This window comes from Salvelinus alpinus, chromosome 22 (assembly GCF_045679555.1).
Source record: "Salvelinus alpinus chromosome 22, SLU_Salpinus.1, whole genome shotgun sequence".
Classification (NCBI taxonomy): domain Eukaryota; kingdom Metazoa; phylum Chordata; class Actinopteri; order Salmoniformes; family Salmonidae; genus Salvelinus; species Salvelinus alpinus.
The window spans coordinates 35,554,374-35,626,277 of record NC_092107.1 but is presented as its reverse complement, the minus strand read 5'-3'; the positions used below and the strand labels follow the sequence as shown (position 1 = coordinate 35,626,277).

General features: G+C 44.8%; 4 protein-coding genes across 10 annotated transcripts in view; 2 read left to right on the top strand and 2 right to left on the bottom strand.

Annotated features, from left to right (window-relative positions):
* The window catches only part of LOC139549657 (ventricular zone-expressed PH domain-containing protein-like), a 139,451-nt gene extending 133,246 nt beyond the window's left edge, over positions 1-6,205 (bottom strand). The window contains exon 1 of the mRNA XM_071360324.1: positions 6,073-6,205. The gene's annotated coding sequence lies outside the window, so the exon portion shown is untranslated. The remainder of the gene's footprint in view (positions 1-6,072) is intronic.
* A 10,196-nt stretch (positions 6,206-16,401) lies between these two features.
* Positions 16,402-23,148, top strand: LOC139549463 (lysosomal amino acid transporter 1 homolog). Its single transcript, XM_071360009.1, has 7 exons — positions 16,402-16,755; positions 17,284-17,413; positions 17,950-18,037; positions 18,637-18,746; positions 18,956-19,051; positions 19,631-19,816; positions 19,967-23,148. The coding sequence occupies exons 1-7, from the start codon at positions 16,562-16,564 to the stop codon at positions 20,081-20,083; spliced, it is 921 nt and encodes a 306-aa protein (XP_071216110.1). The 5' UTR covers positions 16,402-16,561; the 3' UTR covers positions 20,084-23,148.
* Positions 23,149-23,597: 449 nt separating this feature from the next.
* Positions 23,598-43,246, top strand: LOC139549462 (Golgi integral membrane protein 4-like). 6 transcript variants are annotated; one of them, XM_071360006.1, is made up of 16 exons: positions 23,598-24,971; positions 31,110-31,184; positions 31,301-31,350; positions 31,649-31,702; positions 31,774-31,924; positions 32,690-32,772; positions 32,923-33,006; positions 35,627-35,845; positions 35,946-36,200; positions 36,286-36,581; positions 36,731-36,807; positions 38,350-38,423; positions 40,266-40,424; positions 40,590-40,649; positions 40,899-40,976; positions 41,485-43,246. In XM_071360006.1, the coding sequence occupies exons 1-16, from the start codon at positions 24,785-24,787 to the stop codon at positions 41,620-41,622; spliced, it is 2,040 nt and encodes a 679-aa protein (XP_071216107.1). In that variant the 5' UTR covers positions 23,598-24,784; the 3' UTR covers positions 41,623-43,246. The 6 variants fall into 6 exon arrangements, with proteins under 6 accessions (XP_071216107.1, XP_071216106.1, XP_071216104.1 ...); XM_071360005.1 differs by having other exon boundaries at positions 24,174-24,971; positions 35,934-36,200; positions 40,905-40,976; positions 41,485-41,860; XM_071360003.1 differs by having other exon boundaries at positions 24,174-24,971; positions 35,934-36,200; positions 41,485-41,860.
* A 19,011-nt stretch (positions 43,247-62,257) lies between these two features.
* Positions 62,258-71,904, bottom strand: part of LOC139549468 (neuroserpin-like) — a 43,930-nt gene continuing 34,283 nt past the window's right edge. Inside the window, exons 3-9 of one of the 2 annotated variants that reach the window (XM_071360016.1) lie at positions 71,261-71,491; positions 70,867-71,061; positions 69,541-69,745; positions 69,327-69,436; positions 66,598-66,684; positions 64,445-64,534; positions 62,258-64,338 (exon numbers count right to left, since the gene is read on the bottom strand). In XM_071360016.1, coding sequence (XP_071216117.1) covers positions 64,262-64,338; positions 64,445-64,534; positions 66,598-66,684; positions 69,327-69,436; positions 69,541-69,745; positions 70,867-71,061; positions 71,261-71,491 — 995 coding nt within the window. In that variant the 3' untranslated portion in view covers positions 62,258-64,261. The remainder of the gene's footprint in view (positions 64,339-64,444; positions 64,535-66,597; positions 66,685-69,326; positions 69,437-69,540; positions 69,746-70,866; positions 71,062-71,260; positions 71,492-71,904) is intronic. The other variant, XM_071360017.1, reaches the window with a different exon arrangement.

The following is a 71,904-nucleotide window of genomic DNA, read 5'->3' as shown; positions in this document are numbered from 1 at the left end:
TTGAATAGATCTCCTGGTAATCACTCTAGAATCAGAATGTCTATCATTCTACCTATTTGAATAGATCTCCTGGTAATCATTCTAGAATCAGAATGTCTATCATTCTACCTATTTGAATAGATCTCCTGGTAATCATTCTAGAATCAGAATGTCTATCATTCTACCTATTTGAATAGATCTCCTGGTAATCATTCTAGAATCAGAATGTCTATCATTCTACCTATTTGAATAGATCTCCTGGTAATCATTCTAGAATCAGAATGTCTATCATTCTACCTATTTGAATAGATCTCCTGGTAATCACTCTAGAATCAGAATGTCTATCATTCTACCTATTTGAATAGCTCTCCTGGTAATCACTCTAGAATCAGAATGTCTATCATTCTACCTATTTGAATAGATCTCCTGGTAATCATTCTAAAATCAGAATGTCTATCATTCTACCTATTTGAATAGATCTCCTGGTAATCACTCTAGAATCAGAATGTCTATCATTCTACCTATTTGAATAGATCTCCTGGTAATCACTCTAGAATCAGAATGTCTATCATTCTACCTATTTGAATAGATCTCCTGGTAATCACTCTAGAATCAGAATGTCTATCATTCTACCTATTTGAATAGATCTCCTGGTAATCACTCTAGAATCAGGGATACTACAGGGGTATAACAGGTGTATTACAGGTTTACTACAGGGGTATAACAGGGGTATTACAGGGGTACTACAGGTTTACTACAGGGGTATAACAGGGATACTACAAGGGTATAACAGGGGTATAACAGGGGTATTACAGGTGTATAACAGGGGTATTACAGGGGTATTACAGGGGTATTACAGGGGTACTACAGGGGTATAACAGGGGTATAACAGGGGTATTACAGGGGTACTACAGGGGTACTACAGGGGTATTACAGGAGTATTACAGGGGTACTACAGGGGTATAACAGGGGTATTGCAGGGGTATTACAGGGAAACTACAGGGGTATTACAGGGGTATTACAGGGGTATAACAGGGGTATAACAGGGGTATTACAGGTGTACTACAGGGGTACTACAGGGGTATTACAGGGGTATTGCAGGGGTATTACAGGGAAACTACAGGGGTATAACAGGGGTATAACAGGGGTATAACAGGGGTATAACAGGGGTATTACAGGTGTACTACAGGGGTACTACAGGAAGATTACAGGGGTATTGCAGGGGTATTACAGGGAAACTACAGGGGTATTACAGGGGTATTACAGGGGTATAACAGGGGTATAACAGGGGTATAACAGGGGTATAACAGGGGTATTACAGGTGTACTACAGGGGTACTACAGGGGTATTACAGGGGTACTACAGGGGTATTACAGGGGTATAACAGGGGTATTACAGGGGTACTACAGGGTATTACAGGGGTACTACAGGGGTACTACAGGGGTATTACAGGGGTATAACAGGGGTATTACAGGGGTACTACAGGGGTATTACAGGGGTATAACAGGGGTATTACAGGGAAACTACAGGGGTATTACAGGGGTACTACAAGGGTATAACAGGGGTATTACAGGGGTACTACAGGGGTATTACAGGGGTATAACAGGGGTATTACAGGGGTATAACAGGGGTATTACAGGGGTACTACAGGGGTACTACAGGGGTATAACAGGGGTATTACAGGTGTACTACAGGGGTACTACAGGGGTATTACAGGGGTACTACAAGGGTATAACAGGGGTATTACAGGGGTACTACAGGGGTATTACAGGGGTATAACAGGGGTATTACAGGAGTATAACAGGGGTATTACAGGGGTATTACAAGGGTATAACAGGGGTATTACAGGGGTATTACAGGGGTATTACAGGGGTACTACAAGGGTATAACAGGGGTACTACAGGGGTATTACAAGGGTATAACAGGGGTATTACAGGGGTATTACAGGGGTATTACAGGGGTATTACAAGGGTATAACAGGGGTATTACAGGGGTATTACAGGGGTATTACAGGGGTACTACAAGGGTATAACAGGGGTATTACAGGGGTATTACAGGGGTATTACAGGGGTACTACAAGGGTATAACAGGGGTATTACAGGGGTATTACAGGGGTATTACAGGGGTACTACAAGGGTATAACAGGGGTATTACAGGGGTTTTACAGGGGTACTACAGGGGTATTACAGGAGTATAACAGGGGTATTACAGGGGTATAACAGGGGTATTACAGGGGTATAACAGGGGTACTACAGGGGTATAACAGGGGTACTACAGGGGTATTACAGGGGTACTACAGGGGTACTACAGGGGTATTACAGGAGTATAACAGGGGTATTACAGGGGTATAACAGGGGTATTACAGGGGTATAACAGGGGTACTACAGGGGTATTACAGGGGTACTACAGGGGTACTACAAGGGTATAACAGGGGTATTACAGGGGTATTACAGGGGTATAACAGGGGTACTACAGGGGTATTACAGGGGTACTACAGGGGTATTACAAGGGTATAACAGGGGTATTACAGGGGTATTACAGGGGTATTACAGGGGTACTACAAGGGTATAACAGGGGTATTACAGGGGTATTACAGGGGTATTACAGGGGTACTACAAGGGTATAACAGGGGTATTACAGGGGTATTACAGGGGTATTACAGGGGTATAACAGGGGTACTACAGGGGTATTACAGGGGTACTACAGGGGTATAACAGGGGTATTACAGGGGTACTACAGGGGTATTACAGGGAAACTACAGGGGTATTACAGGGGTATTACAGGGGTACTACAGGGGTATTACAGGGAAACTACAGGGGTATTACAGGGGTATTACAGGGGTATTACAGGGGTATTACAGGGGTACTACAAGGGTATAACAGGGGTATTACAGGGGTATTACAGGGGTATTACAGGGGTATAACAGGGGTATTACAGGTGTATTACAGGGGTACTACAGGGGTATTACAGGGGTATTACAGGGGTATAACAGGGGTATTACAGGTGTATTACAGGGGTATTACAGGGGTACTACAGGGGTATTACAGGAGTATAACAGGGATACTACAGGGGTATTACAGGGGTATTACAGGGGTATTACAGGGGTATTACAGGGGTACTACAAGGGTATAACAGGGGTATTACAGGGGTATTACAGGGGTATTACAGGGGTACTACAAGGGTATAACAGGGGTATTACAGGGGTATTACAGGGGTATTACAGGGGTATAACAGGGGTATTACAGGTGTATTACAGGGGTACTACAGGGGTATTACAGGGAAACTACAGGGGTATAACAGGGGTATTACAGGGGTATAACAGGGGTATTACAGGGGTATTACAGGGGTATTACAGGGGTATTACAGGGGTATTACAGGGGTATTACAGGTGTATTACAGGTGTACTACAGGGGTATTACAGGGAAACTACAGGGGTATAACAGGGGTATTACAGGGGTATTACAGGGGTACTACAGAGGTACTACAGGGGTATTACAGGGGTATTACAGGGGTATAACAGGGGTACTACAGGGGTATTACAGGTGTATTACAGGGGTATAACAGGTCTACTACGGGGTACTACAGGGGTACTACAGGGGTATAACAGGGGTATAACAGGTGTACTACAGGTTTACTACAGGGGTATTACAGGGGTACAACAGGGGTATTACAGGTGTATTACAGGGGTACTACAGGGGTATTACAGGTGTACTACAGGGGTACTACAGGGGTATAACAGGTGTAGTACAGGGGTATTACAGGTGTACTACAGGGGTACAACAGGGGTATTACAGGTGTACTACAGGGGTACTACAGGGGTATTACAGGTGTACTACAGGGGTATAACAGGGGTATTACAGGTGTACTACAGGGGTACTACAGGGGTATAACAGGTGTAGTACAGGGGTATTACAGGTGTACTACAGGTGTACTACAGGGGTACAACAGGGGTATTACAGGTGTGTTTGGTATCTTAAATCTTTTTCATTCTGAAACAATCTAAATCTGTTAAATGTTTTCATGGCTCAAACATGGCTTGACGTAAAGCTGAGTTCACATTCCACATCATGTAAGGACAGGTTGGTTTGGTCATGTCTGTGTCTTTAAACTGGGACACTCTGGATTGTGTAACTGATTGTGTGAGTCTCATTAATTACTAAAGACAAAGTAACTGAGAATAGATCTCCTTCGGGCTATCCTGACAATAGCAGCGTTGCAGGAAAATTAATATGAGGAAAGTTCTTTAATATACTGCATAAATGTGTGTGTGTGTGTGTGTGTGTGTGTGTGTGTGTGTGTGTGTGTGTGTGTGTGTGTGTGTGTGTGTGTGTGTGTGTGTGTGTGTGTGTGTGTGTGTGTGTGTGTGTGTGTGTTTGTGTGTGTGTGTGTGTGTGTGTGTGTACGTGCATTTTTGGGGAGGCTTTTGCAATCTCTATTTATTTATGTCATGCAGTTATGCAGCTGTGAAGCAGCAAGAGGGAGAAATTACAAGAAATTATCGCATAAGACAGGGTGGGCATAAGACAGGTGAAGGCCAGTCTCCAGTCTTTGTAGTCTACACTCTGAAGATGCTTCTCCCAACCATGCCCCTTTTATCCACCTCAGCCACCACAGAGACAACTCAGGGGTTCCAGAATCCCCAACACACACACACACACACACACACATACACACACACACACATACACACACACACACACACACACAGACACATGCAGATAAAACTACATCACACATTCACAAGCCCCCATACACTTGTCTCTCACACACAATATTTGATACCAATATGATATCAAATTCATCATCACTGTGTTTTTGGGATGGTAGAGCAACTGCCTATATATCCACACACACACACACACACGCACGCATGCAAGCACACACACACACACACACACACCCACGCACGCACGCAAGCACACACACACACACACACACACACACACATATGAATGATTTATGCCTCTGGATTCAGCAGTTGGCTGTTATAGTCCAGGCTGCAGCTTAGCCTAAAAGCAGAAGCATGTATGGTAAGCCTAGATGGTTAGGAGCACTGCTGGATCTCTAATGCAGAGAGCCCTCTGCAATGTGTCCCTCTCCACTCCACTGCTCACAACTCCATCACCTTGAGGAGCAGAGAACGGAATGTGACCCAGCCACTTAGGAGAGGCAGAACAAAAATGATGCATAACACAAAACAAGGTTCATTCCCCATGTCAGGTAATACACCTAAATTCCCCATGTGAGAGGCTCGAAAAAGGAGTAAGCATGGGACGCTCAGGAATGTGTGTGTGTGTGTGTGTGAGTGTGTGTGTGTGTGTGTGTGTGTGTGTGTGTGTGTGTGTGTGTGTGTGTGTGTGTGTGTGTGTGTGTGTGTGTGTGTGTGTGTGTGTGTGTGTGTGTGTGTGCGCGCGCGCGTGCGTGCGTGCGTGAGAGAGAGAGAGAGAGAGAGAGAGAGAGAGAGAGAGAGAGAGAGAGAGAGAGAGAGAGGTACAAATACTACTCACGGAAACGTATCATTGCGCAAAAAAAACACTTTAAAGATGTATGCAATAGAAATGGTAGGTTACACGTGACTCCGCCGTATGCTATTTCAAGACGGAATGACAAGCTGCAGTCTAACATGTTTCCATAAAAAGGTTTCTGCAAAACAATAGACGAGAAGGTCAAGTTCCCTAACAGTAGTGTCATCATTCGCGCAAACGCATTGCATTTCAACGTTTTAACGAGATTGCATAACCTAATTAAAACAAAATCATTCTATGGACGTTCTCTCAAATAGCCTAGTATACGAATGAATCGTCTAATCACAGAATAACCCGAAGCCTCTGGATGTCTGGATGAACTTGTTTCCCTCCGTATGGACCAGCATGTTTCATTACAGAAGATAACATTATCATTTAACAATTCCACATGTATTAACCTCTATGCGTGATTTCTTGACCTCTATAATTTCAATTTGATTACACACATTCGGTTAAACTTTTCCGACATAGCGAGGATGTCACTCATTTCCACGTTATGGTGTTTAACCGGACATCACTAAACAACAACAACAGCACAAATCCCGGTTAAAAACGTTAAATATCTCACCCTTTATTCTGTTGACGTCAGTCGGTTCTAGGGGGGAAAGAATGAAGCTTTTAAAACCGTTAAAAACCGACTAAACGCAAAGAATTGACGCGCGGTCCCAAGTTGTCCCACCGGACAGTTTCTCGTCACACGGTCCTTGTGCACTGTGAGAAGCGCGCCATCCCGTGGTGAAGATCAGCGCACGGGTCAACAGGTGAATTTGGAAAGTCATTCCTATGGAATTTAGGAAATTTGTACCAGATTATATTTTATAGTAAAGCTTGCTTATAAACAGCTTATAAAGCCATTACATATGAGATATTATCAGTGGCTGAAATTGCATTCGCCTAAGCATTCAGGGTAGGGCTCTTTTGAGACCGACATTTTTAGGCCAAAAATGTTTTTGTTTTTTGGGGGCTTGCCTGTTTTGCATGTTATTTTGGCATTAATATGTGTCACATATCAGTTTGCAAACAATGTAAAAAATAGAAAAAAGATATACTGTATATAATTGAGTTAATAAAGCCTCATATAAACATGGTCTCTTTTTTGTTTTCTTGAGTAAAGCAGCTCCAAAATGCAGGTGTTCCATCCTAGCTCAGTGCTTTCTGTGGTGGTGGGGCACAGTGTTCTGTAACTCATGGGGACACTACGTCACCACCAAGTCCGACTCCTTAGTAAGGATAGACATGGGATATTCTAGCCCTTTGGCTGTTGCCATAGAGTTACATTAGAAGTGCCCTTCCAAGAAGACTCAAGGTCATTGGCCACAGATACAATGACGTCAAATCACGTTATATGTACAGTAGTTTTGATTGGACTGATCATGTCAACATCATACTTTTAAAATCTTAGCTAGCAGACATCATCATGAATCAAGCTGACAATCTACTGGAAAATCCTTTTTAAACGGTCATCCAACTGGCTGATAGCCAGGTGTAACAGTGGTAAGGTGTTGGGACTCTGCTGATAACCAGGTGTAGCAGTGGTAAGGTGTTGGGACTCTGCTGATAGCCAGGTTTAGCAGTAGTAAGGTGTTGGGACTCTGCTGATAGCCAGGTTTAGCAGTGGTAAGGTGTTGGGACTCTGCTGATAACCAGGTTTAGCAGTAGTAAGGTGTTGGGACTCTGCTGATAGCCAGGTTTAGCAGTGGTAAGGTGTTGGGACTCTGCTGATAGCCAGGTTTAGCAGTAGTAAGGTGTTGGGACTCTGCTGATAGCCAGGTTTAGCAGTGGTAAGGTGTTGGGACTCTGCTGATAGCCAGGTTTAGCAGTGGTAAGGTGTTGGGACTCTGCTGATAGCCAGGTTTAGCAGTGGTAAGGTGTTGGGACTCTGCTGATAACCAGGTTTAGCAGTGGTAAGGTGTTGGGACTCTGCTGATAGCCAGGTTTAGCAGTGGTAAGGTGTTGGGACTCTGCTGATAACCAGGTGTAACAGTGGTAAGGTGTTGGGACTCTGCTGATAGCCAGGTTTAGCAGTGGTAAGGTGTTGGGACTCTGCTGATAGCCAGGTTTAGCAGTGGTAAGGTGTTGGGACTCTGCTGATAACCAGGTTTAGCAGTGGTAAGGTGTTGGGACTCTGCTGATAACCAGGTTTAGCAGTGGTAAGGTGTTGGGACTCTGCTGATAACCAGGTGTAACAGTGGTAAGGTGTTGGGACTCTGCTGATAGCCAGGTTTAGCAGTGGTAAGGTGTTGGGACTCTGCTGATAGCCAGGTTTAGCAGTGGTAAGGTGTTGGGACTCTGCTGATAGCCAGGTGTAACAGTGGTAAGGTGTTGGGACTCTGCTGATAACCAGGTGTAACAGTGGTAAGGTGTTGGGACTCTGCTGATAACCAGGTGTAGCAGTGGTAAGGTGTTGGGACTCTGCTGATAGCCAGGTGTAGCAGTGGTAAGGTGTTGGGACTCTGCTGATAACCAGGTGTAACAGTGGTAAGGTGTTGGGACTCTGCTGATAGCCAGGTGTAGCAGTGGTAAGGTGTTGGGACTCTGCTGATAACCAGGTGTAGCAGTGGTAAGGTGTTGGGACTCTGCTGATAGCCAGGTGTAGCAGTGGTAAGGTGTTGGGACTCTGCTGATAACCAGGTGTAACAGTGGTAAGGTGTTGGGACTCTGCTGATAGCCAGGTGTAGCAGTGGTAAGGTGTTGGGACTCTGCTGATAACCAGGTGTAGCAGTGGTAAGGTGTTGGGACTCTGCTGATAGCCAGGTGTAGCAGTGGTAAGGTGTTGGGACTCTGCTGATAACCAGGTGTAACAGTGGTAAGGTGTTGGGACTCTGCTGATAACCAGGTGTAACAGTGGTAAGGTGTTGGGACTCTGCTGATAGCCAGGTTTAGCAGTGGTAAGGTGTTGGGACTCTGCTGTTGGGACTCTGCTGTTGGGACTCTGCTGATAGAGATGGGACAGATGAAGGCTTCCGGACGGACCTTATATAGGGCTACATGAAACCAGCTATACACCCCAAATTACATTGAGATACTCTGCTATTAACTACATGCTTTATTTAAACAAAAGAGAATATAAACAAAAGAGAATAGAGCACTTTGAGGTAAAGTCAACGATCAAATCTGGTTTATTATAAGTTGCAACAGTGAACATGAAGTGTAAAAAAAAACAGCCCATAAAAAACACATTGACTTGAATTGGAATTGTGTCACAAATGCTAAAACGTGAACATTTTGAAAACGTTGGTCAGGTAAACAAAACCAAAGCACGGACTGCTGTCATATGTTGTCCGTAGACAGGGGGTAAAGATTCTGAATTACTGTTTCTTCTTCCCATGGGGAACCCACTGGTGTTGATGTGGATTCATGATGGAATGAGATTCTGTGCTATTGTATAAACTATTTGTGACCTCCGGTGAAAGTAGGAGCCAGGAAGACACCAGTGTAGCTTCAAAGCCTACAATTATATAAGAGAACGGTACATTCTAATTCATTGACTTTGAACTGTGTTTGCTATTCTGAAAATTATATTTCAACATTTTAACAGAGCACACCATCGGTTATTAAATTAATAATAACAATTCTATCTAGATTGAAAATTTACAAGTAAAGTTGTGGGGCTTGCTAAAGCTCTTTAAAAGTTTGTTTGTGGTAGTGAAAAAAGTGAATAGTTCTCCTTTGATTATATTATTCAAATATTGAAATAATTTTTAATTCCCATCGATAGTCAGTAGATTTGGTCAGAAGTTGTGGTCAGTAGCAGTGGTCAGTAGTTATGTGGTTCAGTAGTTGTGGTCAGTAGTTATATGGTCGTGGTCAAAAGTTGTGTGGATATGGTCAGTAGTTAGATGTGTGGTCACACGTTGTGTGGTCAGAAGTTGTGTGGTTGTGGTCACTAGATGTGGTGGTCAGTTGTGTTTTTGCGGTCAGTTGTTGTGTGGTTATGGTCTGCTGTTTTGGTCAGTAGTTGTGGTCAGTATTTGTGTGGTTGTGGTCTGTAGTTCAGTTGTTGTGTGATCAATATTTGTGTTGTGGTCAGTAATTGTGGTCACTCTCTTCTCTCTCCTCATAAACTTTGGCCTTCAGGGTCAGTGAGTATCCTAGCAACAGTTCCGTTTTGGAAACTCAATAAGGACACAGAGAGCTGCTGTTAGAAGATAGCAGGAAATGGGTTACTAAAACGACCATATCTAGAGATTGGTAGACACGATTCCAAATACGTTTCCGGATTTGAAAAGCAGAGAAGTAGAGGAAGATTTTTCTCTAACTTGTTGCGTTATGTGGTCAAAACGGCAGTTGTTTGGGAAGAAGATGTGGTAATTCAGTTACTAAAACTGCTGTACTGTAAGTTCTGTAGAGAATATTTTGAACAGATATGCGAACAGATATGAATAGCATTGTCTAACTTGTTGGGGTAGTGGTCAAAACAGCAGTTGTTTGCAAAAAAATGTTGTAGAAAATGTTGTTGATGCGGTTACTTAAACTGCTTTAACTTTTTATCAGAATATAATTTTTTTGATCAAACGCCAGATTTGAGTACCAGAGAGGGCGACGAAGATGCAAACACTCTAAATTGTTGTCTAAGTTGTTGCAAAGTGTAAGAATTAGCTGATTTGTGTCAAGAGTTGCATGATTTCACTTAGAGAATGGCAGTAGGTAGTGATGATGTCTCAATGGGGATCTTTAGAATCTTAATGAAATGCCATGAAAGTGGATTTAGGCCAAAAAACTGACTAAAAGTTTAATAACATAAAAAGTATAACAGATATCAAAAAGTTGTACACAAGCAACTCGAGTGAGACACCATTCCGGACGTTTTGAATGTTGAATAATAAGACGAACAGGTATGTTGAATATATAAGCTGGGGCTCTTGCTGTGCAAGCCCCACAATAACAACTCCTGAGAATTCTACCTGGTGTCGATAGGTTAGAGTATATTTCCCCATCTGCTGGAAGGAGAGACAGGGAAGATGTGTCTATCCTTGGTGTCAGATATCCTCCCCATCTCTCCCTTCACCAACTGGTACTGAAGCACGAGTGAGTGAGGTATCGCTGCTCGCCAGGGGAAGGAGGAGAGACAGGGAAGATGTGTCTATCCTCGGTGTCAGATATCCTCCCCTTCTCTCCCTTCACCAACTGGCACATACCATCCCTCACATACCATTCTCCACCCTCAAATACACCCTTTTCACAGTTGTCTCTCTCACTTGACATACATCTGTACATTTTCAATGCTTTTTTAGATTCCGGAGAGAGGTTGGTTACCACATATATTCCAAGAGTTTATAGGGCAGTCAAAGAAATATAATTTCTGCTCATTTTCCCAATAACAACATAAGCCTTGAGACAAAATAATGTTCATTACCAAAGCGATGCAGTCGCTAATCTTAACACAGATGTCTCCCTCACTAGACTTCAAATGGAACCCGGTCTTGGCTAGGCGTGACTCAACGCTTCAGAGCTAATTCCAGTGTCTTCCCTTTAAACCTTTTACTGCAGTGGGCTAAATCTGGGTCACACAGAGTGATTCTTGGTAGTCTAACACAAATCTACTTTGAAACAAAATTATTCACCTCACAGACATGGTTACGGACTTAAATAATGAAGACACCTGTACCATGTCAGATATAGAGTTGAAATGTACTCAATTCTGAGTTTACATCCCAATATTACACTTTATATACAGTACATCACCAAAGACTGAAATATAACAAAATTGTTTGACATAAAAACACCGGATCCTCATCTGTTAAAAAAAAGAAAAGTTTATTAATTATGAAATTATGAAAAATATGAATAACATTCTGTCACGCCCTGACCTTAGAGATCCTTTTTATGTCTCTATTTTGGTTTGGTTAGGGCGTGAGTTGGGTTGGGCATTCTATGTTTTGTGTTCTATGTTTTCTATTTCTGTGTGTTTGGCCGGGTGTGGTTCTCAATCAGAGGCAGATTTCTATCGTTGTCTCTGATTGAGAACCATACTTAGGTAGCCTTTTCCCACCTGTGTTTTGTGGGTAGTTGTTTTCTGTTTTGTGTTGCTGCACCTTACAGGACTGTTTAGTTTAGTTTCATTCTCTTTGATATTTTGTTTGGTGTTCTGTTTTAATAAATATAACATGAACACTTACCACGCTGCGCTTTGGTCCGACTACTCTTCATCCGACGACGAAAATCGTTACACATTCCACCCATGGGGCCAAAGAGGGCGCTTTTGGTCATTGACTGCAGGACAGGGCTACAGGTAGTGGCCCCGTACCATCCATCCATTACCCATACACCCCGCACCAACTCCACCTACACATCTTCATCTCTCTTCATAAATTCAATAACTTGGTAAATGGCTTTTTTTGTAATTTTTTTTAAATTAAAAGACATGTTTAAAAATCATCCTAATGCTCTACTCTATGTGGTAAATCTGTATTTCAGGAGAGAAACAGCAACAACTTTGCCTTGATATGGTAACTTGACATACTTCTGCACATTACGTTCCCAATGCTTTTTAAGTCCAGGTTTCCATGTAACCTGAAATTCTCACAAACATAGGTTAGCTGGTGCTGGTGCTCTCATACACGTTTCAGGGTTGTTTGCCTCAAAGCGAGCTTAGAAGTAGTTTAACTCGTCTGGTAGGCTCGTGGTGTCACTGGGCAGCTCTCGGCAGCTCTCTAGCCTATTGACTATAACAACAGGCATATATCCTATTGACTATAACGACAGACATACATCCTATTGACTATAACGACAGACATATAGACTATTGACTATAACGACAGACATACATCCTATTGACTATAACGACAGACATATAGACTATTGACTATAACGACAGACATACATCCTATTGACTATAACGACAGACACATAGACTATTGACTATAACGACAGGCATATAGACTATTGACTATAACGACAGACATATATCCTATTGACTATAACGACAGACATATATCCTATTGACTATAACGACAGACATACATCCTATTGACTATAACGACAGGCATATAGACTATTGACTATAACGACAGACATACATCCTATTGACTATAACGACAGACATATAGACTATTGACTATAACGACAGGCATATAGACTATAGACTATAACGACAGACATATAGACTATAGACTATAACGACAGACATATAGACTATAGAATATAACGACAGACATATATCCTATTGACTATAACGACAGACATACATCCTATTGACTATAACGACAGACATATATCCTATAGACTATAACAACAGACATACATCCTATTGACTATAACGACAGACATACATCCTATTGACTATAACGACAGACATATATCCTATTGACTATAACGACAGGCATACATCCTATTGACTATAACGACAGACATATAGACTATTGACTATAACGACAGACATATAGACTATAGACTATAACGACAGACATATAGACTATAGACTATAACGACAGACATACATCCTATTGACTATAACAACAGACATACATCCTATTGACTATAACGACAGACATACATCCTATTGACTATAACAACAGACATACATCCTATAGACTATAACGACAGACATACATCATTCATATCTTACATTTAGAGCTGAAAGTCCATGTAGGTCAAAGGGTGGCCCAGCAGTGAGGGTTATGCATCGGAACTGTGGCGACGGTACAGTTTGTGGTTAATTATATAAAGAATGTGAAGTTACAGGTCCCGGTGGAAACTATTTACAGTGGAGGACCAAACAAAAACACAAAAATGACAACAACAACAACAACAACAAAACAATTAAACAGCAGGCTTAAACTAGGTTTTTAGGCTAAGCCTGCTCGGGCCCTAAAAAAGTTGCTTCCGCATCAGAGGTTTCCCATGTTCTGGTCTGGTTCGGTTCTGCCGTAAGGCTACACAGTTCTTATGTAGCAATAGCTGCTTCTACTAGACAAACCAAAGATAGTTAATCCAATGAAACAACTAATTATTTTAATTGACAAATAAAGTTTTTCCAAAATATAATAGAATGCACCCGTAAATAAATCAAAGTTCGAGTTGAGCTGGAACAACTGGCTCTCTGTAGGCTGCTTAACAATCAGATACCAGGGCGTGTTCTCAAAGCATGCGCAGACCAGCTGGCAAGTGTCTTCACAGACGTGTTCAATCTATTCTTGTCCCAGTCTGTAATCTCAACATGTTTCAAGCTGACCACCTGTGTCCCTGTTCCCAAGAACTCCAAGGTAACCTGCCTAAATGACAATCGCCCTGTTGCACTCACATCAATAATGATGAAGTGCTATGAAAGACTGGTCATGACACACATCAACACCATCATCGCAGACACCCTAGACCAATTCCAATTTGTTTACCGCTCCAACAGATCCACAGATTACGATATTTCACTTCACACTGCCCTCTCCCACCTGGACAAGAGGGGAAATAACTATGTGAGAATTCTGTTCATTGACTACAGCTCAGCGTTCGAAACCATAGTGCCTTCCAAGCACATCACCAAGCTAGGTACCCTGGGATTGAACCCCTCCCTCTGCAACTGTATCCTGGACCTCCTGACGGGGCGCCCCCAGGTGGTGAGGGAAGGCAACAACACCTCGGCCACGCTGAACCTCAACATGGGGGCCCCTCAGGGTTGTGTGCTTAGTCCCCTCCTGTACTCCCTGTTCATCCACGACTGTGTGGCCATGCACGACTCCAACAACATCATCAAGTTTGCTGACGACACAGCGGTGGTAGGTCTGATCACTGACGCCAATGAGCCAGCCTACAGCGAGAAGGTCAGAGACTTAGCAGTTTGGTGCCAGAAAAAGAACCTCTCCCTCAATGTCACTAAGACCAAGTAACTGATCGTTGACTCTAGGAGAAAGAGGGGAGAGCAGACCCCCATCCACATCGACGGGGCTGCTGTAGAGCTGGTCGAGTGCTTCAAGTTCCTTGGCGTCCACATCACTGAAGACCTAACATGGTCCACAAACACCCACCCAGTCGTGAAGAGGGCACGGCAGGGGCCTCTTCCACCTCAGGAGGCTGAAAAGATTTGGCATGGGCCCTTGGATCCACACAAAGTTCTATAGCTGCACCAATCGAGAGCATCTTGACTGGCTGCATCACCGCTTGGTATGGCAAACGCCCTTGACTGCAAAGCGCTACAGAGGGTGGTACGGACAGCCCAGTGTACCACTGGGGCCAAGCTCCCTGTCATCCAGGAACTCTATACCAGGCGGTGTCAGAGCAAGGCCCGAAAAATTGCCAAAGACTCCAGCCACCGAAGACTTCGACTGTTCAATCTTCTACTGTCCAGCACACTTAAGTTTGTGATGGAAATGACTGTGATGGACATGACATTTCTACAGTTTCTGGAGAAAATTGCCAGACAGCTTAGCATGTTTTGATTAGTATTACAGCTAGCATATCGTTTACACTAAATACATAACATATTTTTAAAAAATCTAAAGTTCTACCATAAATTAAAGAAATTATAGCCTGTTTGGAAATGACTGACAATTAAAATATGCTCTACACAAGCAATATTTACCTTGATTTTTCTTAAACTTCTGGACATCACATCTGGACCAACTGTCCACTGCAGCCATGTGCTTCAGTGTCACAATATGTTTCCATGGTAACTAAATTAACATTCTCTTGAAAACAACGTTATTAATGAGGATTTTGTTTTCAGTGGTGGAAATGACACCACTCCCAAAGGACAGGTATATTTTGTGTAAAAAAACTATATAAAAAGGAATACTCACAATAAATATTGATATAGATTTTATTTAATTGGCTCGTTCTGTAGTACATAACATTAGATAATGTGTAATTATTAATTTTCCAATATAAAAAAATAGTAGAAGCTTAAAAGTCTGTGTCAGGGACAAGGGCAAAATAGTGAAATTGAGGTATAAAATGCATCTGAAAAGTAGCTTAAATACTTGATAGAGAGGTGTTTAAAAAAGTATGGGGTGATTCCGGTGTGAACTTAACATACAACTATTTGTTATACTTTTTATATAATCCCCAAAATTGCCCCGAGGACATGGAGGTGCCCGTAGTTGCAGAATCACCCAGCTCCATTCTTGTGTATTTTAATCCTCTTGTGTTACTATTTTATTTTAAACTCTGCATTGTTGAAGGGCTCGTAAGGGAGCATTTCACGCTAAAGTCAACACCAGTTGTGTTCGATGCATGTGACAAAATAATACAATTCCATTTGACTAGATTTATCACACTACTGCAAACACCCAGCAGATGGTGCTACGTCCTTTTATCCTGGTGGTTCTCAGTTCTGCGCTTTCTCCAGGAAATGCGGAAGTGAAACAATTTAATTTGATGCCATTCCGGAGGACAGGAATGGGCGACAATAATTGATTGTTTACAATATAATATAATTATGGGATATTAAATAGCCTAGCGGAATATATCGCTCAATCAAAACACAACGGCAGCCGAGTTGAGATGGAGAGCCGTCGCACAGTAACACGAAGGTCGAGAAATCAACGCATCCGGTGAGAGTTTATGAGCTGCATTTGATTTGTTGACAACGTTGGTTGGTCTGTGTCTGTTGCTGTTATGGCTTTGCCAACAATTGTCTTTATTTTTGTGAGGCCGACAGACCAACATTCATTTGATGAGAAGCGATAGCCACATCAATGAATAGCTTCTGGTCTATAGACGATCAAATTGCAGCATTGTAGACCTATGCGACCCCAACAAAAGGTTATTACCAATATGCAAATGTTTTCTTAAATGGAGAAAGTATCAACATTGTATCAGAGCTGTCTGGTGCGTGCATGTTGTTGCTGAAACCAAAAGCACAGTAACAATGAATTGTATTTCTTTCCCCACCCGACACCACTCTTCCAAATCTCCCCAGCCAATTCGTAATTATATCAATGACCATGTGTATATTGCCTTGCAGACTCATCAAATGACATCGCCACACACGCTCGTTTGCCAACCTGTAGCCTAGGTGTGGCGGGCTCGAGGGCGGTCAGTGTTTGGTGTCAACAAACGAACACTTTCACATCATCGCGCTCGGATTCTTCCACGGAGGCAGAGGGACGGACATAGTCGCCTCCATGCCTCGCTTCCCGGGGAGGACTGCAGACGTGGCCGCTAACCTGACTTCCCCCGTGCTGGGTCGGCCACTGTGCGCTAACGGGACGCCCTGGATCCTCTACCTGTTCGAGGAATGCGTGGAGAATGTGTGGGAATACTGGAGCGTAGTCATCGGGCTGATCTCAATGTTTTGTTTCTTGCTGTCTACTCTACCGTAAGTTGTTCACCACTGCGTAAGGAATGCGTTCTTTAAGGGAAAAGTAGTTTGTATTCATAATACAAAACAAAAATAGCTGATCACAGATATTGTGATCAACAGCTGCTGTATCTGACATATGGTGTTATGATGATACTCATGACAGATTTGACCATTTTAAATGTAACCTTTGTTTAACTAGGCAAGTCAGTTAAGATCAAATTCTACAATGACGGCCAAACCCGGACAACATATGGGACTCCCAATCACGGCTGGTTGTGATACAGCCTGGAATCGAACCAGGGTCTGTAGTGAAGCCTCAAGCACAGTGGCCTATGACCACTGTGCCACTTGGGAGCCCATAAAAGATCAAATAGCCCATTAATGATGTATTACCATAGCAAGGAGAAAGTCTGTGGCTCTGCAAAGCCAGTTTATCAGGTTCTGAGAGACATCTAAGTATCTGTTTACGTCACACCAGTCTCTTCTTTTCTTTCCCATTCTCTCTTTCTCCATTGTATCTGTTCTCTCTCTTTCTACCCCCAGGCAAGTCTATGAGGCTTATCGCAATGGTAACGTGGAGGAGGCCATGTCTTTTGGCTTTCTGCTCTTCCTCTTCAGTGGGGACCTCAGCAGTCTCATAGGCTGCGTCCTGACCAGCCAGCTGCCCATCCAGGTATCTATCAACAGGCACAACTTCAACTTGCTCTTATATGCAAAGTATGAATATGGGCAGAGGCATTGGCATAGCACTCTCTGCCCAGACATGCCACGATGCACTGTATCACAGCTGCATTGAAGCATATTTGTAAAACATTCAGCATTTTGTTTAATCTGGTTTGTGAATGGAGTTAGTCAGGTACATTGTATCCCAATGGCATGTTTTCCTTAACCTTTCCCTGACCCTTACCTATGCCTACGTGCAGAGGGTGCCACTGTTGTCAAATCTTCTCTCTTTCTCGCTCGCTCACTCTCTTTCTCTCTCGCTCTCTCTCTTTCTCTCTCGCTCTCTCTCTTTCTCTCTCGCTCGCTCTCTTTTTCTCTCGCTCGCTCTCTTTTTCTCTCTCTCTCTCTCGCTCTCTTTCTTTCTCCCTCTCTTTCTCTTGCTCTCTTTCTCTTGCTCTCTCTTTCTCTCGCTCTCTCTTTCTCTCGCTCTCTCTCGCTCTCTCTCTCTCTCTCTTTCTCTCTCTGTCTCTCTCTCTCTTCTCTCAGATTGTGACAGTAGTGTTCTACATCTTCACTGATCTCCTGCTCATCTCCCAGTTCCTCTACTACAAGATAAAGAACAACTCATGTAAAAGTAAGGCCAGTGGGATCCTGATATTACACCGTCCGCCCAGTATGGAAACACAATGCCATGGTTGTGTGAGAATCAGCGTTGGTCCTTGTATTTTATTTAGTGTGCTCCAGTCTGTGTACTCACTGATATGCTAAATGTATTCCCTATTGACAATGCTAACAGCTATGCCCAGTTGTCATACACATTAGGCATGGATATGACTGTGTGTGTGTTCAAGTGAAATTGCTAGTTCCCACTAAAAGTCGATGACTGACAAATTCTCACCTTGTAAAGCTCCTTTTGTTAGTCCAGCTTGCAGCCGAGGGCTGGAACACAGAAGGAAGACATATTGGATTACTTAACAGTACATCTACACAGGTGTGGGTGTGTGTGTGTGTGTGTTGTGGGTGTGTGTGTGTGTGTGTGTTGTGGGTGTGTATCTGTCAATAAAGACAGAGTGACCGATTTGAGGGACAAAAAGAGAGCGGGAGGTCTGGTCACACCTGTTTAAGCCCTTCCCTACTTTCTCCATAGCTCAGGTATCTCACAGGTGTGTCTGAAACAGGTCACCTCTACAAAACCAGGAGGGGCAGCAACACTGTGTGTGTCTCTTCCCCCAGAGCGCCCCACGTTGAAGTGGTTGTGTTTCCTGTGGTGTGGGGCTTCCACTGTGGCCCTCCTGATCCTTCCCAAGTTCATCACTGACAACAACACCTCTGCCAACACTCAGGTGACGTGTGAGAGAGAGACTCTCTCTGACTCTCTCTCTCTCTCTCTCTGACTCTCTCTCTCTCTCTAACTTTCTCTCTCTCGCTCTCTCTCTCTGACTCTCTCGCTCTCTCTCTCTGACTCTCTCGCTCTCTCTCTCTGACTCTCTCACTCTCTTTGTCTCTGTCTCTCTCTCTGACTCTCTCTCTCTCTCTCTGCCTCTCTCTTCAGAGTGCCTCTAACAGCGTGGAGATCTCTGGTTATGCCTGTGGATACCTGGCCTCCATATTCTACCTCTCCTCTCGTTTTCCACAGCTCTACAAAAATGTGAGTGACAGTATGTGGGTCATTATGGAGGGGAGGTGGGGTAAGATGTAACAGGATGGCAGGGTTAGGGGACATGAGGAGGGGAAGAAAGGCTCAAAGTAGATGGGGCCAAAATAGAAGAGACGAATGAGGAACACATGCTGGAATTTTTTTTAATGAGAACCAGGCGTGAGAGACGATAGTGTTTTGTGTTGAGTGATGTCACAGCATCTGGACTGGTGTCTCCTGCTGAGAACTCACTGTCACTCCCAATGTGATAACAGTTCCTAGGGATGTTCTAAGGGGGAGAGCACAGTACACAAACACACGTTTTGATCTAGTTAGTGTCTGTGTGAGCATGCATGACTTACCAACAACAAATCATGCATACTAACACATTGGCAAACATTGTGAAAATATGTTAGGAATTAATATTATTTTGGAACTTAATAAAATAAAAAGTGGGTAAAATTTAAGAAGTAATAGAATGGGGTTGAATAATTAACTACGTAACATGTTTTGAGCCTAAAAGCCTAAAATCTTCACTTTTCTCTGTTGGTTTTGAGGTCTAGACGGTAACATCTCCCTGTCTGTCTCCAGTTTAAGCGGCAGTCTACAGAGGGCACGTCGTACATGCTTTTTGCCCTGGCCATGATGGGCAACGGGACCTACGGGCTCAGTATCATTGTGGTTCTACCAGCTCTGGCCGGCTCCAAACAGACCTTCATCCTCAAACATCTGGCCTGGCTCATCGGCAGCCTGGGAGTCCTCCTCCTAGACTTCTTTGTATCTTTTCTTTTTCTCAGAGATCATCATTTCACTAAAAAAGGGATAAGGATAAAGAAGGGAAGGTTTTATTTTTGTCTCTGTTGTTTAAGTGTTGGGATTTTGTTGACTTGTTGTGGTGTGTTTGTGAATGAGCCTTAACTCTCCCAGGTCACCGCCCAGTTCATCATCTATAGGAAGAACCGCTCCGATAAAACCAGCAAGAAGATGAACGTTCCTGAAGTAGAACCTCTGCTCTGTGAAGAGGAGGAGCTGTCCACGTTCTAGAGTGAGAACATTATGGAAGTTCTAGAGTGAGAACATTATGGAAGTTCTAGAGTGAGAACATTGTGGAAGTTCTAGAGTGAGAACATTGTGGAAGTTCTAGAGTGAGAACATTGTGGAAGTTCTAGAGTGAGAACATTGTGGAAGTTCTAGAGTGAGAACATTGTGGAAGTTCTAGAGTGAGAACATTGTGGAAGTTCTAGAGTGGGAACATTGTGGAAGTTCTAGAGTGGGAACATTGTGGAAGTTCTAGAGTGGGAACATTGTGGAAGTTCTAGAGTGGGAACATTGTGGAAGTTCTAGAGTGGGAACATTGTGGAAGTTCTAGAGTGGGAACATTGTGGAACTTCTAGAGTGGGAACATTGTGGAACTTCTAGAGTGAGCTCAATAAGATCATTCTTGAAATCCTCTCCATAATCAATCAATCAATCAAATGTATTTATAAAGCCCTTTTTACATCTACAGATGTCACTTAGTGATATATATAAAATCAGCCTAAAACCCCCAAACAGCAAGCAATGCAGATGTAGAAGCACGGTTGCTTGGAAAAACTCCCTGTTGACTGGAGACCTGGAATAATCCGACAGATATGATAGTACACCAATGTTCCCTCCGCTGAAGTACAGGTGAATTAAAGGGGGTGTCTTATATTTGAGAAATGTAATCTCAGAACTATTCTCTCTCTCTTTGTAGGGGGGTCATGTGATCTATTCACTATGCTATTTCCTAGTACACTGCAGGCCTATTGGCTGTGTACGTGTCTCACATTGCTCTAGTCTAGTTTGTCAACGGTTAGAGCTCTTGTGTTTTCCAGGATAAGATATGCAATACACTTTGAACTGTTCACGCAGCGTTGTCGTCTAGTTAAACCGTACAGTAGGGGACCACACCAGTGGTTGTTCCTGTATGTAGGTTTAAAAATGTCATACATTGTACTATTGGTGTGTCGCAAAGTAGTGGGCTGCACCCACAGTGATGTATTTTACACTTGTGGTGAATTTGTTATAGTTTACCCTGGTTTTGTTCTATGAGCAGATTCTGTCGTAATTGAATCCCTATATAAGTTCTAGTTGGTAAATTGCATGGAGTGTTACACAGTGTTTAGATTGTGAATGTGCAGTGGGTTAGGCCTGATATCCTGTGCCTTGCATCTACATCTAGTAATGTGTTGCTGCAGTGGAGTGCTGATGTGTTCAGGCTGCTGCTTTTAAAACCAACAGTTCTTCGGCTGAAATCAAACCGTTTTAACTGAACAGCCTGTTTTCCTTATCTCCTCTCCTTATGTTATGGCCCAGTCATTTTACTTTCAGTGTCCACAAAGGAAGGGAGGAAGGAGGGTTTTCACAGTATTGAGTCACAGCCTTGAGCATTGAGTTCACCCCTTATTTTGGAGTTGTGTCCAGGGGTGTGTTCACTAGGAACCAAATGGAACAAAACGGGGAAGGGGCCTATCTGAATTTGTCCAATAGAAACTCTTGTTTTCGTTGCAAAATGTTTTCGTTTAGAGTAAGCGTTTTGAAACGGAAACCGTTTAAGACTAATGAATACACCCCAGTCTTCTATGTGTGTAGTCACATGTTCAGAAAGTGGAGGATCAAGTTTGTGTGGGAACTGGGACCGTTTTATAAGTTGATGTGTCATAACTTGGTAACATAGAGTCATGATGAGGGAATAGAACTACTAGAGACCAATGATTCGTTACGTTTTTGTACAGGTCACATCACTGTTGTTAGTGTGTCATGGATGTGATTGGTCGATTGACAGCACAGATTTCTCTACCTCGTCTTTCAGTGAGGGGGTTTGTTTATCTGGCCCAGGTTACCCCTGGTGGGAGGAGTTTGAGCTGGGTGAAAAGGGATTGTATTCGTTTTGGAAACGGGCTGCCCCCTGGGTGTGAGCCAGTGGTCACCGGTGAAGTCGGCTCAAAATAAAAGTGACGTAATTAAGCACGTGGAAAGATAAGTAGGATTCTGTTTTCACATGCTAAAGTGATAGTTTAAAAAAAATAAAATCTAAAGAATTCTGTCTTTGCATAGAAAACTAGTTTGATAATTCAAAAATGTGTATTTGATGGAAAATAGATGTATGTTTCTGGATGATGCACTGTGCTGCCTTGTTGACATGACCGAGTGGCTCAGATTACTGTTTGATTTGAGAAGGGCGCTCCTGCATCACCGCTATTTCACCCGATGACGTGATGGGCCATTGCCCGGTTCAACCTGGGCCAGTGTAATAAAATTCCCTCAGTGTCATAGGAGTCGTCCCTGGTGAAAATGTAAATATGTATCTAGTTAAGTGTTGGAGATATATAAATAAAGGAGTGCTTGTGTTTTGTTTTTTTAAGAGCGCAAACATGACAAAACATGATGTGACTAAGTATTTATTGGTAGAGATAGTCTAGAGTTAACGCTGGGCTTTAATAAGCACAGTTGTGATTGGTGGACTTTCCATGTGAAAAATAAGGAGTATTTCTACTTTTACGTGACGTATTGAAAAAGCTCAAAATGTGGTCTTTGGGAAAATAGCTGTTTACAAAATGGCTGTCCAGCAAATGATTGTGGCCATGAACGAAGAGAAATTATGATGCCACTTATTTTCTCTGATAAACCTGTAGATAGTTGCAGATTTTGTTGATTATTTTAAAGGTAATTATCAGTTGTTTCAGACTAACTTTTTGCCTTTCTCTTGATAAATTAAGTTTAATTCTGGTTTGCTCAAAGCCTGGCCTCTCTTCAATGTGTTTTCTATAGACATTTTCCAAACCATAGAATGGAATAATGACATTTATTTACAGTCTCAAGAACAAGGAAAATTTATGAAATTATTTTTACTTGAATAATGACACACTGTATTGCTCTTTTAAGATACACATGTATTTATATTTATACTTAAGATAACATGGTATTGTATTTTCCTTATGCTTTGGCCTGTACGTTACTTCCAATATTTATCTCATTGACGATCATGTCCCAGTATCTCAGCTTTTGTAGTTCATTGTACACAAGTTAAGCATTCCAATATGATGCTGATGGAACAAACATCTCAATAAAATCCAGATCATATCCAATGTGTGTGTAGTCTTTTTTTTGTTTTGAGGCAAGATAACAAACAGGATGTAGTATTGTGTGCAGTATATGGCAGGCACACAGTTTCAGCAAATATGTATTACAGATACAGTAATTTAAATATCTATAAACTATAAATATGGTTTACAAACTGCTTATAAATCCTTTAAATCGTCCTATACCTTCTATAGTAGCCTTTGATAATTTGGTGGTTAGGTTCAATGGAATGCACAGTCTCTGCAACATATCATGTGCATTTTGTCATTTAAATATACCACATCATACAGTATGCTTTAAAAAAAAAAAAGTTTGATAAATGTAACCTTAATTTAACTAGGCAAGTCAGTTAAGAACAAATTCTTATTGCGAATTACGGCCAAACCCGGACGACGCTGGGCCAATTGTGCGCCGCCCTTATGGGACTTCCAATCACCGCCGGATGTGATGCAGCCTGGATGTATGTCCCAATGCTACGAGGTGTTTGATGGGTGGGGATGGGCGTCGTTGTTGAGTCGAGGTGAGGGCACCACGCCTTTTGGACGCGAGGGAACGAGCTCAGAATTTCTTAAATGTACTGTATTACGTTTTCTCATATCAAAGACAGTACAGTGTGAAGACAGGCTAAAACTGCTTATCCAATAGAAATCCCCGATCGCGCTTGTATGTAATGCCATGGGGACAGTGTCTTCGGGTCGATCGGTCGTCTCACACCGAACTGCGCATGTAAAGGCTGTCAACTCAAAGATATAAAGTTGTTTGTGGCGAAAATGAAAACGTGTCAGTTTGTCGAGGTTGGAGTAAGAACATGTTCAACTACTTAAGACATTATCTCTAATCTAGGTTCTGCCTTTTATATTTCGAGAAAATTAATAACTAAGGAATACTTTTTCACTTCTCTCATTGACTCCTCAAACCTGCCTGGTCTGTTTCGCAAGCATTCCCGGAAGAATTGCGATGTTGCGCCTCTGGGTTTAGAAACTCTGTGCTCATGTTCTCCATCCCCCCGCCCACACATTCCAAAAGGTGCTTGACCGAACCCTGACGTGTCCAATGAGGAAAGTAAGTTCCGTTGAGGGCGGGTAGTTTGGGATTTCATTGGGGAAGGACTTCCTCCGTAGTTGCCGTTGGATGGAAGCTGCGCTGCGTAGGTGACACGTAACTAAAATTGAAAGTGTTGTAGGCCTCGTAAATATCGGGATTTTGATTTCTATTACAGTGATTGACAAAATCTGAACGCGTTGCAATGGGAATCTGTTACATCCGGTCTGGTTTTGTTTCCGAATAGAGTGAACATTGCTTCTACATTAAGCACAATGACAAATTCTGCTTCTCATGAAATATCGGAGTGAGTTTGCTCTGTGTAGTGTTGTCAAACGAAAATCCAAGGAAAAGTAAAAACAAACTGGGATTCCTTCGTGGATGTGGCTACACCGTTTTGTGGGCCAAAATGAATCCAACATATTCACTAAACTTGCCTCAACTCGAAAGTGTTTCTGCTCCCTCTGTTTAATAATGCTTGGGGACGACTGAGGTGAGAAGGGGTTTGAGGTAGTTATTAGTAGAAAGTTTAGACAAAGTTTGCACAGCAGTGACCCGACGATCGCTTGTGCAGGCGGCGGGGAGGGGAGCGATTCAATCATGGGAAACGGAGTGTGTTCTCGGAGGCAGCGGAGAGTCTTCCAGTCTCTCCTTCTCATCACGGTGGTTTTCGGAATGATTTATGGCGGGATGATATCGTATGAGATGCACAATCAGTTGAAGAGGACTGAGGCGATGGCTGTCAAGTACCAGCAACACCAAGAGTCGCTCTCGGCGCAGCTTCAAGGTAAATATTTTCCAGAACAGAGGTTTGAAGAAATAAAGGAAAGAACGGCGAGAGGGAGAAGTTCGAATGAGTGACTTGTATTTTGTACTTTTATGACTCCCTTTTCATTCTCCTTTAGCGATATCTGATTTTACAAAAAGAAAAAATTAAACAACGTTGCGAGTGTCGAAATCGTGACAGAAATCACTGTCACCGCTGTGGCTTATTTTGCATTTGCTGGCTCAGTTTCCTGTATGGGGGGGGGGGGTGGGTTAAACGTGAGTTTAGCACATATCACCCTCCACTTAGCCGTTAGCCAAGCATCATACCGGCGCCTAAGAGGTTATTTGGAGTTTGGTCGAGTCACATGGAATGTCCTTTCTTGATAAAGGATTTATGGCTGCAAAGTCGGACACACGCCTGGTGTCCGAAGGCATGCTCTGCACTTCTGGAAACCACTTGTCAGACAGGTCAGTAGGCTGGCATTCTAAACTCATAGGTCAACTCCCTCTACAGCTGCTTTCTCAATGTAGGCCCTGGCCTTTAGATAACGAAACCACCAATTGTATATTTGGTTGTACAATTGCGCTTTCTAGGTTAGTTCAAAACGTACACTTCAATTTTCATCTATTTTGTTATGTCACCTAGGTTAGGCTACACACATGGTGGTTGTTCCATGTTTTAAATGTACTGTATGCCCAGATGGACAGTCAATTAAGAATACATGGACCCGTTTGGACAGCGCTTCACTCAAATTCTGTCTGAGGTAACTCACTTCATCGTACTCACATTGCTGTGGAGTGATTCTTTTGTTCCCCTCGCTGTCATTCAATATCTACTCTCCACTGTTGATAGCATTAATGTGACCTATATTTAGAGATGGACTGTTACACAGCCCGGGGAGGGTATCGATTCACATTTCCCCCGATGACAACAGTGCAGCTGTTAACTGCCATACATTACTAAGACTTTTGCTGGCCTTCACGCTGCCAACGACTCTGGTGGTCGAGTTCCACCCAGTAGGCTAGTTACTGGATTTAAATGTTCTCTACTAGACAGTTAGCAGACAGTCTCATGCAGAGCAATTTACAATAACTGCATTGAAGTGAGAAGTCTAAGTTGCAATCAAAGAGATTTATCAGTCAAATACACAAAACAAAAATGTAAATGCAACATGAGTGGGAATAAGATCCCAGAAATGTTCCATAAGATTATTTCTCCTACAACAACATAAATTCACTAATTTGTTTATATCCCTGTTAGTGAGCATTTCTCATTTGGCAAGATAATCCATCCACCTGACAGGTTGTGGCATATCAAGAAGCTGATTAAACAGCATGATCATTACACAGGTGCACCTTGTGCTGGGGGGCAATAAAAGGTCAATCTAAAATGAACCGTTTTGTCACACAACACAACGCCACAGATTGAAGTTTTGAGGGGGAGTGCGCAATTGGCATGTTGACTGTAGGAATGTCCTCCAGAGATGTTGCCAGAGAATTGAATGTTAATTTCTCTACTATAAGCCGCCTTCAACGTCGTTTTATAGAATTTGTTAGTACGTCCAACCGGCCTCACGACCACAGATCACATCTAACCACGCCAGCCCAGGACCTCCACATCCGGCTTCTTCACCTGCGGGATCGTCTGAGACCAGCCACCCAGACAGCTGATGAAACTGTGGATTTGCACAACCAAAGAATTTCTGCACAAACTGTCAGAAACCGTCTCAGGGAAGCTCATCTGTGTGCTCGTCGTCCTCACCAGGGTCTTGACCTGACTGCAGATCGGCGTCGTAACCGACTTCAGTGGGCAATGCTCATCTTCGATGGCCACTGTCATGCTGGAGAAGTGTGCTCTTCACGGATGAATCCCAGTTTCAACTGTACCGGGCAGATGGCAGACAGCTTGTATGGCGTTGTGTGGTCGAATGGTTTGCTGATGTGAACAGACTGCCCCATGGTGGCGGTGGGGTTATGGGATGGGTCCTTTTTTCGAGCTTGAGACCTGGGACACACGGTTGTTTGTTCCTGGTACAACAGGGGTTTCTCTGGGTTTGTTCCTGGTACAACAGGGGTTTCTCTGGGTTTGTTCCTGGTACAACAGGGGTTCCTCTGGGTTTGTACCTGGTACAACAGGGGTTCCTCTGGGTTTGTACCTGGTACAACAGGGGTTTCTCTGGGTTTGTTCCTGGTACAACAGGGGTTTCTCTGGGTTTGTTCCTGGTACAACAGGGGTTCCTCTGGGTTTGTACCTGGTACAACAGGGGTTTCTCTGGGTTTGTTCCTGGTACAACAGGGGTTTCTCTGGGTTTGTTCCTGGTACAACAGGGGTTTCTCTGGGTTTGAACACTGTTCTAGACTTGATTCAATGCCTCCTTCCCTCTCCATCCTGCCTTGCCCCTTCTCTCTACCTCTCCCCTTCTCTCTTCCTCTCCCCTTCTCTCTACCTCTCCCCTTCTCTCTACCTCTCCCCTTCTCTCTTCCTCTCCCCTTCTCTCTACCTCTCCCCTTCTCTCTACCTCTCCCCTTCTCTCTTCCTCTCCCCTTCTCTCTACCTCTCCCCTTCTCTCTACCTCTCCCCTTCTCTCTACCTCTCCCCTTCTCTCTACCTCTCCCCTTCTCTCTTCCTCTCCCCTTCTCTCTACCTCTCCCCTTCTCTCTTCCTCTCCCCTTCTCTCTACCTCTCATCTGTCTCCCAGTGGTGTGTGTTTTTGCTTCACAGTTTGTCTCTGTCCTGACTTCCCCTCACCTAATCTATCAGGCCCGACTGTCTTGACTGAGAGAGATGCATGGCCTAATCTAAAAGAGATCACTGGCACTGAGAAATGAACACGCTGGAGCTGTACAGCTCAGACCACTCTCATGTCTTGGTCCCTGGTAAAGGTATGGTCCCAGTCTATGGGTATTAGAGGTCGACCGATTATGATTTTTCAACGCCGATACCGATTATTGGAGGACCAAAAAAGCCGATACTGATTAATCGGCCAATTTTTTTTATTTTATTTATTTATTTGAAATAATGACAATTACAACAATACTCAATGAACACTTATTTTAACTTAATATAATACATCAATAAAATCAATTTAGCCTCAAATAAATAATAAAACATGTTCAATTTGGTTTAAATAATGCAAAAACAAAGTGTTGGAGAAGAAAGTAAAAGTGCAATACGTGCCATGTAAGAAAGCTAACGTTTAAGTTCCTTGCTCAGAACATGAGAACATATGAAAGCTGGTGGTTCCTTTTAACATGAGTCTTCAATATTCCCAGGTAAGAAGTTTTAGGTTGTAGTTATTATAGGAATTATAGGACTATTTCTCTCTATACCATTTGTATTTCATATACCTTTGACTATTGGATGTTCTTATAGGCACTTTAGTATTGCCAGTGTAACGGTATAGCTTCCTTCCCTCTCCTTGCTCCTACCTGGGCTCGAACCAGGAACACATCGACAACAGCCACCCTCAACTACTCCAAGTCTCAGAGCGAGTGACGTTTGAAACGCTATTAGCGCGCACCCCGCTAACTAGCTAGCCATTTCACATCGGTTACACCAGCCTCATCTCGGGAGTTGATAGGCTTGAATTCATAAACAGCAGAGCTGCTGGCAAAACGCACGAAAGTGCTGTTTGAATGAATGCTTACGAGCCTGCTGGTGCCTACCATCGCTCAGACTGCTCTATCAAATCATAGACTTAATTATAACATAATAACACACAGAAATACGAGCCTTAGGTCATTAATATGGTCGAATCCGCAAACTATCATCTCAAAAACGAAACAATTATTCTTTCAGTGAAATACGGAACCGTTCCATAAATCTAAACATTCCTGTTACATTGCACAACCTTCAATGTTATGTCATAATTACGTAAAATTCTGGCAAATTAGTTCGCAATGAGCCAGGCGGCCCAAACTGTTGCATATACAGTTTGCGTTGCTCTGCGTGCAATGAACGCAAGAGAAGTGACACAATTTCACCTGGTTAATATTGCCTGCTAACCTGGATTTCTTTTAAAAATATGTACTTCTGTGTATTGATTTTAAGAAAGGCATTGATGTTTATGGTTAGGTACATGTTGGAGCAACGACAGTCCTTTTTCGCGAATCCGCACTGCATCGATTATATGCAACGCAGGACACGCTAGATAAACTAGTAATATCATCAACCATGTGTAGTTATAACTAGTAATTATGATTGATTGATTGTTTTTTATAAGATAAGTTTAATGCTAGCTAGCAACTTACCATGGCTTCTTACTGCATTCGCGTAACAGGCGGGGTCCTCGTGAGGCAGGTGGTTAGAGCGTTGGACTAGTTAACCGTAAGGTTGCAAGATTGAATCCCTGAGCTGACAAGGTAAAAATCTGTCGTTCTGCACCTGAACAAGGCAGTTAACCCACTGTTCCCCGGTAGGCCGTCATTGAAAATAAGAATGTGTTCTTAACTGACTTGCCTAGTTAAATAAAGGTGTAAAAAACTTTCTTTCTTTTTTAATCGTCGTCCAAAATTACAGATTTCCGATTGTTATGAAAACTTGAAATCGGCCCTAATTAATCGGCCATTCCGATTTTAATCGGTCGACCTCTAATGGGTATCTCTCAATAGTCTAACGTTTCTTCCTTTCCTCATTTCCTTTCCTTCACCCACACTAATCTGAGAAGTGGACAGGTGGAAGTACAGGTAGGCTTCCTTCCACCTTACTGCTTCCACTCCCCTCGTGTCCAGATCAGCGCCGGTAAGGAGACGTAGCCTACCCAGAATATATGTTGTGGAATTTAGCCCTAGTGTTAAAGGGAGTTACTAGCACTGTGTAATAAATGCATACTTTAAACCTGTGATGTTGAATGCATGTACAATAGGCCTTTGTTAAGCTACCTATTGTAATAAAGCGACGTTCAAAGGCGCTCTGGCGACGTTCAAAGGCGCTCTGGCGACGTTCAAAGGCGCTCTGGCGACGTTCAAAGGCGCTCTGACACTGTGCTGCTATGATTTTCCAGGTTGTATTATACGGACAACGTGTTGGGTTGGGTTGCTATTTGCATTTGGTTTTCATGATCTCACTCTACCCCTTTTAAAGTCTGGAGAAACACTCTTTCTCTTTCAGACAAAGACTAATAGTTTTTCTTACAACTTGTTGGAAATAAAGCTTCTCCTCCACAACCGTGTCATTCTGCTTGTCAAATTATTACTAACTTTACCCACTTTGGGATTTGAGAAGAGGTGGGGATAGGTAAAGGTGAGGTCAATCTCAGGGACTGTGGAGTATCACACCTGACCATCATTCAGCGAATGCCAGAATACACACTCTGAACCAATATAGAACACCCTCATTCATACACACACACACGTACAGTACACACACAGCAGAGGATCTGTTTGCTTGTTCAAAGCCTATAATTATCCTTTTGTGTGTGTGTGTTAAGTCTAAATGTTTGTATCATAGACAGCTTTCTGTTTAGCTTCCAGTCCAGATGGCCCTGTGAGAACATCCCCTCACAGTAACTGTTTTCTCTCTCTCTCCCTCATCCTCCTCTCTGTTTTCTCTCTCTCCCTCATCCTCCTCTCTGTTTTCTCTCTCTCCCTCATCCTCCTCTCTGTTTTCTCTCTCTTTCCCTCATCCTCCTCTCTGTTTTCTCTCTCTTTCCCTCATCCTCCTCTCTGTTTTCTCTCTCTTTCCCTCATCCTCCTCTCTGTTTTCTCTCTCTTTCCCTCATCCTCCTCTCTGTTTTCTCTCTCTCCCTCATCCTCCTCTCTGTTTTCTCTCTCTTTCCCTCATCCTCCTCTCTGTTTTCTCTCTCTTTCCCTCATCCTCCTCTCTGTTTTCTCTCTCTTTCCCTCATCCTCCTCTCTGTTTTCTCTCTCTTTCCCTCATCCTCCTCCTCTGTTTTCTCTCTCTTTCCCTCATCATCCTCTCTGTTTTCTCTCTCTCCCTCATCCTCCTCTCTGTTTTCTCTCTCTCCCTCATCCTCCTCTCTGTTTTCTCTCTCTCCCTCATCCTCCTCTCTGTTTTCTCTCTCTCCCTCATCCTCCTCTCTGTTTTCTCTCTCTCTCCCTCATCCTCCTCTCTGTTTTCTCTCTCTCTCCCTCATCCTCCTCTCTGTTTTCTCTCTCTCTCCCTCATCCTCCTCTCTGTTTTCTCTCTGTTTCTCAGTCGTGTATGAGCATCGCTCGCGGCTAGAGAAGTCTCTGCAGAAGGAACGTGTGGAACACAAGAAGGCCAAAGAGGGTGAGAGAGAGCAGCCAATAGTGTCTAAATTACTACATGAAGTACATCAATCCTCAATTATACACTCTTTACAACCGTGGTGATTCCATCATATCTTCCCCTCCTTTCTCCAACAGATTATCTGGTGTATAAACTTGAAACCCAACAGTCTCTGAACAAGGAGAAGGTAGGCCTTAGTCCTCAGCTCTAGTACTGACAGAAAGAGATGCTGTTAAATCCAGCATTAATATGCCCATCTGTTATAGTAGGACTGTTAAATGAATCTGTCTGACTGCCAACATCTGTCCAGACTGAGCCACAGTTCTATTCTAATGGTTTTATTAGGTCAGCAGCACTGATGTCACTTCCTGCTGTGGGCTGAAATGCCTCTGAGGGGAGTGTGTTTGGGGTTGTTGATAATGTAATATTAAAGGACGAGTAGAGACGGGGATTGTAAATGTTTGTCGTTTTTGTTTGTTAAACAGCAGGACACCAGCAACAAATTCAACTCTTTGCATGGGCAGCACCAGATGTTGAAGGTAAGTAAGCACGCACACACACACACACACACACACACACACACACACACACTCTGTCCTTGTTGTTTTAGAAGCAGCATGAGGACCTGAAGAAGCAGCACTATGACCTGCAGGAACAGCATCAGATTCAGGGAGAGGACCACGGCAAGGCCTTGGACGAACACAAGGACCGCTTTGACAAACTACAGCAGACCAAAGAGATGGAAGCCTCCAAACTCAAAGGTGCACCCACACACCGACGGACCCGCACACAGACACGGACCCACCCACAGACACGGACCCACCCACAGACACGGACCCACCCACAGACACGGACAGACCCACAGAAAGCCACAGCCAGAGACAGCCACAGCCAGAGACAGCCACAGCCAGAGACAGCCACAGCCAGAGACAGCCACAGCCACAGCCAGAGACAGCCACAGCCAGCCAGAGACAGCCACAGCCAGCCAGAGACAGCCACAGCCAGCCAGAGACAGCCACAGCCAGCCAGCAGCCAGCCAGAGACAGCCACAGCCAGCCAGAGACAGCCACAGCCAGCCAGAGACACAGCCACCCAGAGACACAGCCAGGCAGAGACACAGCCACCCACCCAGAGACACAGCCAGCCAGGCAGAGCCAGGCAGAGACACAGCCACCCACCCAGAGACAGACACAGCCAGCCAGAGACACAGCCAGGCAGAGACACAGCCACCCACCCAGAGACACAGCCAGCCAGGCAGAGCCAGGCAGAGACACAGCCAGCCAGGCAGAGACACAGCCAGCCAGGCAGAGACAGGCAGAGACACAGCCACCCACCCAGAGACACAGACACCCACCCAGAGACACAGCCAGCCAGGCAGAGACAGCCAGCCAACCAGAAACATCCAGAAAGGAGTGAATACTAGGTCTTTGTCTCCCTCTGCTGACTTGGAGCGGTGTTGCAGTTTGGAGTTGAGAAGGTGTGTGACATAATAAATATGGTGCATGTCTTTTATGTAATTACTGTAGAGAATGTGTATAATCTGCGAGAGGAGAATAAGCAGCTGAGGAAATCTCACCAGGACATCCATGTCCAGCTGCAGGATGCACGGGTGAGTCCTGGGAATACTAGAGTCTGACTACAACCTGGAATTATTTCTGTAAATGTGTAGATATTGAATATGGAAAAAGCAAAGGAGGATCCATCACCATGTTGTTTTTTTTATCTTACTATATTATTATTGTTGTTGTTATTATTACAGATAGTACATAAGGACTTGAAGGCTGCGCATGATCAGCTTGCACTGACGCTAGAGGACCACAAGAGCGCGCTGGTCGCCGCTCAGGTAGGGAGACACACTGACTGTTCTTTCTAACATGCTGTCTGGGGACTATCCTGGTTTCTAACATGCTGTCTGGGGACTATCCTGGTTTCTAACATGCTGTCTGGGGACTATCCTGGTTTCTAACATGCTGACTGGGGACTATCCTGGTTTCTAACATGCTGTCTGGGGACTATCCTGGTTTCTAACATGCTGTCTGGGGACTATCCTGGTTTCTAACATGCTGTCTGGGGACTATCCTGGTTTCTAACATGCTGTCTGGGGACTATCCTGGTTTCTAACATGCTGTCTGGGGACTATCCTGGTTTCTAACATGCTGACTGGGGACTATCCTGGTTTCTAACATGCTGTCTGGGGACTATCCTGGTTTCTAACATGCTGTCTGGGGACTATCCTGGTTTCTAACATGCTGTCTGGGGACTATCCTGGTTTCTAACATGCTGTCTGGGGACTATCCTGGTTTCTAACATGCTGTCTGGGGACTATCCTGGTTTCTAACATGCTGTCTGGGGACTATCCTGGTTTCTAACATGCTGTCTGGGGACTATCCTGGTTTCTAACATGCTGTCTGGGGACTATCCTGGTTTCTTAACATGCTGTCTGGGGACTATCCTGGTTTCTTAACATGCTGTCTGGGAACTATCCTGGTTTCTAACATGCTGTCTGGGGACTATCCTGGTTTCTAACATGCTGACTGGGGACTATCCTGGTTTCTAACATGCTGTCTGGGGACTATCCTGGTTTCTAACATGCTGTCTGGGGACTATCCTGGTTTCTAACATGCTGTCTGGGGACTATCCTGGTTTCTAACATGCTGTCTGGGGACTATCCTGGTTTCTAACATGCTGTCTGGGGACTATCCTGGTTTCTAACATGCTGTCTGGGGACTATCCTGGTTTCTAACATGCTGTCTGGGGACTATCCTGGTTTCTAACATGCTGTCTGGGGACTATCCTGGTTTCTAACATGCTGTCTGGGGACTATCCTGGTTTCTAACATGCTGACTGGGGACTATCCTGGTTTCTAACATGCTGACTGGGGACTATCCTGGTTTCTAACATGCTGTCTGGGGACTATCCTGGTTTCTAACATGCTGTCTGGGGACTATCCTGGTTTCTAACATGCTGTCTGGGGACTATCCTGGTTTCTAACATGCTGTCTGGGGACTATCCTGGTTTCTAACATGCTGACTGGGGACTATCCTGGTTTCTAACATGCTGTCTGGGGACTATCCTGGTTTCTAACATGCTGTCTGGGGACTATCCTGGTTTCTAACATGCTGTCTGGGGACTATCCTGGTTTCTAACATGCTGTCTGGGGACTATCCTGGTTTCTTAACATGCTGTCTGGGGACTATCCTGGTTTCTTAACATGCTGTCTGGGAACTATCCTGGTTTCTTAACATGCTGTCTGGGAACTATCCTGGTTTCTAACATGCTGTCTGGGGACTATCCTGGTTTCTAACATGCTGCCTGGGGACTATCCTGGTTTCTAACATGCTGTCTGGGGACTATCCTGGTTTCTAACATGCTGTCTGGGGACTATCCTGGTTTCTAACATGCTGTCTGGGGACTATCCTGGTTTCTAACATGCTGTCTGGGGACTATCCTGGTTTCTAACATGCTGTCTGGGGACTATCCTGGTTTCTAACATGCTGTCTGGGGACTATCCTGGTTTCTAACATGCTGTCTGGGGACTATCCTGGTTTCTAACATGCTGACTGGGGACTATCCTGGTTTCTAACATGCTGACTGGGGACTATCCTGGTTTCTTAACATGCTGTCTGGGGACTATCCTGGTTTCTAACATGCTGTCTGGGGACTATCCTGGTTTCTAACATGCTGTCTGGAGACTATCCTAGTGACGGACAGGAAGGCATGACTCAGAGCGGTAGTGTTGGTGTGTGTGTTGGGGCGGTGGGAGGATGGGTGTCAGGTGGGTTGGTTCACTACGGGGTGTCTGAACTTGAGCGGCACATCAAAAGCATTCTTAAACTAATCTGACGGGAAAATCAAATGGGAGGTGATTGGAGCGAGAGAGAGGAGAATAAATGTAAGTATTCTACAGCTTTGGCTGTCAGAAAAGGCATGGAGTGTGTTTGATTATCCGGGTGTTGCGGCTTAACTGGTCCAGTCCATTTGATGTACAAGGGGGAGAAAGGACTGTACCACTAATTCTGGAAAGGTGGGGGGGGGGGGGGGGTTGATGTGGACTGGCCTAATGGTCCTTAGCTCCGATGTCTTGCCATCTGTAGGTGGGCTGTCCTTTTGCATGTCTGCTGCCTGGCTGTCCCCCTCGCATGATTACCTCTCGTTTCTCACCACTGACCCCTGATCTTCTGGCTCGCTTTACGCCGTCTTCCTGGTTCTGACAACGCTGCCTCCTAACGCACTTCTAACCTTTGGCTAACCTTTGGCTAACGCAAGTTTGCAAGTGCCCTTCAATAAATCCGACTTGAGGTTGTTTGCATGTCCTGGCCTCACTGTTTCCTTATGGTTGTCTGATGGTTATTTAATGGTTGTCTGATGGTTATTTTATGGTTGTCTGATGGTTGTCTGAAGGTTATGGTTGTCTGATGGTTATTTAATGGTTGTCTGATGGTTGTCTGATGGTCTCTCCTCAGGTCCAGGTGGATGAGTATAAACAACTCAAAGAGACCCTGATCAGAATGCCCAGCCTTCAACATGATCAAAACCCCTCCCACCAACAGGCCCAGCCAGCTGCTGTATTGGCAGAGCCCCATGAACAGGCTCCACCCTCACCACAGTCAGCTGCCTTATTCGCTGAGCCCCACGTAGAAGCACACACCCATGAGGAAGACCATGGGGACACACAATCCAGGGTACACCGACTCACACATACAAAAACACACACTACCATACACTCTCTTCCTCTCATCCTCTCATCCACTCTGTTCTTCTAATAAGCAGTTGCATCTGCAGGAAGAGGAAGTGGGCAAGCCAGAGTTCCAGTCTCAGCCTGCCCAGTCCCACCATGCCGAGAAAGAGGGATATGGGGATGCAGAGGGGGAGGCAGAGAGGAGGAGAGAGCTGGCGGAGGAAGAGATGGAGCAGGCCGGGCAGCCCCAGAAGCTGGAGGAGGAATCTGAACAACCACAGGAGGACGAGGGGTTGGAGGCGGAACACGACCAGCCACACGACAACGCTCTGGACCGTCAGAGACGCCAACCACAACTGGTAAGAACCAGTTAGAACTGCTTAATACAAGCTCTTTAAAACAGCATTAGAACCTGTTGTCTCATTGTCTGTCTGCTTTCCCCAGGATCCACAAAATGACATCCACCTCGTCCCTGAGACCCACCTGCAGCAGGAGGCCCACGTGACCCAGGCGAAGCGGGTGAAGTCTGCCTACGAGCAGCAGCAGGAGCAGCAGCGCCTGGAGGCTGAGAGGACCCAGAGGACGAGGGAGCTCCAGCTGCGCCAGGAGGCCCTGCTGGCCCAGAGAATGACCGTGCAGAGGGAGAGAGAGCTGCGTCTGCGAGCTCAGCACGAGAGAGAGGAGGAGCAGCATCGAGAGGCGGACCGTCGGGAACAGCTACTGAAGGAAGAGCAGATCAGGTCAGAGGGCAAGGGGCAGGGGTCAAAGGTTATGTAGAGGTCACAAAGAGGTCTCGGTTCAATTCATTAATTACTTATTGAAAAGAATTTGACCCCACAACATGCCCATGGAATGGTGTTACATTGTGTTGTAATATTATGTTGTTCAGGAAGAAGAGTAACTATGAGAACATGGAAAATGACATCGTCCAAGGTGATGAAGAACCTCATATTGATGATGACGAAGGTGAGGGAATCAATCAAACTCGTCAAACATTTTCTGTCTGGATTCTGGAGCCATTTTAATGATGGAGACCGATATTGACATTTACACACAATTTATGTTATTTTTTCTATGAATTAGTCTGAAATAAGGCCTTGACGAGTGTGATTGCATACAGTGCATTCCCGGAAGTATTCTGACCCCTCCCCTTATTCTAAAATGGATTTGATTAAAAAAAGAAAATCCTCAGCAATCTACATACAATACCCCATAATGACAAAGCGAAAACATGTTTTTACAAATGTTTGCTAATTTATTTAAAATAAAAAAAAACATGAGTATTCAGACCCTTTGCTATGAGACTCAAAATTGAGCTCGGAGGTGCGTCCTCCGAGACAGGATTGTGTCGAGGCACAGATCTGGGGAAAGGTACCAAAACATTTCTACAGCATTGAAGGTCCCCAAGAACACAATGGCCTCCATCATTCTTAAATGGAAGAAGACTCTTCCTAGAGTTTGCCACCCGGCCAAACTGAGCAATCAGGTGAGAAGGGCCTTGGTTAGGGAGGTGTCCAAGAACCCAATGGTCACTCTGACAGAGTTCCTCTGAGAACCTTCCAGAAAGACAGCCATCTCTGCAGCACTCTACCAATCAGGCCTTTACGGTAGAGTGGCCAGACGGAAGCCACTCCTCAGTAAAAGGCACATGACGTCCCGCTTGGAGTTTGCCAAAAGGCACCTAAAGGACTCTCAGACCATGAGAAACAAGATTCTCTAGTCTGATGAAACCAAGTTTGAACTCTTTGGCCTGAATGCCAAGTGTCACTTCTGGAAGAAACCTGGCACCATCCCTACGGTGAAGCATGGTGGTGGCAGCATCATGCTGTGGGGATGTTTTTCAGCAGAAGGGACTAGGAGTTTAGTCAGGATCGAGGGAAAGATGAACAGAGCAAAGTACAGAGAGATACTTGATGAAATCCTGCTCCAGAGCTCTCAGGACCTCAGACTGGGGTGAAGGTTCACCTTCCAACAGGACAACGACCCTAAGCACACAGCCAAGACAACACAGGAGTGGCTTAGGGACAAGTCTCTGAATGTCCTTGAGATGCCCAGCCAGAGCCCGGACTTGAACCCGATCGAACATCTCTGGAGAGACCTGAAAATAGCTGTACAGCAACGCTCCCCATCCAACCTGACAGAGCTTGAGAGGATCTGCAGAGAAGAATGGGAGAAACTCCCCAAATACAGGTGTGCCAAGCTTGTAGTGTCATACCCAAGAAGACTCGAGGCTGTAATCATTGCCAAATATGCTTCAACACAGTATTGAGTAAAGGGTCTGAATACTTATGTAAATGTCATATTTTATTTTTATGTATATTTGCAAAATAAAATCTGAAAACCATTTTATGCTTTTGTCATTATGGGGTATTGTGTGTAGAATTTAATCAATTTTAGAATAAGGCTGTAACGTAACAAAATGTGGGAAAAGTAAAGGGGTCTGGATACTTTCCATGCTTACCTGGCTGCTTACCTGGCTGTTTACCTGTCGGCTTGCGGTGTGTACAGAGAGGGACCCTCACATGGAGCATGATGAGGAGGAGCAAGATGAAGAGGACCACCGAGTACCACAACTACAGAAGGTGAGACCTGTCTTTAGATCAGTCTACCTAACAGTCTCTGTCAACCACTGATTGTAATGATCCACTGACAGTCATATGGTCTGATGTGAATCTGTGATCCCAGTTTGAACTGTACTTTTCACTCTTTTGTCTCTGACATCAGAGTTGTTCTTTTACGTTTCACCTTTAACTAGGCAAGTCAGTTAGGAACTTTGGGGCGGCAGGTGGTTAGAGTGTAGAGGAGGCAGGTAGCCTAGTGGTTAGAGTGTAGAGGTGGCAGGTAGCCTAGTGGTTAGAGTGTAGAGGTGGCAGGTAGCCTAGTGGTTAGAGTGTAGAGGTGGCAGGTAGCCTAGTGGTTAGAGTGTAGAGGTGGCAGGTAGCCTAGTGGTTAGAGTGTAGAGGTGGCAGGTAGTCTAGTGGTTAGAGTGTAGAGGTGGCAGGTAGCCTAGTGGTTAGAGTGTAGAGGTGGCAGGTAGCCTAGTGGTTAGAGTGTAGAGGTGGCAGGTAGCCTAGTGGTTAGAGTGTAGAGGTGGCAGGTAGCCTAGTGGTTAGAGTGTAGAGGTGGCAGGTAGCCTAGTGGTTAGAGTGTAGAGGTGGCAGGTAGCCTAGTGGTTAGAGTGTAGAGGTGGCAGGTAGCCTAGTGGTTAGAGTGTAGAGGTGGCAGGTAGCCTAGTGGTTAGAGTGTAGAGGTGGCAGGTAGCCTAGTGGTTAGAGTGTAGAGGTGGCAGGTAGCCTAGTGGTTAGAGTGTAGAGGTGGCAGGTAGCCTAGTGGTTAGAGTGTAGAGGTGGCAGGTAGCCTAGTGGTTAGAGTGTAGAGGTGGCAGGTAGCCTAGTGGTTAGAGTGTAGAGGTGGCAGGTAGCCTAGTGGTTAGAGTGTAGAGGTGGCAGGTAGCCTAGTGGTTAGAGTGTAGAGGTGGCAGGTAGCCTAGTGGTTAGAGTGTAGAGGTGGCAGGCAGCCTAGTGGTTAGAGTGTAGAGGTGGCAGGCAGCCTAGTGGTTAGAGTGTAGAGGTGGCAGGTAGCCTAGTGGTCAGAGTGTAGGGACGGCAGGCAGCCTAGTGGTTAGAGCATTGGGCCAGTAACCGGAAGGTTGCAAGATCGAATCCCCGAGCTGACAAGGTACAGGTCTGCAGTCAACCCACTGTTCCCCGGTAGGCCGTCATTGAAAGTAAGAATTTGTTGTTAACTGACTTGCATGGTAAAATAAAGTTTAAAAAAAAATATATATATATATATTCTTATTTACCATGACGGCCTACTGGGGAACAGTGGGTTAACTGCAGGTTGTACATCTTTTAAAGTCGTGTAAAATGATTGAATTGACTACATGTCTTTCTAAGAAGTCCTAAAACCAGAGTTAGTGATGTAGTGAATTATGGTACTGGAGGGGTTTAAACTCCTCATTCACTAGTGATGTAGTGAATTATGGCACTGGAGGGCTTTAAACTCCTCATTCACTAGTGATGTAGTGAATTATGGCACTGGAGGGCTTTAAACTCCTCATTCACTAGTGATGTAGTGAATTATGGTACTGGAGGGCTTTAAACTCCTCATTCACTAGTGATGTAGTGAATTATGGCACTGGAGGGCTTTAAACTCCTCATTCACTAGTGATGTAGTGAATTATGGAGGACCTGTTGGTAGTGGAGGGGTTTAAACTCCTCTCTTTCCCTGCCTGACACAAACAGCAGCCACAACCATAGCCACAGTCCCTTGGGTGTTGGTCTAGTGTTCTTTCCCTGTGCGTGCGTGCGTGCGTGAGCATGGATAGTAAACCAGAAAGACCCACCCCTATCTGAACTGTAATATGCACAGTTTCACACGCAACACACTGATACTCTCTCTCCGTCCCTCCCGTCCTGCAGGGGGCGGTAGAGGGGGAGGTGGACCCAGAGGATGACCCTAATAACCAGGGAGAGGATGAGTTTGACGTGGCAGAGGAGCAGCATCTTCAGCATAGGGAAGAAGAGGAGGCAGACACGCACCCTAACCCCAATCACCCAGCCATAGACGAGGAACTGGTGGTGAGAGGAGGGAGGGAGGAAACGAGGGATAAGAGAGGAAGGAGACGACAGTTAGAAATAGTCTGAGATATGAGGATGACAAACTTAGCCTGACACATGCAACGGGTAAAAGTTGCCCCAGTGACCTTGCCATTGTAACAGTTGTCGTGGTTTCTATGTTTACAGATGGCGGTAAACCCCGATCAGCAGGAAGACAATCTGGATGAGCTGTATCCGGAGGACGAGGTACACACACACACACACACACACACTACTCACACACTACACACACACACACACACACACTACTCACACACACACACACACACACCACACACACACTACACACACACACAACACACTACACACACACACTACACACACACACACACACACACACACACACACACACACACTACACACACACACACACACTACACACACAGGTCTAAACAGAGGGAGAAGACATGGTCTGATGGTGGTTAACCCTGTTAGGTACAGGAGGATTTGGCCAGGGGGCAGAAGAGGGAGGAGGAGGAGGAGGAGCCATACAACGAGGAGAACGGAGAACACGTGAGTCTAGAACACTATGGAATATTGTACGTGGAACCCTGAGTGGGAAAACGACTGTGGGTTTGGCCAATTAAACAGACTTTCTTCAGGGTCTCTGGGGGTGTCTGATAACCCCCAAGCTCAGTGTGTGTGTGTGTGTGTGTGTGTGTGTGTGTGTGTGTGTGTGTGTGTGTGTGTGTGTGTGTGTGTGTGTGTGTGTGTGTGTGTGTGTGTGTGTGTGTGTGTGTGTGTGTGCCCCTCCCCCCCCATCTAAACACTAGTGAATGATCTGACACTGCTCCACAATGGTCAGTCTGTCACCGGTTCACCATACTTGCCACAATGTTCAAGGATGATCTGCCTGTTGGCCTGTATTCCATGTTCTCACCTTACTGCTCTAGAACGTTCCATCGGTGGCAGTTCCTAGAGTCATGTATACATATTTGGCTGCTCTAGTGTAGAACATTGGTCCTCTCCACATCCTGTCTATGGTCTAACCCAACTGGTGACTGTGTTTGTTCTGATGCAGGATGACGTGAAAGAGCAAGAGGTCCCAGCAGAGAAAGAGGGAGAACACGGGAAAGGAGAGATCCAGGAGGAGGAGAACTACGAAGACAAGGAGGTGGGGGTTGGACGGGACGAGCGGCCCAATCGAAGGGAAATGTGAGCTGGACAGAGACAATGACCAATGAGAGTGCCTTTCCCCATCACTGGGAGCCAATCAGATCTCACTATTGTTCCCTCTAAAGGAGTAAAATCAGGCACCCACTCGGCATTCCGATCGGAATTCTATTGGAATGTCTGCTTGGAGATTCCCTTTTGTTTTTGTGTGGGACTGGAACTCATGAACTTCTGGACAGAATTCTCCTACTGGAACTGGGAATACTATATATATATATATATATTGAACAAAAATATAAACACTACATGTAAATATTGGTTTCATTAGCATTTCTCCTTTGCAAAGGTAATCCATCCACTTGACAGGTTTAGCATATCATGAAGCTGATTAAACATGATCATTACACAGGTGCACCTTGTGCTGGGGACAGTAAAAGGCCACACTAAAATGTGCAGTTTTGTCACAACACAATGCCACAGATGTGTCAAGTTTTGAGGGAGTGTGCAATTGGCATGCTGACAGCAGGAATATCCACCAGAGCTGCTGCCAGAGAATTGAATGTTAATTTCTCTACCATAAGCCACCTCCAATGTCGTTTTAGAGATTTTGGCAGTATATCCAACCTGCCTCACAACCTCAGACCATGTGTAACCACGCCTGTCCAGGACTTCCACTTCCGACTTCTTCAGCTGCGGGATCTTCTGAGACTAGCTACCGGGACAGCTGATCAAACTAGGGAGTATTTCCGTCTGTAATAAAGCCATTTTTGGGGGGAAAACTCATTCTGACTGGCTGGGCCTGGGAGGGCATAGGCCCACCCATGGCTGCGCCCCTGCCCAGTCATGTGAAATCCATAGATTAATAGGGCCTCATGAATTTATATTAATTGACTGATTTCCTTAAATGAACTGCAACTCAGTAAAATCGTAGAAATATTTGCATGTTGCGTTTATTTTTAAAAAAGAATCTGTGTGTGTACTCACACACACACACACATCTGTCTTTCCATCTAGTGACCTATCAGACAGACATGAGAAGGTCACGTTGCTGTATACTATCTGTTTGTGACCAGAAAGAGATAGACACAAACCTTCCATTTGAGTGTGTCTTTTAAATTTGTTTTGTACAATTTTATTTTTTATTTTATTTTTTAACACCAAATTCCTCTCAATGTACGTTTAGTAAGACATGCTTTCCAATCTTCTGTTTATTTATTCTAGATATGACAATCCTTATGGCGGGATTTGAACATGTTTCTCTTGAAATCGACTTATTACTGCAGGAAAGAACTACTGTATCACGGATGACAATAGGAGGAAAAAAAGCAACCGTTAATTTTCATTCTTTTGTTTTACTTGTCTACGTTGCTTGTCCTTTTGTTACTAGCTAAGTACGCATTGCCAGTGGATCACAGGTCCTTTCATCGTGTCGTTTTTCAGTTGACCTGGATCTAAATCACAAATATCCACTTGACCCGTTCACCCGATCCTTAATTACTACTGTGTAATGTATAGAAAAACAAACATTTGGACATTTTTCCACCTGCCTGGGGGAAAAAAATTGTTTATTTGGTAACAACAAAGTGAATGTGGTTGAATTTAACATGTATAAAAGCATTTACTACCTAGAGGCTGGTGTGTGTGAGGAATAAACATGGTGACGGTTTTAACATGTTGCTTTTCCTCCTGCAGTGGAGCGACCAGAGGTGAAATGATACGGTCCATCTCACCCTTCCTTTAGGGAATCAAACTGCTCTGAAGAGAACGACAATACTTGAGCGAGAAAATACTTCAAACACACATTTCACCCGTTTTCAGCCTTTTACCCCGAGGACCAAGATAATCTCATCAGCCATGTTGGCCCTCTTCCTCTGTGTGTTCCCCCGGGGGGCTCTGGGATGTTGGAGTGGGAACGATTCTGAGGTGACTCATTGATGTGCTAATAGCAGGCTGGAGAAACACACACACACACCCTACAGTCATGATTGTTCAGTGATGCTAAGCTCTCTCTCTTCCAAGGTCTCATCTGGAGTCATGGAGGCTGTTTCTGGTCTCCTATTGGATGAATAACTATTCATTAATCGTTTCTGTGTCTCCTGTTGCCAGAGGCCAAATCCTATCTTGAGACGCAAATACATAACCAATCCCTCTCCCCAAATCTTCGTTTGACATCGATGCATGATTTATATGAAGGTTTGAGTTAAGAGTAAATCTCAATTTAGGATTCAGCCCCAAGGGAACGTCCCAACTTTTTAGTATTACTAAAAGTATTGCAAGTACCATCATGCAGCCTTCTTGTCTAGAGAGACCAAGGTAATGGACACTCAGTGCTCTAGAGTGTTGTTGTCCAGAGAGACCAAGGTAATGGACACTCAGTGCTCTAGAGTGTTGTTGTCCAGAGAGACCAAGGTAATGGACGCTCAGTGCTCTAGAGTGTTGTTGTCCAGAGAGACCAAGGTAATGGACGCTCAGTGCTCTAGAGTGTTGTTGTCCAGAGAGACCAAGGTAATGGACACTCAGTGCTCTAGAGTGTTGTTGTCCAGAGAGACCAAGGTAATGGACACTCAGTGCTCTAGAGTGTTGTTGTCCAGAGAGACCAAGGTAATAGACACTCAGTGCTCTAGAGTGTTGTTGTCCAGAGAGACCAAGGTAATAGACACTCAGTGCTCTAGAGTGTTGTTGTCCAGAGAGACCTAGGTAATGGACACTCAGTGCTCTAGTGTGTTGTTGTCCAGAGAGACCAAGGTAATGGACACTCAGTGCTCTAGAGTGTTGTTGTCCAGAGAGACCAAGGTAATGGACACTCAGTGCTCTAGAGTCTTGTTGTCCAGAGAGACCAAGGTAATGGACAATCAGTGCTCTAGAGTGTTGTTGTCCAGAGAGACCAAGGTAATGGACACTCAGTGCTCTAGAGTGTTGTTGTCCAGAGAGACCAAGGTAATGGACACTCAGTGCTCTAGAGTGTTGTTGTCCAGAGAGACCAAGGTAATGGACACTCAGTGCTCTAGAGTGTTGTTGTCCAGAGAGACCAAGGTAATGGACACTCAGTGCTCTAGAGTGTTGTTGTCCAGAGAGACCAAGGTAATAGACACTCAGTGCTCTAGAGTGTTGTTGTCCAGAGAGACCAAGGTAATGGACACTCAGTGCTCTAGAGTGTTGTTGTCCAGAGAGACCAAGGTAATGGACACTCAGTGCTCTAGTGTGTTGTTGTCCAGAGAGACCAAGGTAATGGACACGCAGTGCTCTAGAGTGTTGTTGTCCAGAGAGACCAAGGTAATGGACACTCAGTGCTCTAGAGTGTTGTTGTCTAGAGAGACCAAGGTAATGGACACTCAGTGCTCTAGAGTGTTGTTGTCCAGAGAGACCAAGGTAATGGACACTCAGTGCTCTAGAGTGTTGTTGTCCAGAGAGACCAAGAAGCAGAGCTCAACCAGGCGGAGAATTACGAAGACGAGGAGGTAGGGATTGGACGGGACAAGCGGACCAATCAAAGGCGTGGATGAGAGCATGAGTCTGTGTTCAGATCCAGTCTCCGCCTGTTGAGGTTTCAGGGGGAAGTGATGTCAACACCGTTATTAAAAAGTAATTCTGATGCTACTGGATATGAATAAATGAACTACTGTTGACAGACAGGATGGGACATTCTGAATGTGACCCATTATCCTGTGTTGTGTGTGTCCTGTCACATGAAGCACAGGGGTCATTAAACAGTCATCATAACAGGGTACAGGAGTGTTGAAAAGAGGAGAGGATGCAGGGGATGTCTATGATGTACATACAGTTGGGTGTGCTGTGAGGCTCGAGGAGGCTGACCCCACTGTTCTCTGTGTCAGTAGGACAGCATCATGTACCTGCCTGATAAGATATCTCCCTCCCGCAAAAGCCAAGTTACAACATGAGCCTCAGTGTCTTCCTAGATCAGCCAAATGCCTAACACAGCCCAGTCACACAACTCAAACCCCAGGACAAGTAAAAACAACAGTGTAATGTATAAAAAATATCTGATATATTCAGTCTGATCAAATATACACAATATACAGCATTAGTAGGCCTATTAAAGATGTCTAGAGGGAATTATTTATGAAATGACTATTATTATCCAAAGCCCCTCAGTTTGATGTCACAGAATGTTACACATCCTGGTGGCTGCTGGGAGTTGGAGTCCAGGAGTCATGGAATCTTCTGGTAGCTTGGGGATTCCATCCAGAACTCTGAGTTTTGGCAAACAGGAGAACACACTGCAGAGAGGAGAGGGAAACAAAGGGTTAATACAGGGTAAAACATCTCAACTACTCAACTACATTCTAACATTTTATCATCTATCATGTTTTATCTCCCCACCTCCTCTTCCTCTATCCCCTCACCTCCTCCCTATTCCTCTATTCCCCTTCACCTCCTCTCTATCCCCCTCACCTCCTCCCTATTCCTCTATTCCCCTTCACATCCTCTCCCTCCCTCTATCCCCCTCACCTCCTCTCTCTCCCTCTATTCCTCTCACCGTGCACGGTAGTCCTGTATGTAGTTGACAGGGTTAGATCTGAGTGTGAGGGAGTGGAGTGTGCTGGTTCCCAGAGCCCCCAGTCCCCTCAGTGTGGAGATGCTGTTCTCAGAGAGACACAGGTGCTCCACGGCCGGGAGCTTTGGCAGCTGACGTACACATGTCAGGTGGTTACGATGCAGGTTCAGGCTTTGGCACCTAGAGGAAAGAGAACAGAAGTACGGTTGTCACTACATGAAGTGAAGAGATGTATTGTGGGTAGTGTAGTAATTGGTAGGCGTATATTGATGCGTTGTATGTAGTGTAGTATATTGGTAGGCGTATAGATGGGCATTGTGGGTAGTGTAGTAATTGGCAGGCGTATATTGATGCTTTGTATGTAGTGTAGTATATTGGTAGGCGTAGCATTGTGGGTAGTGTAGTACCTTGGCAGGCATATAGAACTCAGGTCTGTGAGGGAGTTATTGATCAACTGCAGTCTCTCCACTCGGATCAGCCTCCTCAGGATCCGACTGAAGTTTTCCTGCTGAAACAGATCTCCCAAGTCCTGATAGGACAGATTCAGCTCCTGGGAATACCAGGAACACAGGGAGAGGTTACTCAGGCCTTGATAGGACAGATTCAGCTCCTGGGAATACCAGGAATACAGAGAGAGGTTACTCAGGCCCTGATAGGACAGATTCAGCTCCTGGGAATACCAGGAATAAAGACAGAGGTTACTCAGGCCCTGATAGGACAGATTCAGCTCCTGGGAATACCAGGGACCACAGGGAGAGGTTACTCAGGCCCTGATATGACAGATTCAGCTCCTGGGAATACCAGGATTACAGAGAGAGGTTACTCAGGCCCTGATAGGACAGATTCAGCTCCTGGGAATACCAGGGACCACAGGGAGAGGTTACTCAGGCCCTGATATGACAGATTCAGCTCCTGGGAATACCAGGAATACAGAGAGAGGTTACTCAGGCCCTGATAGGACAGATTCAGCTCCTGGGAATACCGGGACCACAGGGAGAGGGTTACTCAGGTGTGTGTCAACACGAACAGACATACAACACACGCAAGCAGGCACATAGTACAGTATGTCTCTCACCACACAGTTCTCCCAGTTCTCTTGAAGCCTCTCCTCCCACCTCTGCCCTTCCTCCTCCTGCCTCCTTCTCCTCCTCCCTCCCCTGTCTAAGGGGATGTCATCCTCTCTCAGAAAGAGGTCATCCTCTGACGGCCCTGGTTGATGACATCATGATGACAGAAGTTACTAATGAGAACTGATATGAGAGAAAAACAACATCAATTAAAAAGGTCAAAGGTTGCCAAGGTGGGGACCATCTCTGACCTGCTCTGACCCTGGGACAGGAGAGCTGGTCTCCTCTGACATCACTCTCCTCAAGCCGCTGCCACGACACGAACCTGAACCGGCTGGACGGCAGCTGAGAAACGAGAGGAGAGAGAGAAGGAGAGATGAAAATAGAGAAGGTGGAGGAGGCGCGAGAGGTCAGGGGTTCCCAAACTATTTTGGCCCACGACCCCATTTTGATATCTGAAAATTCTCGCGACCCCAACCATGTGAACAAAAATTATGTAATTAACAGCCCATGTTTACTTTTTTAACGTGGGGCTATGACAGTCAATTGTAAAAGAGTCTGACATAATGTCTCATCTCACCACCACATCCATTGCGAATGAGTTCCTCTCTCAATGCAAAACATCTTTCCACCACTCCCCATCGATAACCACCAAGCCTCGGTGTGAAAAAGGACATTGTCATGCTCTGATCACATATCTCCTCATAGTTTTGTGAACAGGCGTGAACGATGTAGTTTACAATCAAAGTTACCTGCTGCAGTATATCTCTGAGTTCTGCTCTCAGCTCTTTTGCCGCCAGTTGCTCTCGGTGTATCCATTATAGCTCAGTGGGTGTATGTGTCCATATAGCAGAGTGTAGAGGCCTGTTCGCCATCCCGCCATAGATTAAGCCCCATCTGTGAAAAACGGCCACCATTCGATCCCGTATGGAATCTGTTTTTCGTCGATATAGTCACGCAGCACACTGAACATCCCCCGTGCCGTTTCATCGTGAGACAGAACAATATGTCCTTGCATGTAGCATCCCCTCGATGTGTAGCGAACAGAAGTCGATGCGTCTCGGCCCTCACAGCTAGCGTCTATTTTGAGAGCAAAAGGTGGGGAGTTTTTGAATCGTTCAGTCGGTTTCCTCTTGATTGCTAACTATAGCATCAATTCTTAGTTTCACAGTGTTATCTGACAAAGGCCTTGATGCGAATTTATGTACCTCTGCCTCCCCACACATCCTTTTCACCAAATCAACTGTGGCCGGTAATATCAAAGTCTCTGCAACAGTGTGTGGTTTCATAGTGTAGCGGGCCTTCACTGTGGGAATGATTCAACAGTGTGTGGTTTCATAGTGTAGCGGGCCTAGTCCTTCACTGTGGGAATGATTCAACAGTGTGTGGTTTCATAGTGTAGCAGGCCTTCACTGTGGGAATGATTCAACAGTGTGTGGTTTCATAGTGTAGCGGGCCTTCACTGTGGGAATGATTCAACAGTGTGTGGTTTCATAGTGTAGCAGGCCTTCACTGTGGGAATGATTCAACAGTGTGTGGTTTCATAGTGTAGCAGGCCTTCACTGTGGGAATGATTCAACAGTGTGTGGTTTCATAGTGTAGCGGGCCTAGTCCTTCACTGTGGGAATGATTCAACAGTGTGTGGTTTCATAGTGTAGCAGGCCTTCACTGTGGGAATGATTCAACAGTGTGTGGTTTCATAGTGTAGCAGGCCTTCACTGTGGGAATGATTCAACAGTGTGTGGTTTCATAGTGTAGCAGGCCTTCACTGTGGGAATGATTCAACAGTGTGTGGTTTCATAGTGTAGCAGGCCTTCACTGTGGGAATGATTCAACAGTGTGTGGTTTCATAGTGTAGCGGGCCTTCACTGTGGGAATGATTCAACAGTGTGTGGTTTCATAGTGTAGCAGGCCTTCACTGTGGGAATGATTCAACAGTGTGTGGTTTCATAGTGTAGCAGGCCTTCACTGTGGGAATGATTCAACAGTGTGTGGTTTCATAGTGTAGCAGGCCTAGTCCTTCACTGTGGGAATGATTCAACAGTGTGTGGTTTCATAGTGTAGCAGGCCTTCACTGTGGGAATGATTCAACAGTGTGTGGTTTCATAGTGTAGCGGGCCTTCACTGTGGGAATGATTCAACAGTGTGTGGTTTCATAGTGTAGCGGGCCTAGTCCTTCACTGTGGGAATGATTCAACAGTGTGTGGTTTCATAGTGTAGCAGGCCTTCACTGTGGGAATGATTCAACAGTGTGTGGTTTCATAGTGTAGCAGGCCTTCACTGTGGGAATGATTCAACAGTGTGTGGTTTCATAGTGTAGCGGGCCTTCACTGTGGGAATGATTCAACAGTGTGTGGTTTCATAGTGTAGCAGGCCTTCACTGTGGGAATGATTCAACAGTGTGTGGTTTCATAGTGTAGCGGGCCTTCACTGTGGGAATGATTCAACAGTGTGTGGTTTCATAGTGTAGCAGGCCTTCACTGTGGGAATGATTCAACAGTGTGTGGTTTCATAGTGTAGCAGGCCTAGTCCTTCACTGTGGGAATGATTCAACAGTGTGTGGTTTCATAGTGTAGCAGGCCTTCACTGTGGGAATGATTCAACAGTGTGTGGTTTCATAGTGTAGCAGGCCTAGTCCTTCACTGTGGGAATGATTCATGTGCCACGGTCAAGTGCAGCCTTCTCCCACAATCTAAGGGCGCTCTCTGGTTGAATTTCAACTTTCAGATTTGAATAATTTTCATTTTGATTTTGATTGAGAGACAAAAATATGATACTATAATATATACAGCATCAGTCAAAAGTTTGGACACACCTACTCATTCAAGGGTTTTTCTTTATATTTACTATTTTCTACATTGTAGAATAATAGTGAAGACATCAAAACTATGAATTAACACATTGAATCATGTAGTAACCAAAAAAAGTGTTAAACAAATAAAAACATATATTTGAGATTCTTCAAAGTAGCCACCCTTTGCCTTGATGACAGCTTTGCACACTCTTAGCATTCTCTCAACCAGCTTCACCTGGAATGCTTTTCCAACAGCCTTGAAGTAGTTCCAACATATGCTGAGCACTTGTTGGCTGCTTTTCCTTCACTCTGCGGTTCAACTCATCCCAAACCATCTCAATTGGGTTGAGGTTGGGTGATTGTGGAGGCCAGGTCATCTGATGCAGCACTCCATCACTCTCCTTGGTCAAATAGTCCTTACACAGCCTGTAGGTGTGTTTTGGGTCATTGTCCTGTTGAAAAACAAATGATAGTCCCACTAAGCACAAACCAGATGGGATGGCGTGTCACTGCAGAATGCTGTTGTAGCCATGCTGGTTAAATGTGCCTTGAATTCTAAATAAATCACTGACACCAGAAAAGCACCCCAACACCATCACACCTCCTCCTCCATGCTTCCCGGTGGGAAGAACATCATCCGTTCACCTACTCTGCATCTCACAAAGACACCGCTGTTTTCATATCAGGCAACCCCACATGAGGTCGCGACCCCTAGTTTAGGAACTGGATAGGTGTGAGCAATTCAGTGATGGCTGCACCTACTGTAGGTTTCAAATGAAAAGGCTAAGGGGTTGAGGCTGTTTTCATAACAGAACCTTTTTGGACCAGTCATACTGTTGCAGGATGAGAGAGGCAGGTTGTGGGGGGAGGAGCTGTGTAAGGGGGTGTCAAAAGATGGGAGGGTAAGAGGTGAGTAGAGCGAGAAGGGAGGACTGGAGGGTGAGAATGTGGCATTAGGCGTGACACTCACAGGGGTTGTGACGATTCCGGAATCTGGACTCTGATCCACGGAGAGGGGTGTGTGTGTGTGACGCTGATTTCAGAATAGTGGGAGGAGTGGGATTTGGGAAAACTGCCACTGCTCGTGTTCACACCTGAGGAACTGGGAGAGAAGGACAACAACACACCTGAGGAACTGAGAGAGAAGGACAACAACACACCTGAGGAACTGGGAGAGAAGGACAACAACACACCTGAGGAACTGGGAGAGAAGGACAACAACACACCTGAGGAACTGGGAGAGAAGGACAACAACACACCTGAGGAACTGGGTGAGAAGGACAACAACACACCTGAGGAACTGGGAGAGAAGGACAACAACACACCTGAGGAACTGGGAGAGAAGGACAACAACACACCTGAGGAACTGGGAGAGAAGGACAACAACACACCTGAGGAACTGGGAGAGAAGGACAACAACACACCTGAGGAACTGAGAAAGAAGGACAACAACACACCTGAGGAACTGGGAGAGAAGGACAACAACACACCTGAGGAACTGGGAGAGAAGGACAACAACACACCTGAGGAACTGGGAGAGAAGAACAACAACACACCTGAGGAACTGGGAGAGAAGGACAACAACACACCTGAGGAACTGGGAGAGAAGGACAACAACACACCTGAGGAACTGGGAGAGAAGAACAACAACACACCTGAGGAACTGAGAGAGAAGGACAACAACACACCTGAGGAACTGAGAAAGAAGGACAACAACACACCTGAGGAACTGGGTGAGAAGGACAACAACACACCTGAGGAACTGAGAAAGAAGGACAACAACACACCTGAGGAACTGAGAAAGAAGGACAACAACACACCTGAGGAACTGAGAGAGAAGAACAACAACACACCTGAGGAACTGGGAGAGAAGGACAACAACACACCTGAGGAACTGGGTGAGAAGGACAACAACACACCTGAGGAACTGAGAAAGAAGGACAACAACACACCTGAGGAACTGAGAAAGAAGGACAACAACACACCTGAGGAACTGAGAGAGAAGAACAACAACACACCTGAGGAACTGGGAGAGAAGGACAACAACACACCTGAGGAACTGGGAGAGAAGGACAACAACACACCTGAGGAACTGGGAGAGAAGGACAACAACACACCTGAGGAACTGGGAGAGAAGGACAACAACACACCTGAGGAACTGGGTGAGAAGGACAACAACACACCTGAGGAACTGAGAAAGAAGGACAACAACACACCTGAGGAACTGGGAGAGAAGGACAACAACACACCTGAGGAACTGGGAGAGAAGGACAACAACACACCTGAGGAACTGAGAGAGAAGGACAACAACACACCTGAGGAACTGAGAGAGAAGGACAACAACACACCTGAGGAACTGGGAGAGAAGGACAACAACACACCTGAGGAACTGGGAGAGAAGGACAACAACACACCTGAGGAACTGGGAGAGAAGGACAACAACACACCTGAGGAACTGGGTGAGAAGGACAACAACACACCTGAGGAACTGGGTGAGAAGGACAACAAGGAGTTAGAGGGTGAAATATGTACACGACATGACCACAAGTATGTGGACACTTGCTCGTCAAACATCTCATTCCAAAATCATGGACATTAATATGGAATTTGTCCCCCTAAAAGTAAAAGTTGGCAAAAATACTTAAGTAGTACTTTGCACCACTGCAATTAGGCCTTGCTCGCAGTCGGAATTCCAATTTACCCCAAAGGTGTTCGATGGGGTTGAGGTCAGGGCTCTGCGCAAGCCAGTCAAGTTCTTCCACACCAATCTTGACAAACCATTTCTGTATGGACCTCGCTTTGTGCACAGGGGCATTGTCATGCTGAAAGGCCTTCCCCAAACTGTTGCCACAAAGTTGGAATAGTCTAGAATGTCATTGTATGCTGTAGCGTTAAGATTTCAATTCACTGGAACTAAGGGGCCTAGCCCAAACCATGAAAAACAGCCCCAGACCATTATTCCTCCTCCACCAAACTTTACAGTTGACACTATGCATTTGGGCAGGTAGCGTTCTGCTGGCATCCTCCAAACCCAGATTCGTCCTTCGGACTGCCAGATGATGAAGCGTGATTCATCGCTCCCAGTGGCGGTTCTATCTTGTACGCCCCCCCCCCTTCAGCCCCCCCAACACAAATAAATAATCAGAACATTTAAAACTATATAAATATAAAAATATATACAAAAATAAGACTCATAAATATTCAAAAGTAGTAACAAAGACAAACAGAAACACATTTGTGTTGATTTGGCACTCGAGCATCAATACATTACCCATCCCCCAACACTGTCAACCAAGAGTCAAGACTAAACCAATTCACCTTGGTGGTGTGCAGACTGGTCTTATATTATTCTTAACCATTTCTCACAAACCAGAACAAAAATGCATCAATATGTCTGTGAAACTAAATTGCACAACTAATTGCATTAGTACTGAACAAAGTTAAGAGGTGTGCTATTTGATAGATTCCCCCGTTCCCCCTGCCTCGGGCTTCCAGTGGGGAGACCTGAGGTCAACCTACCCCCGCTCCCCCTGCCTCGGGCTTCCAGTGGGGAGACCTGAGGTCAACCTACCCCCGCTCCCCCTGCCTCGGGCTTCCAGTGGGGAGACCTGAGGTCAACCTACCCCCATCTCATACTTCTGAGTGGGAGACCTTCCCAGGCAGTAGCCTGCTTAGCTCACAAACTAGATTCAGGGCGCCCACTCCGACAAGGTTAATTGACCCACAGTCCCACATGGTGACATGATATCATTGACGTGACATGCAAATGAGCGATAGAAAACCGATCGCGCAAATGTCACCATTCAGATTTTTTTGGGTGCAGGCGCCCCATGCCGCCCTAGGCAAGATGCATCGCCTGTACCTAAATCCGCCACTGATCACTCCAGAGAACACGCTTCCACTGATCCAGAGTCCAATGGCGGCGAGCTTTACACCACTCTAGCCAACGCTTGGCATTGCGCATGGTGATCTTAGGCTTGTGTGCGGCTGCTCGGCCATGGAAACTAATTTCATGAAGCTTCCGATGAACAGTTATTGTGCTGACGTTGCTTCCAGAGGCAGTTTGGAACTCGGTAGTGAGTGTTGCAACTGAGGACAGACAATATTTACGCGCTACGAGCTTCAGCACTCAGCAGTCCCGTTCTGTGAACGTCTACCACTTTGCGGCTGAGCCGTTGTTACTCGTTGCACTTACAGTTTACCGGGGCAGCTCTATCAGGACAACAATTTGACAAACTGACTTGTTGGAAAGGTGGCATCCTATGACGGTGCCAGGTTGAAAGTCGCTAAGCTCTTCAGTAAGGCCATTCTACTGCCAATGTTCGTCTATGTAGATTGCATGTCTGTGTACTCGATTTTATACAACGTCAGCAACGGGACTGGCTGAAATAGCCAAATCCACTCATTTGAAAGAGTATATACAGTGGAGAGAACAAGTATTTGATACACTGCCGATTTTGCAGGTTTTCCTACTTACAAAGGATGTAGAGGTCTGTAATTTTTATCATAGGTACACTTCAACTGTGAGAGAAGGAATCTAAAACAAAAATCCAGAAAATCACATTGTATGATTTTTAATTAATTAATTTGCATTTTATTGCATGACATAAGTATTTGATACATCAGAAAAGCAGAACTGAATATTTGGTACAGAAACCTTAGTTTGCAATTACAGAGATCATACGTTTCCTGTAGTTCTTGACCAGGTTTGCACACACTGCAGCAGGGATTTTGGCCCACTCCTCCATACAGACCTTCTCCAGATCCTTCAGGTTTCGGGGCTGTCGCTGGGCAATACGGACTTTCGGCTCCCTCCAAAGATTTTCTATTGGGTTCAGGTCTGGAGACTGGCTAGGCCACTCCAGGACCTTGAGATGCTTCTTACGGAGCCACTCCTTAGTTGCCCTGGCTGTGTGTTTCGGGTCGTTGTCATGCTGGAAGACCCAGCCACGACCCATCTTCAATGCTCTTACTGAGGGAAGGAGGTTGTTGGTCAAGATCTCGCGATACATGGCCCCATCCATCCTCCCTTCAATACGGTGCAGTCGTCCTGTCCCCTTTGCAGAAAAGCATCCCCAAAGAATGATGTTTCCACCTCCATGCTTCACGGTTGGGATGGTGTTCTTGGGGTTGTACTCATCCTTCTATTCCTCCAAACACGGCGAGTGGAGTTTAGAGCAAAAAGCTCTATTTTTGTCTCATCAGACCACATGACCTTCTCCCATTCCTCCTCTGGATCATCCAGATGGTCATTGGCAAACTTCAGACGGGCCTGGACATGCGCTGGCTTGAGCAGGGGGACCTTGCGTGCGCTGCAGGATTTTAATCCATGACGGCGTAGTGTGTTACTAATGGTTTTCTTTGAGACTGTGGTCCCAGCTCTCTTCAGGTCATTGACCAGGTCCTGCCGTGTAGTTCTGGGCTGATCCCTCACATTCCTCATGATCATTGATGCCCCACGAGGTGAGATCTTGCATGGAGCCCCAGACCGAGGGTGATTGACCGTCATCTTGAACTTCTTCCATTTTCTAATAATTGTGCCAACAGTTGTTGCCTTCTCACCAAGCTGCTTGGCTATTGTCCTGTAGCCCATCCCAGCCTTGTACAGGTCTACAATTTATCCCTGATGTCCTTACACAGCTCTCTGGTCTTGGCCATTGTGGAGAGGTTGGAGTCTGTTTGATTGAGTGTGTGGACAGGTGTCTTTTATACAGGTAACGAGTTCAAACAGGTGCAGTTAATACAGGTAATGAGTGGAGAACAGGAGGGCTTCTTAAAGAAAAACTAACAGGTCTGTGAGAGCCGGAATTCTTACTGGTTGGTAGGTGATCAAATACTTATGTCATGCAATAAAATGCAAATTAATTACTTAAAAATCATACAATGTGATTTTCTGGATTTTTGTTTTAGATTCCGTCTCTCACAGTTGAAGTGTACCTATGATAAAAATTACAGACCTCTACATGCTTTGTAAGTAGGAAAACCTGCAAAATCGGCAGTGTATCAAATACTTGTTCTCCCCACTGTATAGTGTATGAAGGAGTGAGCGAGATTGAGTGGGATGAATGTGAGAAATGCAAAGGGAAGAGAAGGTAGGAGGAGTGTGGAGTGTGACAACAGAGAGAGAGAGAGAGAGAGAGAGAGAGAGAGCATATCAATTGCAACAGCTTCAGAGCCAAAAGAAAAGAAAAATATGTAAAACCAAGCCTTGAACGTCACCATAAATGAATATCTAACATATTCTTCTCTTCAGGCCTGTTTTTCTATCATAGGCCTAAAACCTCAGGCTCGACTCTTTCTGTAGTCCACTCCTCAAGTACCTGCACCTTGATGAAACCCTGACCCTCTGCTGTCCGGTTTCGGTTACAGTGAACTCTGCCTCGCTCACCGGGGCGTCGCCATAACAGCGGACACCCGACCAGGTGTCATTAGTTTATAAAAGCTGCATTAAAGGAACCTGGATAGTAATGTTTGTATAATTAATATCGTCTATTTTCGTGTATACTAGTAATAATTGTGCCAATTTTCTAGCCTATATAACATATAGGCTTGTTGCATGGAAAAATAACCATGGACATAAATAATACAGCCTAGGCTAATGAAAAACTGCAGAATGAAAAATCATACTTAGTCTACATGCAAACCAGTCAACACTTTTCGCTTGTTAAGTCTACATTTGTAAAAAAATAAAAAATAAAAAATAAATAAAAAAAATCCAACTTCAAGCACTGCTCAATGGAAGAATAAAATGACAACATAAAAAAATGATTTGTGTTAGTAAAACGTTTATTGGAGACAGGAGATCAAGTAGAGACATAGGACGAGGTGGATTATTATATAATAAGGCCTTTTATTGATATGTAAAAATATCTTAGTAAATCGTGCATCACGGCTCCTTCTGTCTGACTCGTATTGAATCGTCGGAAGAGAGCGCTCTAAACAGTACATACAGATTATATAGGCAACAAGCAAAGTAGGTTGATCTTGTCGTCTGGCCTTCCGATTGGTCGATCTGGGTCGTGGGTAGTCCTGTTCGGCCTGATGTCGACATTCCATTGGCTTTTCACACAGTTCTTTGTCCTAGTCACATCCAAAGGCATCCTGCATGTGCGTTTGTTTTCACAGGCCCTATTCATGGGGGAGGGGATGTGTGTGTGGGTCTGACAAAGTAGAGGGGATGGGTGCATGTTGTGCCAAGAATAGCTTATGTTGAGAAGTGGTTAAAACAAGTTACCAGTATCTTATACAATTTCTTACAATTGCCCATTTAACCTACCTTTCTGACATCTCCCAAAGTTATACCGAATTTCCTTGGCCTTTAGCGCGTTATAAACGGAGCGTAGTCGTACAACGCTGTAGTTTCCCATGGGGCGAAATGCCCGTTAGTCCTGGCGTAACGACTGCTCCAGTGTCTGGACGCATACAGAGACCTGCGTCGGTGAGGCAGGTCACCGGGGGCAGGTTACCCGCGCAGGTTGTGTCACCAAGTTATCTCTGTGTCGCACAGGCAGGAGGAAAATGTACAGGGGTAATTTAGATTCCAGTACATAAAGACAAAAACACTCGGTCAGGTCAGCAGAGGTGGAAATTATCAAATGCATAAGGTTTAAAAGCATTCTCAGTTAGCCTGGTGTTTGTCAGACCACGAGACATCCCGAAAATCAGTATTTTAACGAAAATGTCTGTAGGCTCCGAAAAACTAATTTATAGGCCATGGAAAGATGAGGCTCTCACGAACAAGATGGTGGTGTCCGTTTTTCTCTACGCCGCACAAGCCCCACGGGACTGGTCTGAAGTCAACACAGTCGATGTGTCCAATTCTGTTTGTAGCGTCCGAACGGTTTGGGCTACAAACGAATGTGACCCCCCCACTGTGGAAAGGGGAGATTCTCCGTTTTGCTCTAAAACCACCACAAGTGTCACGGGATTCTGCTGAAGCTAAACAGTACCTGGTTTTTAAAAAATGAATGGAAGTACGGAGGTAATTTTGTGCCTACCCTAAAAAAGTAGTTAAACAGGGCCTATGTGTAGATATAGGACAGACACTTTAAAACCTTGTTCCTTAGTTCCTTATTTTTCATTTTATTGACTGTAATTTTTTTGTTGCCATTTATGAATGTGTTATTCAATGCGTTTCTATGAGCTATAGTAGTAAAGGCCAAATTCAATATTTTAATCACATAATTTTTAAATATATATTTTTTGATATACGAAAGCGTTCCAAAAATTCTAAATCAAATATGTTAAAATCCATAGTATGAACATCTTAAAACAATTCCAGAACGTCTTGCCTGTTTAAAGTGACAAGTAGGTTAGGCCTAAGGATTATCACATATTTGTTATACTTTTTACCCCTTTTTCTCCCCAATTGGTAGTTACAGTCTTGTCCCATCGCTGCAACTCCCATACGGACTTGGGAGAGGCGAAGGTCGAGAGCCATGCGTCCTCCGAAACACGACCCTGCCCAGACACACTGCTTCTAGACACACTGCTTCTTGACACACTGCTTCTTGACACACTGGTTCTAGACACACTGCTTCTTGACACACTGCTGCTTGACACACTGCTGCTTGACACACTGCTCGCTTAACCCAGAAGCCAGCCACACCAATGTGTCGGAGGAAACATCGTACAGCTTGCAACTGAAGTCACCGTGCATGTGCCCAGTCGCCACAAGGAGTCGCTAGAGCGCGATGGGACAAGGACATCCCAGCCGGCCAAACCCTTCCTAACACGGACGACGCTGGGCCAATTGTGCGCCGCCTCATGGGTCTCGGTCGGCTGCGACACAGCCCAGGATCGAACCCGGCTCTGTAGTGACGACTGTAGCACTGATCAGTGCCTTAGACCGCTGTGCCACTCGGCAGCCCTATCAGGTATTTTCATTGAGTAGCATTCCTTTATGAAATAAATTAGAATATTATTTATTGCTTTTAATTAAACACAAAAGTGATCATTTTTGTTTCGTTTTATTGCATCCTTTAAATACAGAAATTAGCTTTTCTTGGTTTGAGAAAAAAAACATTAAATATGAGAAAGATATAGATTAATGATCCATTCCCATAAACACAATTGAATTTGAGCTCAAAGGAAAGCAGTCTGTGCTTGAAGCGAATGAAGGATTTCCCCACTTTTATTCTGGCGCAAGGCCTCCAACAACCTTTGATTCAATTAACCGTGGGTTCATGGGCGCGCTGATCAATCACGTTCTGGGACCGGACGTGCTGCGCTGTACAGCGGTGCACACTATTGGACCTGAATACCAAATGAATAGATCTTCGGGAAGAACGCTGTTCTAAATCCCACTCACCCCGTGACTGAACCCACAGTGGCTAGTCCGTCTCGGACATTGATCTCTCAGTAGCGCATGTAATAAGTATGAAGTGGCTTCTGTAGTGATATGATAATACTGCTGATGATTATTATATCATACTGCCTACATTGTTCTGTAATTATATCATACTGCCTACATTGTTCTGTAATTATATCATACTGCCTACATTGTTCTGTAATTATATCATACTGTAGCGACCCGCACAGACAGCTGTGTGTTATGTGTTAGGCTAGGAGGTGGTTGTGTTGTACTGACCAGTACCCGGTGTTCGCGGGGTCCGACATGTCAATCAACCTGCTATCTGCCAATCACGGGAATGCCTGGAATGTTCTGATGCCGGGCATCCTGGTGGTTGGCGGAGTGGCGTGGAGGGGGGTTGGGCAGGGGGGTGGAGCATTGGAAGTTAAGACCAGGTTCAGCCTTTGTTCTCTCTCTCTTACGTCTGGGCTTCACAAGAGAAGGTCACGATTGGCTTGTGGGTTATCTGTCATCTATTTGGCGTGTGCTACGGCCCAAACAGTAGCCTGTGTAAAGTTGGTTTAATAAACCGTCAATTCGCAAACTCAAGCCTCTGTCTGGACAATTGTTCATTTATGATCTAGTCAGGTCATTACAATACTGTCTACATTGTTCTGTAATTATATCATACTGCCTACATTGTTCTGTAATTATATCATACTGCCTACATTGTTCTGTAATTATATCATACTGCCTACATTGTTCTGTAATTATATCATACTGCCTACATTGTTCTGTAATTATATCATACTGCCTACATTGTTCTGTAATTATATCATACTGCCTACATTGTTCTGTAATTATATCATACTGCCTACATTGTTCTGTAATTATATCATACTGTCTACATTGTTCTGTAATTATATCATACTGCCTACATTGTTCTGTAATTATATCATACTGCCTACATTGTTCTGTAATTATATCACACTGCCTACATTGTTCTGTAATTATATCATACTGCCTACATTGTTCTGTAATTATATCATACTGCCTACATTGTTCTGTAATTATATCATACTGCCTACATTGTTCTGTAATTATATCATACTGCCTACATTGTTCTGTAATTATATCATACTGCCTACATTGTTCTGTAATTATATCATACTGCCTACATTGTTCTGTAATTATATCATACTGCCTACATTGTTCTGTAATTATATCATACTGCCTACATTGTTCTGTAATTATATCATACTGCCTACATTGTTCTGTAATTATATCATACTGCCTACATTGTTCTGTAATTTTATCATACTGCCTACATTGTTCTGTAATTATATCATACTGCCTACATTGTTCTGTAATTATATCATACTGCCTACATTGTTCTGTAATTATATCATACTGCCTACATTGTTCTGTAATTATATCATACTGCCTACATTGTTCTGTAATTATATCATACTGCCTACATTGTTCTGTAATTATATCATACTGCCTACATTGTTCTGTAATTATATCATACTGCCTACACACTGGCTTAACGCAGTTTCTCTGGACCCCCTTGGCCCCTCCCCTCCTGCCTTGGTGAGGCTGCAGGTTGTCCAGTATGCCAGCATGGTTCTGTAATGATATGATAATGCTGTCAGCATGGTTCTGTAGTGATATGATAATGGTGCCAGCATGGTTCTGTAATGATATGATAATGCTGTCAGCATGGTTCTGTAGTGATATGATAATGCTGCCAGTATGATTCTGTAGTGATATGATAATGCTGCCAACATGATTCTGTAGTGATATGATAATGCTGCCAGCATGGTTCTGTAGTGATATGATAATGGTGCCAGCATGGTTCTGTAGTGATATGATAATGCTGCCAGCATGGTTCTGTAATGATATGATAATGCTGCCAGCATGGTTCTGTAGTGATGTGATAATGCTGCCAGCATGGTTCTGTAATGATATGATAATGCTGCGAGCATGGTTCTGTAGTGATATGATAATGCTGCCAGCATGGTTCTGTAGTGATGTCATAATGCTGCCAACATGGTTCTGTAGTGATATGATAATGCTGCCAGCATGGTTCTGTAGTGATATGATAATGCTGCCAGCATGGTTATGTAGTGATATGATAATGCTGCCAGTATGGTTCTGTAGTGATATGATAATGCTGTCAGTATGGTTCTGTAGTGATATGATAATGCTGCCAGCATGGTTCTGTAGTGATATGATAATGCTGCCAGCATGGTTCTGTAGTGATATGATAATGCTGCCAACATGGTTCTGTAGTGATATGATAATGCTGCCAACATGATTCTGTAGTGATATGATAATGCTGCCATCGTGGTTCTGTAATGATATGATAATACTGCCAACATGGTTCTGTAGTGATATGATAATGCTATCAACATGATTCTATAGTGATATGATAATGTGGCCAGCATGGTTCTGTAGTGATATGATAATGCTGTCATCATGGTTCTGTAATGATATGACAATGCTGCCAATATGGCTCTGTAATGATATGATAATGCTGCCATCATGGTTCTGTAATGATATGATAATGCCTACAGCTTCCTTTCCATCATCTGCAATGAGGAGAGGAAGCCTCTGAGCTGCAGCCTCATTCCCTAGTCTTGTCTGTCCTCCAGTGTGCCATTGGCTACTTCTGTGATCAGATCTCCCCTCCATGCCAAATGATGGTCCTATCCTTGCCCCCCAAAAATATTGCTCAGATTTGGTATAGGCCTACTCTGTTCTTGCTGCTGTGAGGTATAGTGATGCAGAGGGCTTGTCAAGGTCATTTCCAGTCTTAACGTGACAATACTGTTATATGGCCTTTTACCTCAGAGGGTCATCATTAGAAATGATGTAATTACTATTACAGTACAATGTTGTAAGTAGAGTAATTACAATGCTACTACACAGGTATAAGAGCAATTTAATATAAAGTAGTGTTACCAAATACAATTCAATGCAACTATATACAAAAAGACACCCAGACAATTGTAACTGGAACACATTCATATTTAATTTTCAGTAAAAGAGTGAATACAGCTGGTGTTATAATTTCTCCCTGTTTCATCCAAACACAGTCTCCAACTGCACACCTCTTAGCACACTGTTCACCTACCTGCAAAAAACCTCCACTAAAATCAACAACTCATAAGGCATATTAGTTCATCAGGATTGTAAAGTACTTATAGCATAAATTAAAAAAGAGGAACCAAGATAGAATTACTAAGATTCTGTGTGATTAAATACATAAATTATCTGCACACGTTGTTTTGTTGTTGTTGTTGCAATAAATATCTAGTCTGGTATCTAAGACAGTAGTAAATGTACAGGGATATAATGGTGGTGATTTGGGAGACACACCTTTAAACGACAGAGTGTGTGTGTGTGTGTGTGTGTGTGTGTGTGTGTGTGTGTGTGTGTGTGTGTGTGTGTGTGTGTGTGTGTGTGTGTGTGTGTGTGTGTGTGTGAGGATAGTAAATTTAAAGGGGCAGTACATGGATATATCATTTATTTCTACTGATCCAATAGATAACATTACTTTTCTTTATATTTTCAAAAGTATGTGGACACCCCTTCAAATGAGTGAATTCGGCTATTTCAGCCACACCCGTTGCTGACAGGTGTAATAAAATCGAGCACACAACCATTCAATCTCCATAGACAAACATTGGCAGTAGAATGGCTCGTACTGAAGAGCTCAGTGATTTTCAATGTGCACCTTTCCAACAATTCAGTTCATCAAATTTTTGCCCTGCTAGAGCTGCCCCGGTCAACTAAGTGCTGTTATTGTGAAGTGGAAACGTCTAGGAGCAACAACGGCTCAGCCGCGAAGTGGTAGGCCACACAAGGTCACAGAACGGGACTGCTGAGTGCTGAAGCGCGTAAATATTGTCTGTCCTCAGTTGCAACACTCACTACCGAGTTCCAAACTGCCTCTGGAAGCAACGTCAGCACAATAACTGTTTGTCGGGAGCATTCATGAAATGGGTTTCCATGGCCGAGCAGCTGCACACAAGCCTAAAATCCCCATGTGCAATGCTAAGCGTTGGCTGGAGTGGTGTAAAGCTCGCCGCCATTGGACTCTGGAGCAGTGGAAACGCATTCTCTGGAGTGATGAATCATGCTTCACCATCTGGCAATCCGATGGACGAATCTGGGTTTGGCGGATGCCAGGAGAACGCTACCTGCCTCAAAGCATAGTGCCAACTGTAAAGTTTGGTGGAGGAGGAATAATGGTTGTGGACTGTTTTTCATGGTTCGGGCTAGGCCCCTTAGTTCCAGTGAAGGGAAATCTTCATGCTACAGCATACAATGACATTCTAGACGATTCTGTGCTTCCAACTTTGTGGCTACAGTTTGGGGAAGGCGCTTTCCTGTTTAAGCATAACAATGCCCCCGTGCACAAAGCGAGGTCCATACAGAAATGGTTTGTCGAGATCAGTGTGGGAGAACTTGACTGGCCTACACAGAACCCTGACCCCAACCCCATCAAACACCTTTGGGATGAATTGTAAAGCCGACTGCGAGCCAGGCCTAATCGACCAACATCAGTGCCCGACCTCACTAATGCTCTTGTGGCTGAATGGAAGCAAGTCCCCCACAGCAATGTTCCAACATCTATTGGAAAGCCTTCCCAGAAGAGTGGAGGCTGTTATAGCAGCAAAGGGGGGACCAACTCCATATTAATGCCCGTGATTTTGGAATGAGATGTTCGATGAGCAGGTGTCCACATACTTTTGTTCATGTAGTGTATTTACATCTCTCTCTTGTGGTTAAAGCTTACAGTATCAAAACACAGTCACATTATATGTATATATAATATATAGAATAGGAATCATATATATTCTCGATAAGAGTATAAAAACACAGCCAGCGATGGGGAGAGGAAAGGTTGTGTTTATGGCCTCGTTTTGCCTGGATTTGATTGGTTTTGAGCATATGACCGCATAGCAGGATAGCAGCACACTGGAATCCCATTGGCCATCTTCATAGTTACATGGAGTCGTTGTCGAAGTCAGTAGGGTCGATGACCTCTGGTGTCATAACCCTGCCCATGAACAGGATAGAACCTGGAGAGGAGGAGAGAAAGAAACTGTCAGAGAAGACACTAGGGTCAGAGACATAGAGAAGGAGACAGAGACTGACTGACGGACAGACAGACAGCGTAACACACACCTGTCCTGCGGTTTCTGATGAGGAAGAAGAAGGGGTGATCCGCCATGACCTGAGGGTACAGAACCAGAGTCCTGGTGAGAGCTATCATTCCTACAGGGAGAGAGAGAGAACATTCAACACACGGGGAGATTCTCCGTTGAATATTTCTCTCTCCTTTCTCCTTGCCTCCTTCTCAAAACCCATTGGATAAGAAAGCCAGGAGTCCCTCCCATCTGCCCTTCTCCTCCAATGGGTTTTAAGAAGGAGGTGAGAGGATGCAAGGAGTATACAATTGAGTGTCATTTAAATTAACTGACACTGAACAGTCAGCAGGAGGGAGCACTGTTTATATACCATCCATATGGAACACAGTACTGTAGTGAGAAGACACCACGGTACTGCAGTGAGAAGAACTGTTTATATACCATTCATATGGAACACAGTACTGTAGTGAGAAGACACCACGGTACTGCAGTGAGAAGACCTGTTTATATACCATTCATATGGAACACAGTACTGCAGTGAGAAGACACCACGGTACTGCAGTGAGAAGACCTGTTTATATATCATTCATATGGAACACAGTACTGTAGTGAGAAGACCTGTTTATATATCATCCATATGGAACACAGTACTGCAGTGAGAAGACCTGTTTATATATCATTCATATGGAACACAGTACTGCAGTGAGAAGACCTGTTTATATATCATTCATATGGAACACAGTACTGCAGTGAGAAGACCTGTTTATATATCATTCATATGGAACACAGTACTGTAGTGAGAAGACCTGTTTATATATCATTCATATGGAACACAGTACTGTAGTGAGAAGACCTGTTTATATATCATTCATATGGAACACAGTACTGCAGTGAGAAGACATGTTTATATATCATTCATATGGAACACAGTACTGCAGTGGGAAGACACCACAGTACTGCAGTGGGAAGACACCACAGTACTGCAGTGGGAAGACACCACAGTACTGCAGTGGGAAGACACCACAGTACTGCAGTGGGAAGACACCACAGTAATGCAGTGGGAAGACACCACAGTACTGCAGTGGGAAGACACCACAGTACTGCAGTGGAAAGACACCACAGTACTGCAGTGGGAAGACACCACAGTACTGCAGTGGGAAGACACCACAGTACTGCAGTGAGAAGACAACACAGTACTGCAGTGGGAAGACACCACAGTACTGCAGTGGGAAGACACCACATTACTGCAGTGGGAAGACACCACGGTACTGCAGTGGAAAGACACCACATTACTGCAGTGGGAAGACACCACAGTACTGCAATGGGAAGACACCACAGTACTGCAGTGGGAAGACACCACAGTACTGCAGTGGGAAGACACCACAGTACTGCAGTGGGAAGACACCACAGTACTGCAGTGGGAAGACACCACAGTACTGCAGTGAGAAGACACCACAGTACTGCAGTGGGAAGACACCACAGTACTGCAGTGGGAAGACACCACAGTACTGCAGTGGGAAGACACCACAGTACTGCAGTGGGAAGACACCACAGTACTGCAGTGAGAAGACAACACAGTACTGCAGTGGGAAGACACCACAGTACTGCAGTGGGAAGACAACACAGTACTGCAGTGGGAAGACACCACGGTACTGCAGTGGGAAGACAACACGGTACTGCAGTGGAAAGACAACACAGTACTGCAGTGGGAAGACACCACACAGGATCGACTCTGACAGAGATTGACAAGAAGAATAGAAAAGAGACAGGGTACTAATAGATGGAGAGAGAGAGAGAGAGAGAGAGGGATAGAGATATGTATATATATAGAGAGAGAGAGGGATAGAGAGATAGAGAGGGATAGAGAGATGTATATATATATATATAGAGAGAGAGCGAGAGAGGTATAGAGAGAGAGGAATAGCAAGAGCACAGGTGGATAGAGAGGAAAAATGTAAAAGCAAAAGAGAGCGAGAGAGAGAGAGAGAGACAGAGAGAGAGAAAGAGAGAAAGATAGAGAGAGACAGAGAGAGAGAAAGACAGTAAGGGTAGACCCTGCAGACAGAATGTAATTTCAGGAAGTTAACGATGAGGTCAGTAAGGGTAATAGAGGAAGTGGACAGGATATAAAGAGGTCCTCTGATGAGGGGTGGTGGAGGTGAAGAGATGATGATGCAACCATAAGGTCACCTGATCCTGCAGCTCCCTCTGCCCCCTCCTCGGTCACCTCCAGGTAGGCCTTCTGCACCGCCTTCCCAATGAACAGGTCCTTACCGTCTGGACAACACACACACACACACACACACACACACACACACACACACACACACACACACACACACACACACACACACACACACACACACACACACACACACACACACACACACACACACACACACACACACACACACACACACACACACACACGGTAAAGCAGAAACACAAAAGAGGAGACTCATTTCACACTCCAACACGTAAAGTGTTTCTAACTCTGCTGGCTGAGACTGTTAAAGATCTCTATCCAACTACTTCTGTCCTCTGACACACGGCGCCGTTCTGTCAGTCTGACCCACTCAGAATGAGGTACCTTGTAGAGATTCTCAAGGTGTCTCTTTCCGTCTGCTCAGAGTCATGTATAGAGAGTTGAGCCAATTTGGTTTCTATTTGAAAGTTCCTCAGACCGCCACTTTCTCCTCCATCGCCGTTGCTAAGTGATAATGTACGCCTCGGCGTTGGGCTGTTTATTACTGATAGTTTTCTGAACCTACGATGATGTGCAGCGAAAGCATTTTGTTGACACCACAACACAGTAAAGACTTGGTTACACATTATCCCCAATGCTAATCAATAAATACACTACCGTTCAAAAGTTTGGGGTCACTTAGAAATGTCCTTGTTTTACAAAGTCCTCAGCTGGCAGCTTCATTAAATAGTACCCGCAAAACAGCAGTCTCCACGTCAACAGTGAAGAGGCGACTCCGGGATGCTGGCCTTCTAGGCAGAGTTACAAAGAAAAAGCCATATCTCAGACTGGCCAATAAAAAGAAAAGACTAAGATGGGCAAAAGAACACAGACACTGTACAGAGGAACTCTGCCTAGAAGTTCAGCATCCCGGAGTCGCCTCTTCACTGTTGACATTGAGACTGGTGTTTTGCAGGTACTATTTAATGAAGCTGCCAGTTGAGGACTTGTGAGGCGTCTGTTTCTCAAACTAGACACTCTAATGTATATGTCCTCTTGCTCAGTTGTGCACCGGGGCCTCCCACTCCTCTTTCTATTCTGGTTAGGGCCAGTTTGCGCTGTTCTGTGAGGGAGTAGGTCACAGCGCTGTACCAGATCTTCAGTTTCTTGGCAGTTTCTCGTATTGAATAGCCTTCATTTCTCAGAACAAGAATAGACTGACGAGTTTCAGAAGAAAGTTCTTAGTTTCTAGCCATTTTGAGCCTGTAATCAAACCCACAAATGCTGATGCTCCAGATACTCAACTAGTCTAAAGGCCAGTTTAATTGCTTCTTTAATCAGGGCAACAGTTTTCAGCTGCCCTAACATAATTGCAAAAGGGTTTTCTAATGATCAATTAGCCTTTTTAAAATGATAAACTTGGATTAGCTAACACAACGTGCCATTGGAACACAGGAGTGATGGTTGCTGATAATGGGCCTCTGTACGCCTATGTAGATATTCCATTAAAAATCAGCCGTTTCCAGCTACAATAGTCATTTACAACATTAACAATGTCTACACAATATTTCTGATCTATTTGATGTTATTTTAATGGACAGCAATAAAAACAAGGACATTTCTAAGTGACCCCAAACCTTTGAACGGTAGCGTATATCTGTTAAATTCACTGCTCTGTTTACAGCGGGTCATTTCCCGGCACAGCCAGAAGAGGACTGGCCACCCCTCAGAGCCTGGTTCCTCTCTAGGTTTCTTCCTAGGTTCTGGCCTTTCTAGGGGGTTTTTCCGAGCCACCGGTTTTAGGCTGGGTTTCTGTACAGCACTTTGTGACATTGGCTGATGTAAAAAGGGCTTTATAAATACATTTTATTGATTGATTTCATAGGACACTGTCTGTAGGACTCTGGCTGCTCTGTTTACAGTGAGTCATTTCATAGGGAACTGTCTGTAGGACTCTGGCTGCTCTGTTTACAGTGAGTCATTTCATAGGGAACTGTCTGTAGGACTCTGGCTGCTCTGTTTACAGTGAGTCATTTCATAGGGAACTGTCTGTAGGACTCTGGCTGCTCTGTTTACAGTGAGTCATTTCATAGGGAACTGTCTGTAGGACTCTGGCTGCTCTGTTTACAGTGAGTCATTTCATAGGGAACTGTCTGTAGGACTCTGGCTGCTCTGTTTACAGTGAGTCATTTCATAGGGAACTGTCTGAACAGCTGTTGTGTAGTTACATCACCAACATTTAGAGAATAAAGGATCTAAAACTGTGATGTTTAACTATTCTGTTGGTTTGGAAAAGTTTGTACTTGTTCTCTGTTGATAGGAAGTGATGTCAGAGCTCATCCCTGAAAGTACAGGGACCAAGGTCACCAGGATGACACACGGATGATTCACATGAACACGTAAACACAGAGTATTAACCTGGAATCTCCGGGAGGTTGGTCAGTTTCTCTGATGCTGTTTGATTGGCCCCTCCCTCATATTGTATATTTACATTAGATGTATTACTCCCACCGCTGCTTGTTCCTCAGACCTCCCTTTTCCCCACAACCACTCCAATTAAAGACCAACAATAACAGTCATCTCACCTGTCATGGCGGAGGTGTGTGTGTGTGTGTGTGTGTGTGTGTGTGTGTGTGTGTGTGTGTGTGTGTGTGTGTGTGTGTGTGTGTGTGTGTGTGTGTGTGTGTGTGTGTGTGTGTGTGTGAGACGTGGGCAGGCTGGGAAGGGCTCCTACCTGCCATCTCACCTGTCATGGCGGAGAGGTCAGCATCTCTAGTGAAGATGTTCTTGATGCCCAGATCCTGCAGAGTCTCCTTCAGATCTACCTTCTGCTCAACCTTAAACCTGACAACACACACACATAAAATGGAACAAGTGTGTGTCTGTGTGTATGTGCGTGTGTGTGTGTGAGTGAGTGAGTGTGTGTGTGTGTGTGTTTTGTCCTTTACTTGGGCAGGTAGACCTCCACCTTCTGCCTCTTGACGTTGTTGGCCCACTCCTCCAGGAGAGGGGCTCTGATGATTGGCTCCAGGACTGCCAGGGGGACTTCCTGTCTGGGTAACACCACCAGCATGCTCATGTCCTCTCCTTCATAGGGCATCTCCAACACCTGGTACACACCTCCTGCCTCGGATGAACCATCACTGAACTCACCTGACACACACATACACAGACACACAGACATACACACACACACACACACACACACGCACACACACACACACACACACACACACACACACACAGACACACACAGACACACACAGACAGACAGACAGACAGACAGACAGACAGACAGACAGACAGACAGACAGACAGACAGACAGACAGACAGACAGACAGACAGACAATGTCAGAGACACAATATCAGACAAGACTCTGTGGTTGTGAGAGAGACAGAAGATACAGAGACAGAAGAGACAGAGACAGAAGATACAGAAGATACAGAGACAGAAGAGACAGAGACAGAAGTTACAGAGACAGAAGATACAGATACAGAAGAGACAGATACAGAAGAGACAGATACAGAAGAGACAGAAGAGACAGAGACAGAAGAGTCAGAAGAGACAGATACAGAAGAGACAGAAGATACAGAAGAGACAGATACAGAAGAGACAGAAGATACAGAAGAGACAGAAGATACAGAAGAGACAGAAGAGACAGAGACAGAAGAGACAGAAGAGACAGAGACAGAAGAGACAGAAGAGACAGAGACAGAAGATACAGAGACAGAAGATACAGAAGAGACAGAAGAGACAGAAGATACAGAAGAGACAGAGACAGAAGAGACAGAGACAGAAGAGACAGAGACAGAAGAGACAGAGACAGAAGAGACAGAGACAGAAGAGACAGAGACAGAAGAGACAGAGACAGAAGAGACAGAAGAGACAGAGACAGAAGAGACAGAGACAGAAGAGACAGAGACAGAAGAGACAGAAAAGACAGAAGATACAGAAGAGACAGAAGAGACAGGATAACAATAGCACTTTCTGGAACATTTGCTTTTTTTTGTTGTGCAAAAGGGTGTGTATTTGTGAGAGTGTGTGTATTTGTGAGAGTGTGTGTATTTGTGAGAGTGTGTGTATTTGTGAGAATGTGTGTATTTGTGAGAGTGTGTGTATTTGTGAGAGTGTGTGTATTTGTGTATGTTTGTGAGAGAGTATATGATTTATATACAGACATCCCTTGGGGGACCTGTTTCTATTCCCACTGGTACATGAGAGTTTACACACACACCCACACCCACCCACACACAGACACACACACACCCCTACCATAGTAGAAGTCTCCCTGCTGGTACATCATGTGTGTCTGGGTCTCGCTCCCGTCGTCTTTGCTGAAGGAGAAGGTTCTGGTGTTTTCCGGTCTGAACTGGTTCTTCCAGCTGCCCCGGAAGTACACAGCGTTGACCAGGGTCAGCCGGGTCACACTGCTGAAGTCATCAGCTGACAGCAGGTCACGGATCTTACCTGGAGACACACACACACACACACACACACACACACACACACACACACACACACACACACACACACACACACACACACACACACACACACACACACACACACACACACACACACACACAGTGGTTAACTTATATGCATGCCTGTATATATAACCACATGCATTAGCATTAGGTGAGATTGACTCCACACACAGACTCACTCTCTGTGTGGTTCTCCACCCAGCCATTGATCTGTTCTGCCACGGCAGCTGATTCGCTGAAGTCCACCGTCTCCACCTCCGCCCGGAAGTACTTCTTCATCAGTCGCAGGAACTCCGGGTTAAAGGTCACGCCGCTCTGCAGGAAGAGGGAGTTGGCCAATCGGATGATGTAGTGGGCGTCGTCTTCAGACAGAGCCCCTGTCAGGTTCTGGAGCAGAGAGAACTCCTCATCTGGGGGACGGACAGAGAGACGTCTTACTCACTGGGAGGTGGCTGTGTGAGTGTGTATACCTGTCGGCAGGTGGCTGTGTGGGTGTGTGTTCTGCAGTGTGTATACCTGTCGGTAGGTGGCTGTGTGTGTGTGTGTGTGTGTGTTCTGCGGTGTGTATACCTGTCGGTAGGTGGCTGTGTGGGTGTGTGTTCTGCGGTGTGTATACCTGTCGGCAGGTGGCTGTGTGGGTGTGTGTGTGTGTTCTGCGGTGTGTATACCTGTCGGTAGGTGGCTGTGTGTGTGTGTGTGTGTTCTGCGGTGTGTATACCTGTCGGTAGGTGGCTGTGTGGGTGTGTGTTCTGCGGTGTGTATACCTGTCGGTAGGTGGCTGTGTGTGTGTGTGTGTGTGTGTGTGTGTGTGTGTGTGTTTGTG

Coding starts and splice junctions, on each gene's coding strand:
- LOC139549462 (XM_071360003.1), top strand. CDS start 24,785: ATGGGAAACGGAGTGTGTTCTCGGAGGCAGCGGAGAGTCTTCCAGTCT. Junction 31,351..31,648: donor AGTCTCTGAACAAGGAGAAG/GTAGGCCTTAGT, acceptor TTTGTTAAACAG/CAGGACACCAGCAACAAATT. Junction 40,425..40,589: donor CCATAGACGAGGAACTGGTG/GTGAGAGGAGGG, acceptor CTATGTTTACAG/ATGGCGGTAAACCCCGATCA.
- LOC139549463 (XM_071360009.1), top strand. CDS start 16,562: ATGCCTCGCTTCCCGGGGAGGACTGCAGACGTGGCCGCTAACCTGACT. Junction 17,414..17,949: donor CCAGCCAGCTGCCCATCCAG/GTATCTATCAAC, acceptor CTCTTCTCTCAG/ATTGTGACAGTAGTGTTCTA. Junction 19,817..19,966: donor TCCTCCTCCTAGACTTCTTT/GTATCTTTTCTT, acceptor TAACTCTCCCAG/GTCACCGCCCAGTTCATCAT.